Here is a 71,348-nt window from a genome sequence, read left to right as displayed (position 1 = left end):
TGTAGCCACACCACCTGTCTCCCCATTATTTGAGCCATCACTGACCTCGCGGTCGCATCGCCCTGACTCCCCATTTCCCGAGCCACGCCGATTGTGGCTATGTCGCCCCATCTCCTTGTCGCCCAAGCCGTCTTTTCGTCTGTAGAGCATGTAGCCTCGTCTCCCAAACTAAATAAGTGGCAAGTTAAGTGTTCAAGATTGTGGAAATAATATGATCTAAACGAGTGGGAGAAAACACATTCGCTTCAAGATGATTGTGTTTTCGCCATTTATTTAGATTTACTATTGTTACTACGACTTCAAGATGATTGCGTTTTCAAATTAGGTTAAAATACTTTATCACGAACATTTTGGCATGGTGTATGTGAGATAGACTCCCATGCTCAAGAGTTCCTGGTAGAGTATTTTGCACACGTGGATTGATTATAATTGCCGGTTCAAGGCTATAACTCTAATGATATATTTTGCACACGTGGATCGATTATAATTGCCGGTTCAAGGCTATTACTCTAATGATAGTTGGGTTATCACCGTCGTTTCAAGACATTAATCGGCAGTGATACTTACTATCATTGTGAGTTCCAGAGGAAGCAATGATACTCCTATCGCTAATTCACTGCCGGTTCCAAAACCAGCAGTTATGCTAGTTTAGAACTGGCAGTTCCATCCTATTCTATAGTAGTGCCCTGGTCAACACGAAGGACCAACGACCCTCTTGTGAGCAGAGTTGGGGAGGGGGGCTGGCTGATGAGGATATATAGTTAGTATTATATATTCTATAAATTTCATATATTCATAAAAGGTATATGAGGATCTATTATATTTTACTTGATAAGCAGCTAGTCGTGGCCGCCATGGAGTAAGATATGGAAACGATATACATAGAAACTACTTGTCCCGAATATGGAAGTTATCCCCTATTTGAGAAGGATTCCTAGATCTATGGAAGTCTAATGATACGAGTAGAACACATCCGATATATCTAAGTACGATCACGCCCTGAGTTCCTCCGAGTACATAAGGCAAGGAGAGGGGTACGTCCAAGGCATCCCAACCCACAATCGCAAATCACAATCAAAGCACAAGCAAGCTGCATCTTCAGATCTCCGAAGTCGTAAAACCTTCAAGACTAGTCAAGTAGAAGACCAACACCCATAAAAAATCCTCGAAAATGATAAGTCTCAAAGTATTGATCTCTTTTTGAAAGTGCATATAGCCCCCTTAAGTGGGTTCTAGATGATTAATAACAAACGATTAAGGGACTAATGAGAATATGAATAAGTATCAGTCTCATTGAAGATGTTAAAAGGTGTTGGCGTCCCTCAAAAAAGAAAAGAGAAGCGGAATGTAGTTACTCAATAAATTTAAATTTATTTTATCTTTGAATTTGAGTATAAGTGTGTCGTACTATAAAAGGGATGCGTTTAGATTGACTTGAAGATGTTTCAATGCTCAAAGTACCCATTTAGACCAAAGATGAGAGATACAAATCACCCCATGACCACCGAGAAGTTCTAAGTCTTTATCTGTATCCGGAGATTCTGGGTTGCCCCGGATCCTCGGGGTTGCCGGAGTCTCCGAGTTTAGCTTCGATAGGGGTGCTCGATTTCGGTTTTTAAGCTAACCTGGATGCTCCGAGTTGACCTAGATGTTTCGAGTTGCTGGAGTCTCCAGACTTTTCTCCAAGTAAGGGTGCTCGGTTAAGATCTAAATGTTTTACTCGAAAGTACCAGATGTTCTAGATTCTGGTATTTCTTCCAGGCCCTCCGAGTTGATCGGTCAGGGGTTCTCGGTTACGTGTTCAAGTGCCAACCCAGAGTATCCGGGTTAAGCCAGGAAAGCCTGTAACGACTAGTTTTTTTTTCCGGAAAGGGTATAAATACCCCTTCACCTCCTTCTTTTTTGGCTGCTGAACTACCTTGAGGTAAAAGCATTCATAGCCCTTCAATAGCTCTCTGCACTCCTCTAGTGCTTTAATTCTTGTAAGGATTTGAGAGTTGGGTGTGAGAGCAAGAGATTGAGTGTAAGTTAGCCAAATTCAAATCTTGAGCACTTGAGTTTGTCATCAAGCCATCAATTCGCGTTTGTTACTCTTGAATCTTGGAGCTCCTAGACGGCTAGGCGTCACCCGGAGAGCACCCAAGCATGTGGAGTGCCCGGGGAGTTTGTGAAGGTCATTCTCGTATCCATAAAGGAAGAGAAACACTTGAGTAAGCTCAAGCACAATCTTCATGGTCATTTGGTAAGGAATAAAGTTGAAAGAGATCTGGCTCTTTGTGAGCATCTCAACAGAGACGTAGGGTCATTGGATCCGAACTTCGGGAAATAAATTTGTGTCTCCTTTGATTTCTTGAGTTCATACTTGTTCTAGTTGCTATTTCGGGTATTTGCCCCGATCTATGTGTTTGTGAGTTTGTGGTTATAGGTATTTGGTGAAAAAGCCTATAGAAAACCTTTGGAACATGTGGTAATGTTTAGAACCAACTAGACTTGCTTAGAACTTCTAAAATCCGGAGTATCAAGATTCTATTAATCCGATGCGAAGTTTTATTTTTCAGGTAACGCCTATTCACCCTCTTCTAGGCGATATCTAGTATATTCACTTTTTTCACATAGGCATCTCATCATGGGAACTCGGGGCAGGTGTACTACCTGGTTCCTTGCCAAAGATAACTTTAAGACCCTTTACTATAGCAAATACTTGTTTTCGACTATGGTGCCTTGGAGATAAATCATTTTTCTTTGTCCCGTCAAAATCTCTCTTATTATTGCGATACAGGTGATTCTTGCCAAAAAAAAAAAACCTACGATGATGTATGTACATAAATTTTTGACAATTCTTCAGTCAGAGGCTCGCTGTTTCATCCAAGCATTGGACGCAGCCTTTGACTCCTTTGTTAGTATGGCCCAATAGGTTACCAATGATAGTCAATCATTGATGGTTATGAACAACATTTAATGAGGGTGAAGTTCTCTCGTTTCTACTTATCTCATACCCATACACCATCATTCCATATCATTACAAGATCTTTCACCAATAGTTTGAAGTACACATTAATATTGTTGTGAGGTTCCCTCGACCCTTGGATAACCAATGGCATCATAATTTATTTTCTCTTCATACACAACTAAGGATGATGGTTATAGATATATAGAGTCGCGAGCTAGATGCTATAACAACTGCTCATGTTGCAGAAAGAATTCATCCTATCCATGCTCAATCCAAATCTTATATTCTCATATCATATGCAAAGTGGTCCCTGTATTTTCTATCGATTTTCCTCCACTGGGAAGAATCAGGAGATTGTCTTCACATTTCGTCTCTATTACCGTCTTCAGCATGCCATCACATCAATTGACACGTCTTATGTTCATAAGTAAATGTTTTAACCAAGGGATTACAGGAAAATACTATACAACCTAGGTGGGTTTCTTCTTACACTTCATCCTGATGTCATTGTTATCATTGAAGTCATCATCGTCGCGCTTGTACTATGATGCTTTGCACACCAGACACATATCCAAATATGCATACTCTTTTTGATACGGGTTACAGCCGTTTGGACATGCATGTCTTGTTTTATTCTAATCCCAATGGACGGATGTCGGAGGATTAACTCCTGTCGCAGGGATCCCGAAAGACCCCTTTTTAGAGGTTCGGCCGGGGGGATGATCCTGAATAAGTTCATCGGAGAAATAAATGGAAGTGGAAGTAAATGCAACGGCCGGTGGTGGGGGATGATCGACCTAGTGCAAAGGGAAGTAAATGCACCGGAGTTTTGACAGGTTCGGGCCGCACGGGGGCGTAATACCCTACTCCTGTATGGATGCAATAACTTATCCCGAGGGGGATCCCTCAGGGATATATCTGTTTACAAGAATATAGTGTCTAACTAAGAGCTTGAGGCTCCTTGTTCTTCGGCAGGAGCTCTGCTCAGGCTTGCTTGCAATGTTTCCGTCTATTGGCTTGGTTCGTTGTGGGGTTCGTCTTTTTCGTCTGAGTGTGGCACGGTCGACTGCTTGGGCTTGTGTTCAATCCAATTGTTCTCCCCTCTTTCTCTTCTCTCTGTATGCCGATCCTTTTATGCACTTGCCGGCCGCGACATACCCTGAACGGGAAGGAAGGGGCACAAGTTCCAAGACGCCACGATTGAGAAAGGCGTCATCATTTCCTCTGGGCGAAGTGACAGGGGCGGTGGAAAAATGCGACGCGCGTCCGGTCACTCGTTACTGTAGGCGCCCTGGCGACGGGCGCCGTTGAGAGGGCCCACCGGGCAGCCACAGAGGCACCCGGCGTGCCCGCCCTGTCTTGTTCCTCTGCCACGGCAGGGCGGCAGGCGGAACGCCTTGGTCCTGGCAACGTTATCCCGAGACACACCGGATGATGCGGGACGGGACTCGTGCAATTAATGGCCCCACGCCTCTCTGCCAAAGCATGGCAGGGACTGACACTGCGGCGGGAGCAGTTGGGGATGTCAGGCCGCGCACGCCCATTAAATGCGGTCTCGGACCTCTGAATGGTTGACACCTCATCGGTGGGCCCCTCGGGGGCCCTTCTGGGTCGTCGGGGTACCGAGCGCTCGGGGGTACTGTTCACCTCCCCGAGCACCCTCTCCCGAGCACTCTCGCACGAACCTTCGGGGAACCGAGTGCTCGGGGGCTGCCACGTGCAACCCCGAGCACTCTCTCCCGAGCACTTCTGCACTGACCCTCGGGGAACCGGGCGCTTGGGGGCTGCCGCACGCAGCCCCCCGAGCACTCTCTCCCGGAACTTGGCTCTTCTGATAGTCGGGGGACTAGGGTGCTCGGGGGTGACCGGGCACCTCCCCGAGCACTTTCTTCCCGGTACTTGGACTCTGCGGGTCGTCGGGGAACTGGGGTGCTCGGGGACCAGAGGCTGTGGCCCCGAGCGCCTTCTCCCGGAACTTAGATTTTGCGGGTCGTCGGGGAACTGGGGTGCTCGGGGACCAGAGGCTGTAGCCCCGAGCGCCTTCTCCCGGAACTTAGATTTTCCTCATCCCGCGGGAGGGACCTCGCGGGATGGTGACACGTGGCAGACAGCTGGCCTGGCCTTGGACCTCAGGGACCCCCGGTTCCTGATACACCGACAGCGGAGAACCTACTTGGCTTGTTACGTGGTTTCAGGCAACACGTTTCTTTCTGGAATTACATCTCGCAAGAGTTGTAATAACTCTACAAAGTTTTTATTAGACAAACAATTGCTTGCCTTCAATTGCAGTAGTGCAAGAATGGTATGAAACTTCGTGTGTAACTTCTTATTGCCTAGGAACAATAGTGTTTTAGAATCATATACCATACGCTAGAACTTTAATTTGATATTGTCTTTCACTAGTAAATTCCCCCTCCCTATCACGTAATATCTGATCTAGATCATCTTCATCATCATCGACCAACCTATCTGCATCAAAACCATATCTAACATCAGCCAACATATCTTTGTGTTTGTCTTCTTTGACAATGTTCTGCCCTTCCTATATAATCTTATCTTCATCGTGTTTAGTCCAACAGGTATAGTCAAGATTAAAACCCATTCGAATTAAGTAGGAATGGATCCACTCCGTGATAGAAGATTGTCTCTTGCTCTTGCAATCAATGGCTCCGTGATAGAAGATTGTCTCTTGCTCTTGCAATCAATGTATGACAACATACATGTAGTTTGACTTGTACTCCACGCACATTCTTAGTAAAAAAATCACGATATTAATGAACTATAGGGAGCGATGGTCCGCATTTTACATCCATCTTCAGTCCATCTACAATTAATTATAACAAACTAAATTTTGGCAATTAATTATAACAAACTAAATTTTGGTAAATCAATAAATGATCACAGAATATTTTATTAATTATTTATGAATTCATTAAATTAATAAACATTAACTAATATTATAATGCTAAATAGTTAAAATTAATATACTAAGGGGTAAATACATTTAAAAGATTAATGTAACTAATCTATCTAAATTTCATAAGAACCATCACAATTTAAAAACTAATTTTAATAATTAATACTTGATCACACAATATTTTTATAAGTTGTCTTAAATTCACTAAATTGATTAATGATAATTAAATATGTAATGCTACTTAATTAGGATTAAAGTTGCTAGTTCATGTCATGACCGATAGTAATACTATCGGTTGGTAACACGAATTGTATCATAGCCGATTCAAGTTGAATCAGCAGTAATAGCTGGTCGCAAGTTAGGGTTGTTTCTATGGAAGTGCCACACCATGGTTTGGAATTGGATTAGATGCTACAACTATGACTGTTATCTATTGGTCTAGTGTTCATGACAATGTTGAGCTTCAATGGTACTTTTTTAAGCCTCTCGTCTGGGTATAGCTGTAGGCGAGACCACACATGCGTAGACATATTTAGGCGAGACCTGCAAACTCTACACATGCATTTATGATAGATCTAGGCAAAAATTCAAAATTAGACAACATATATGAGCGTATTTGCTGAAATAGATAACATCTTGTCGTATTTACAATTTTAGCATTCGTATTTGGCACATCATTTACTGAAAATAGAATTTTGATACACCGTACTTCGAAAAACCGCGAGCCCGATCATATTCGGCACACCGTGTGCCGAATATAACACTGTAGCCCATATTCAGCATACCATGTATCGAATATCAACCGTATTAGGCACACCGTATGCCAAATATGAGCTACAGTGCCGTATTCGGCACGCGATGTGCCGAATATAGCCATTTGTCTGCCATGCGGTTACTAGTTCGGCACATGACCATATTTGACACACAGTGTGCCTAATACGACATTATAGCCTGTATTCGACACACAGTATACCAAATACGATTGATACATTATATACCGAATACGGGCTACAAGCCCCGGTGAATCGAACCGTGATGCGTGCACGCCGTCTCCGCTGTCCACCCGAACTCTGCTCGGTTCTCACTCAAATGGTACCTACAAATCTCTGTCTCTCTCTGTCTCTTTTGCCGTACAAAAGGAAACAAGATCCTTTAGCCTTCTGTGGCTGATGAAATGTGATTGAAAACGGTAGCCGGGCCGAAATTTCGGAAGAGTGTACAAGTTTGAGCCAAAAAATTGCTCAAACAAGAATTTCTTGTCGGCCGGTGTCTTCCCCTTTTTATCTATACCTTCCGGTAGTTCCTGACGCAATTTGGAACCCTATTATCACGTAGCACAGTATAGCAGTAACTCTTTTACAGACACGCCTTCTTTAAGCACGCATGCCCTTTCCATAACGAAAATGTACTACGTGCATACATCTGCACAGTGATCCAGATCTGCACACATGCTACCATTGCTACAGCCTTCCTAATGTATCGCACCGGGCAACGTGAGCGACTCCACCTTTGTGGCAAACGCCTCCGCATGCCCACTCCGAGAGCCGCACTGCCGCACACACATCCCCTGGCGCAAGTACACGCACGGCGCCAAATGCGCGCATCCACGAAATCTTCTCGCGGCTAGCGAGGGAGCTAGAGAAAGACACGGGCACGCACGGGCGCAACGCAGGCGCAGGCGGCAAGGGCACGTGAAGATGAATTCGTGCAGCGTCCGGCGGGAGACGACGCCTTGGCCACGCTCAGGCAAGTGGCCTCTGCCACTGTGCCACAAGCCGTGTCAGCAGCAGGGATCCGGCCGGGCAACGAGAAAAGTTGCCGCGCGCGCGGTCGATAGATGGCGACGACGCCCGCGCACGGTGGCGAAGCGCAGAGAAGCTAGCCGCCAAACGCCAGGGACGACCCGGACGAGACGAGATCGACGACGACCGGCCGGCCTGCCGCAGTGCATGCAAGCGAGCGTACGCCGTGCATGCAGGTACAGTCAGTATCCTTAAAGCCACGCCAATTTTCTACTACTCCTATCCCTGAATCTATCGACCTATCTATCCATCCACCCGGTATACAGTGATTTATGTCTTCCGTGGAAGTCACTGCAGCCACTAGCCATGGCCACTGTTGGAGTCTCTCTCTCCCTCCTGCTGCATGCGTGGCTCCCGAGGAAAGTGATACTGAGCAGAGAAGGATGTACTGTGGCTGATACCGCCTTATCGCAACCATGCCACTGTTCGTTGAAGCGTGGGGAGTTAATTGGTTGGGGACAAGGAGGGTTCCTGCAGTGTATAGCGAACAGGCATCTCCCTGTCCGTTCTGGCTGGCTGGTTTGCTGGCTACAGAGCGCTTGCTTTCTCTTTTTGGCACCTCAAGGCTGATGAGGACATGGTTTTTGACCAAGAATGCTCTCATTACCAACACTTGCCCCACACTGATAGATACTTCGACGCAGTGCACCTGAAATGCATGCTAATATGTTCTTGTTGCCTAATGGCTTACAGCTCGACTCTCGAATATGAAACTGAGCCACAAGAGCTAGGTTCTCTCGAGAAAGTTATCTCGCTCTCGATCTGCTCCCCTAACCAGTTATTACGTACGTGTTAGGCCGCCTAACGACGCCTCTTGAGAATATGCAAATCCAAAGGTCCGTGTGTGTGTGCACGCGCGCGCGATCGATGCGCGTGGAAGCGTCAAAAAGCTCCCGCGCTTTCTTCTGCGCGCCCCGTCTCGGCCCAGATAAACAACTGAAAAGGAGGAGGTCGATCGACCGAAAGACTGACGCGTGACGACGACGTACCAGTGGGAATCCTGGAGCCACCGCGCGGCCGGCAGATTGATTAGACGGCCGTCCGACCCATCGGGGCCGGCCGCGCATGCAAAGCTGCGACTACGAGATCGCCGGTGAAATCACGAGCAAGAACGGAGCGGAACGGCGTCCGTGCGTGCGTGTCTGCCGGGTGGGTGAAAAGGGGGCTAAAGGCAGGATACTTGACGGTGTCTTCATCACTTACGCGTAGACTCGATTTTATGTGTCAACGACGACCCACGACGTCATGAGATTCTCGTCCTAAAGCCAGCGGGTATCCGGACGCGCGCCCGTCGATCACACTGTGCATGCCCGTGCCCGTGCCCCACGTTGCGCGAGGAGGGTATCAAGAAAGCTACGTACCTAGCTAACCAGGGCGTCGCGTGCGCGGACGCCGCACAGTCGTAGCTGATCGAGAGCGTGCGCCTCGTGAGCACACAGCTACCTATCCGTGATTGAGTAAGCTGGATCTAGGCGTGAGCACAGAAGTGTGAATTAGCTATGGTAGCTAACTCTAGGTGTGCTCCCATATAGCTTGCTATCCGTGATTGATTAAGCTGGATCAAGCTACCTGTACTAGCAATGGCGAACTGGTCGTCGTTGATGTTGGTTAGCACGTTGCCAATATGAATCTCTAACAGCGACTCGAGCATCTTTGGTAGACTTGCAGTACAGCATGCATTGTGATATTGTACCCGGCCAGAATTTTTTTCTAGTACATACTTGTACATAGTATGATTCTAGCAGCTCTTCTAGTTGTAGGTCATACTCATGTAGTCGTGTACATGTATTGTAACAAGTACGCACGACAGCATTGCCCTGCACAGTTTCTTGACGTCTTTCGTCTGTCCAGGTCCTCGCATGCATTTACGTGGCAGGTGAACCTATCACTGACAGGTGGGTCCGTCAAACCAGATCGGACAGACGGCCACGTCAACCACCGCTGACATGTGGCAGGAGCCGATTTGGTGCGGCTTCTGCTGCTAGCTAGCTTATCGACCGTGCTGAGCTAGCTATACGATTAGTGGCCTGATTGGACGGTTTGGATCGGTGCCGCTTGGCCTCGCCCGGTCTGGTTGCCTTTTAAGCTGGTCAAATGTACTGTAATAACTACGGTCATGTATATGCATGCTTGTGTCTGTCACGTACGTGCCTACCATGGTAGCTCTCTATCGATCTCAAGTCATGTCGGCCAAAACACCTGGTGTCGATGGGATGCTTGAGACTGGACGTGAAGCTCAGTTTTGGGGGCTAGGGCTACCATGCATGCAAAAGCCACATCTCTCATCCCTGGAGTGACTTGATGAGCATGATCGGAACGACGACTTGACCGTACCTTAGCTAGCCGATCAAGGGAAAGTGAGACTCGAGTCAAAACCTAGACATGTGTGCACGCATGCATGCAGCTGATTGACAGATACAGTATATATGTATGTAGCGTTAATTAGTATACTGATTGTGCAATAATAAGCCGTGCCAAACGCCCATGCTGCTATCCTACATTACCATTTAGGTCAGGTTTTGGAATGTGGTTACCATTGCTTATTCCTTGTTCGATCTATCTGTTTCTTCTTAATCTACTCGCTCCTTGCTGATATCAAATAATTGTCACTTCAGAAAATACCAGAAATTAAGCAGTTTTCTTTTGACAAAATATTATTGTCAACGATTGATAAAGTTAATTATACAAATATTTATTTAAAGTATGGATATATGGTCATCAACAGTGTGTATCGAAGAGGATAATGTGGGGTTTTATATAGTTTTAGATCTTCCTTAAGATAATAGCTCTACGTAATATTATGTCTTGATTAATCTTAGGAGAAGACAATTACAATGGGATATATCTAGATTTAATTCTAAGGATCTCGGCGAGTTTTCTCATATTTTAAATCCTAAAGTCATTGCCGTATGAATCTAATCATGGTTTAAATTGCTACGGATCTCAATATATTGTTTCGTATATCTATCTAACTAGGCTTGCTTCTATTTGGATCTCTCTTTCTAGCTTGTCTGGTTTCAGTCTGTCTTGGTCCTCCCCTTCTCCATACCCTCTCCCCTCTTTTTATAATTAGGTCGGGGATGCATAACATACTCGACATCTCTGAGTGTAACATACCCGAATTGTATTACTTTTGAATCTCTACATGACCCCTTCCTAATCTGGGGATGATTTTTGTGTGAAACACGATGAACTGCCTAGAATATCGGTATATGCTTTATTTACCTCATGGAGGATTGGAGGTTATAAATTCTACTATATCAAATGAAGGACACGTGTACAATATTGATGTATCTTCATGATATACTATATTTCTAGTAAATTTTTAATTCTTAATTATTAAATATCCATCAATTATATTTATGCAAATATCCTTAATTAGTGACATGTCAAGTAGATGATAAGCGGCAGGGGGTGGCCAGAGCTAAGAGTGTTATTTTGGGACAACGTAACTCGACTGTCAGAGAATATTGGAGTGCAAAAGTAGTATTTCTGTACTAAAGTTTGCGTCCAAAGTGCCAGTTATTTGAAAATGGATGGACTACCTAGGTTGCATGGTATGTGGTATCTAAGGAGCAATCACACAAGAATCGATCCTACCTTGTTCACACCTTGTCGAATCTCCAATGTTTGACAAATGCAACTAAATTGACTTGCTCATGCATCTGCACCAGCAGTTACACTGAAAACAATTCAACTATATTTAATACACTGGTCCAATCTGGCAATCTGGTCGTGAGTCGCGACTCGCGAGAGAGTAGTAAACCACCACTTGGTCTCCAACTAAAAGTGATTGACATGGGGTATAATAACAAAACACCACACTAGAAGCAACCCAAGTGAAAGACCTGCAGTCTACTAACCATTGCAAATTATTTGGTACTCGACAAACAGGCAGTGAGCCAAGATAATTTGACTATTCAGTCTTGAGGCGATCGCATTAAACAAATCAAACACCAATAATCAACGCGTATATTTCTGTCAATCACCACAAACGATGCCTTTTGACCCTCCCTAGCCCTCTTTCACTCTCTTCCTCCCCAACTCTACTCTCCCCTTCTCCCTTTCCATGTCTTTGCATGCCTCCATTAATCAATGCTCCATGAACACGTATTTTTCGTAAAAGCAAGAGAGGGTTAGGGAAAGACACAAGCAAGGCCACCTGTCACCAGTGGGAAAGGAGCTAAGCTCGTGAGGTCAAAAAGGACGGTGATGCATGCAAATTGCCAAGAAGCATGCATGAACTACTGCTTGATCGACGCGCCAAATAGTCAAGTTAATTTTGTTCTAGCTGTACTACATGCCCACTAAACCCTGATCACTTGACAAAAGACTGTCTGCTCCCTACATTTTTGACTCTTCACTTTGCTATAGCTTTTGCGTTCATGTCCCCTTTAATCTGCTTGGATAACTGCCTACATGCCATCACTTTGTTAAACAATCTGTGTTGCTCTCATGCTTTGTGGTCTGGTGCTTGCTGTTCTTCAAAGGTCTTGACCGTTGAATGGGCCGGGCTATATGCATAACATAATTCGATTAGCATGTACGGCTTTACTAACTACTTTCTCTGATTGCAAAATTAAGTTGTTTTAACTTTCTCAACTATTCTCTAAATATAAGTCATTCTCAAACTTCTATGCACTTTCTTCTCTTTTATTCCCTTCTTACCCTTGTTTAATAAACGCTATCATTCTCACAAATGAATAAGTTATCTTTTTCAATGCAGAATAAATAAAGACAACAAGACCATTTGATCTACTTTCTTAATCCTTGTGCATAAGTCTAAAACGACCTACCTTTACAATCGGACAATACAAAACACACGGCAAGCAAATTCTTCGCAATGACATGTAAAGTGGGCATAATTTTCCAACAACCATCCTGATCATTCCTGTCAATATATTGATACGACGTGCGGTATATATAATTACTAGTATACAATTGGAGCTTTGTTCGTCGTCAGTAAGTTGTTCGGGTGGCTGATTATATATGAGAACGACCGACGACATGGACAGCGACTGGTTGATGCGTATTAGAAATGAAGTTTAAGAAACCCCCACTAGACGCCGATCGAGAAGCCAGTTAAAGACAATTTGTGATGATTAACATAAGTGAGTCTTCCTTCAAGTCGCTACATTTAGTCGTCGTGAAATACTTATATTATATGCCGCACACATTTGGAATGGATGATATCATGATTATTTCCAGAGGAACTCCAGGATCGTTATACCGATTTTCTGTGAAGTTTATGAGAAGCTAATTTAAACCTTGCGCACGCCGAAATAGGTTATCGGATTATTCAACCAAACTCGCGAAAAAGAAGGAAGCTAGGTACAGTGCTAAATATACTCGCAGCAGACGCAGCTCCATTATTTTACATTCTCCTACTTCAGAAAGGTGCCTAATCAATTTTGCCATGCTGCCAGAATGCATGATTCTAGTGCTGTCACATGCATGCATGCATGATTCTAGTGCTGTCACATGCATGCATGCATGATGCAACGGAAGGAATCTGAATCCTGTAGAACTTAGCCGAAGATCCATCGGCACGCTTACAGTACGCAATGACAGTGTGCTTGGTGAACATCGTATGGATCACACCACAGGCACGTATTACATGTGAGCTTCAGTTTTGCCAACTTTCGTTCATTTTTTTTGAACGAAATAGTTTGCTAATTTTCAAGTGCTTGAAATCAACTTAATTAGTACCGTATACTAGATAGGATATCTAGGGCAATCGATAGTTCGAGACATATATATGTATATATTAATATATGCACGTATTTTTAGCACTAATTGTACTAAGTAATAATCTTGTGCAAATCAACAATCATTCCGCCTTATCTGCCTAAGGATTTTCAGAATTTCTTTCAAGGCCAGAATATGCACGCGACTACTTCATATTCTTCATTTGGGTCATAATCGGGAGAAAAAGATATTCATTTGGGTGTTACTGTGGTATGCTTTAAGTTCCTTCATCAACCACTTACATAAGTCTGCGTGAGAAGGATCCTCGATGAATCATATCTAGAACTGCTTCTCTTGGAATATATGTTTGGGTGCCCTACAATTGGTAGGTTCCGGCCTATCCTAATTTGTATCACTTCATAGTAATCTTTGTTGAACTGAGCAGAATCTCATTTGTTCAAAGGCTGGTGTGCCCTATAGTATTCCCTCTGGTCATAAAAAGGTGTCATTTTAGGTTGCGTTCGGTCAAAATATTTAAACTTTTACTATTAATATCTTTTTAAATATTTTGATTGAATTTTTAAAAATGATATAACACTTGTCTTCAAAAGTAATTTTATAATATTACAACTTTACTATATTTTACATATATTTTATACTAGTAACTAGTGGTTAAAGTAGTATGTTGTTGATTATGTTAATATTGAAAACGATACTCTTTTATAATCAGAGAGAATAATAGGATTAGCTAGCTAGGTTGATTTGGCGCCTTTAATCAACTGTAAGCAACGTCCATGGCTCCTTACTAAACAATAGTCTTCACCACTAATTTTGGCCCCATTTCAGTCCACACTTAGAGAGAGACCCATCAGTGGGCCCTACTTGGCTGCTTGCATGTAGCAAGACAAGACCTTGTCTGAAAGTGGGTGCACATATAGGTAGCGCTAGGGTTGCATTGTCATCTTAACTGAAAAATAAACCAGCTAACTAAATCATCCCTACTAATCAAATCCAACAGGATGGTTGCTATTACACAATAGCCGCCATTGTTCTTGGTCCCTTGCATCATAGGAGCTTACTGTTTTGCCCCGGCCCTACACAGCCCCTCTCCTCACTCTCTCCCTGTCAACCTACGTATATAAATTTCCCACACACCCGTTCTCGTCGTAGAGAAGTAGCAGCAGAAAGCTCTCTTTGAGCTGAGCTCGTTGCTGGAGCAAGCAAGCTAGCTAGCTAGACACAGTCGTTGAGATCGATCGAGATCAATTCTAGAGCAAGAGGGATTAGTAGTTGGCATATGGGAGCGATGGATGGAGAGAAGAAGGTGGTGTTGAGGGTGAGGGAGTTCGACATGGAGAGGGACCTGGCTGCGGCCGAGGAGCTCGACCGCCGGTGCCAGGTCGGCCTGTGCGGCGATACCGAAGCCGACACCAACAGCGGCGGCAACAAGAGGATGAAGAAGAATAATAAGAAGAAGAAGAGTGGCATGTCGCTCTGCGTCGAGCAGGTCGGCGACCCGCTGGCGAGGGTCCGCCACGCGCCGGAGCACGTCATGCTGGTAAGTGGAGTGCTAACTAATCTACTCGCAGCAAGCTGCATGCTTAATTAGTCGTCCATTAACCAACACATGAACAAACAAACAACATGTTAGACACCACAATTTGATCGTGTTACTATTCAAGCTAACGGGACAGGATTGTTAGTTAATGTACACGAATGCTTGATGCTGGCTAGCTAGCTTGTGAGACATTGACAATCAGATTCTGTCTGTTTACTGATCGATGAATTGTGCGTGCACGTAGGTTGCCGAGTATGGCGAGGAGGAGAAGATGGTTGGGGTCATCAAGGCCTGCGTCAAGGTGGTGAGTAGAGGCGGCGGCAAGAAACCACCTTCGTCTTCCTCCAGCTCCGGGAAGCAGCAGCCGTCGTCGCCGCCGCCGGCTTACGTGAAGGTGGCCTGTCTCCTCGGTCTCAGGGTCTCCCCGTCTCACAGGTGTCCACCTCTCCTTCGCTTCATTTCATCTCTTCTTCTTCTTCGTCTTCTTTTTTGTAGGCAGATCGTTTTCACTCACCTCACACGACGCATGCACAATGCGCCCGTTTTTCTGCTCAATCACAAACGTACTTTCTCTGCTTGCCTAATCGCGCGGCGCGAAGTGGGCCCACGCGCGTAGTTAGCTGGGGCCCACCGGTCCTGTTGGTTGGCCGGAATCCACCGCCGCCGCATGGTTTGAACTTTGGACGGCCGCTAAACGTTGCGCTTCTTGCAGGCGGCTGGGGATCGCGACGGCGCTGGTGAAGCGGGCGGAGGAGTGGTGCCGGGCGCGTGGGGCGGAGCACGCGACGATGGCGACGACGGCGTCCAACGCGGCGTCGCTGGCGCTCTTCACGGGCCGGTTCGGGTACGCCCCGTTCCGGCGGCCGGAGTTCCTGGGCCGCCCCGTGCACGCGCACCGTCTGGCCGTGCCGCGCGGGCACCGGGTGTTCCAGCTGCCGCCGCCGCTGGCCGCGGCTGCCTACGCGCGGCTGCTCCCGCCGCAGGGCACGGAGTTCCTCCCCGCCGACATGCCGGCGCTCCTCGCCCACAAGCTCACGCTCGGCACGTTCGTCGCCATCGAGAGCGACCCGGACCCGTCCCTCCCGCCGTCGTTCGCCGTGCTCAGCGTCTGGGACTCCACCCGCTCCCTCCGCCTCCGCGTGCGCGGCGCGCCGGCGCTGCTCCGCGCGTCGCTCGCCGTGCTCCGCGCGCTCGACCGGTCCGCGCCGTGGATGCGCGTCCCCTCCATCCCGGACATCTTCCGCCCTTTCGGCGCCTACCTCCTCTACGGGCTCCGCCTGTCCGGCCCGGCGGGCCCCGCCCTGCTCCGCTCCCTCTGCCACCACGCCCACAACGTCGCGCGCAATAACCCGGCTTGCGCCGTCGTCGCAGCCGACGTCGCGCCCGACGACCCGGCCGCCGCCGCCGTCCCGCGCTGGCGCCGCTTCTCCTGCGACGAGGACGTCTGGTGCATCAAGAACCTCAACAACAAAGACACCAATGCCAGCGACGACGACGACTGGGCGGCGCCGGCGCCGCCTGGCACCCTGCTTTTCGTCGACCCCCGCGAGTTTTGACGTAGCCATGGCACCCATCCATGCAAGGTAGGCGTAGGCAGAGGCTAACCACCTCATGATCTCTGCCAAATTTTGACAACTACACGTGCAATGTACATACACTTGGTACCACAATGGCAATGGCAATGGCCTACCTTGCCATTTGTGGTATCGAACCCCCAAACTAAAGTGATGTCTGTAACGTTAGCATTTGCTTCTCAAGTTAGAATAGCGACGAGGTTAATTTGGCTAGTTTCTTTGTAATCACGGTCCATGGAAGAAGAATCAGTTAACGTTTTTCTCTCGAACTGTGCATGTCAAATGGGTGCAAAGCTGAAAGTGGCCGAAACGCACGTCAAATACAGCAGCGAGTATCCGGACGAAAACGACGTGCAATGAGACGATGTCAACATCTTGCTATGGTTCACATGGCAAGTTCAGAATGCTTCTGCATATGAACAATGCAGAGGATTGAATGTCAATCGCATAAATAGGTGCATGAAGCTCTTCAATAGATATATGGCAAGTTTCTTTCTAATCACGGTCCTTCAATAGATACATGGAATCCAGATAACCATTTGGGTTCTGTGATTTTCAGAAAATTAACAGTGACTTGAGCCAAAAGATGTGCATTATTCACATCATGAGGTCAGTAGAAAAGGTAAACTGACAATAGTAAAAAAAAGTATTCAATTCAGCATTAAAATTAATCTGGTGTTCCAGATACAAGTGCGTTAAGTTAATCTGGCAGTCCTTATCAAATTGTTCTTGCAACCCTTTGCAAAATATTCGTAGATGAAAAGGGCATACGGCATCTGACAACATCACACCTAATCCTTCTTGCTATGATGCAGAAAGCAGAATTCACAATACTAATATCCATCTTTGACTGACCAAAGCAGATTGAAAGGTACCAAGTACCAACTAATAACTAAACTCCATTACTTCAACCCTGGTCTATATTCCAGTAGTAAGCAAATCTTCTAAATCAATTCCGCACAAAATCAATCAAATATTCCAAGATCTGAATTGAAGATCACTCAGATTCCTGTGCCCCACCAAAAGAAGCTTTTTCATTGCAAAATATAAAATAAAATAAATAATAACAAAAAACTTTCAGTTCATGTGCAGATACGATGCCATGATGTTGATCCGATGCATGGTCCGTGTCAACAATGCAGTCCACAAAGAGAAAGTACTCGCGACCAGTCTTCAGATTCAGAGATAATCACATCGTACCAGCCAAACATGGCGTGCTCAAGGAGCAGAGCTGAATACTGGCGAAAGAAAGCCATGGCATGGATGGACCTCTGCAAAAGAGTTACCAAACAAATGCCTTAGATTCAAGTGAAATGGTTAGGGAAATCATAGCGGCGAGCTTAGCAGGTCTTTGAACCAGTCTGGAAAGCTAATAAAGTGACGGTGCCGGCTTAGATTAAGCCAATCATGATGCAGGTTGCAACCTTGATGCAGAAGAAGCAGAGTTACCATTGGGAGCCAATCGCAGCAGAGAGCTTAGCAGGTCCCTGAACCTGTCTGGAAAGCTCACATAGTAGGTGCCAGCTTATATTAAGCCAATCATGTTGCAAGTTGCAACCTTTGATGCAGAAGGAGCATAGTTACCATTGGGCAGTGGCGGACCCAGGATATTTTCGTAGGTAGGTATTCAAATTTTTAAAATCATAAATTCGGTAAAAAAAAGTATAAAATTTGACAAAAGATAATACAAATTCGGTAATTCGATATAATATCGTAAATTTAACAATAAATCCTAAATTTGTAAAATCGTAATATAAATAGTCTAAACATGATATAAGATCTTACATAAGTGGAAGATTATATCATTACGATACTATTCTAGATTTGTCACGTTGCGCTTTGATAGTTATGAAATTCTCGATTATGTCATCCTCACTTACATTGGAGAAGATATCTTACTCGATATATGTGACTAAATAGTTATTCAAAAACTCATAACTCATTCTATTTCTAAATTTATCCTTCACTAAATTCAATGCCGAAAATACTCTTTTAACACTTGTCGTCGCCACCGGTAAGATCAATACCAATTTAAGAAGCAAATACACCAAGTTATAAATAACATACTTATTCGTTTCAACAAGCCTAATCTTCTTTGTCTTTGCTTCATGTTTCCAGAAAAGCGAAGCAATATCTCCTTGCCTTTTCATCTCTGCAGGGTCATCACCTGAACCTGATCGATGTACGGGCAGCATGACACAGATCAGCGAATGGGGAAGGGAGAACCATGGAGGCAAGACAAGAGCTGGCAGGCATGTGATGCATGGATGAAGGCATGAACCAGCTAGCTCACCTGCTGCTAGAGCGTGAAGATGTGGGCGACCGGCGACACAGCCGTAGATGGGGTCACAGAGACGCGGAGTCGTGCCTGCGCCTCGTAGGAGATGGTGATGTGATGGCGGCAAACTTGGTGGCAGCGGGCTACGGGCCAGCGGCGTGAGGAACCGAGCCACCGAGGAGGCGTCGAGGCAGTCGAGGAGTCAAGTCGCGGCGTGACGCTGATGCGTGAGGAGTCAGAAACGGCGTGACCGTCCAGTATTCTTTAGACTTTTTCGATTTCTTAAAGAATCGGGCTAAACTTTAGGTTAGATCAGGGTAGTTCTGGGCCTACCATCCGCCCCGCTATTGGGCACCATTAGGATTTGTTCTTTGCTACCTTATTATTGTGATTGGTGCAAGACATAGCTGGAAGGCATAATAATTATTATGGAATTATTAGGCCTATGATTACATGACATGGGGCTAAAAAAACTAATACCGTTCAAGAATACACCACGTACTTTGTTTTGAAAAGGTCAAACTTATATATTTTAATTAACTATTAGTTAAATTATAGATATGTTTAGTGTATAAAAACTATATAACTAGATTTATAGTTCAAAATGCTTTCACACTATATTAATTTTATAGTTGTAAACTAGATATTTTATGAGAAAAAATAATCAAACTCTAACTTTAAAAATATTTTCAAAACAAAATACGTCTTGTATTCTTAAACGGAGGAAGTAATAAACATCGCAACTAGATAGAGCAAAACAGAGATTATGGTCTTATCAAGATGGAACAAGAACAGTCTTTTTCAAAGGAAAAGGAACACGATGAGATACATTACAGAAATTACCTTTCAAATCAGCCGGCAGGTGCGCGAAGAATTTACCTATAGAAAGGAAGGGCAGTACCAACTAGAAAATCGAAGATATGTCGGAGAGGAATAAGAAAAGGCGAAACAAAAGGAATATTTGAGCCTTTTATGCTGGTGAATAAGTACGCCATAGCCTTTTTTTTTTTAAAAAAAACGGAAGAACTCCTTTTATGACCCGACAGCGACCTTCAAGCTCCAATTTTTCTAAAGAAGATACTCCAACTGCATCAGAAATGCACTCACGAGAAAAGCTGGGCATCCGTATTTCAACAAAGCGACGATAACAGATAGATGTTTGCATTCAAATTAAGGTCTTGTTTAGCAGGGATTCAGATCCTGTATTTTGTGTAGCTGGTCATATCTAGCTCTAAAAAAATCCAGTATATTGAGAGTATTTAATTAAGTTATTTGATTTTTTATTTTAGATAAAAAAATAAATATTTAAATCACTTTATTTTATTATATAAATTTTAGAACTAACATGATCTCGCATATGTAACTGTGCCAAACAACTCCTAAATGAACTAGAATCTACAGGTCAGGTCTTGATGTCTCCTCTCGTCACCATCACCTTCAGGAGCTCTGAACAAGAATCTTCAGCCTTTAGGATCATCGAGCAAAATGTCCTCATCATCCTGACTCATCGGTATGCATTTTAGCAACGTGGCTTTGTGGTCTTGCTAAAGAAGCTTCACTAGACGACTGGAGAGTTTACAGAGTGGGGACTTAGCTCTTTGGGGGTTCTTGTATATTCAGCTTTTAGGGGATGAAAGTGAAAGAGAGCCGCCCCACCACAAATATATTGTATACTTCCAACAAGGAATTAGATTTATAAATCACACGTTTGCATAGAACTATTTAAAAGTTGTATTTGTTTCCTCCTTTACGGACCATCCTTACGTTGTGTAGTCCCAGTTGGAGATAAGAATTTGGCCGGTATTATAGCAAAAAGAACCGGTGATATTCTTATCATTATGGAATTAGATACACCAAACTGTAGTGAAAATTGTTAGTTAATGCGCCAAAAAATCGCTTAACAACGCAACATATTCTCCCAAGACACGGGTAAACTGTCAAAACCAATATGTAAATCTCAACTCTCATTCTCACCTTAGAACACTTCGTGATTGAAGAATTTTTGCTCTTCGGCTTAATTTATATATAGTTCTTCAGCTTAGTTTGTTACAAGTAAGCATTGGTTCTGCACACAGGTGGTCATAGTGGCAGACCCAAGATAGCCTCAACAGCGAGCCATGGGAAAACAGCAAGCAAGTACAATGAATATTGATTATGAGCTTAATGCAGCAACAAATCCTCCCCAGAGCCCAGCCACATTGGCACTGAGTTCGCTGCTGTAGTATAGTAATATAACCTGCTAATTAGCAGCACATTGGCACTAAAAGTAACCGCGCTTTACAGAATTTTTGCTCTGCGATTGATTTAGGAGAAAAGAGGATTCAGAGCAACCAGATATCAGATGACAACTGGTAACCTAATTCAAGCATTTCCTTTCAAATATAGATGACACCTGATTCTAGTCCATCAATCACATTACGTTCAATTAACCATCGAACACAAGGCTATTAAGCCTGAAACCAATACAAGTAGAAATACTGAAATAGCATAAGCAAATATGCTTTTTCCTCGAGATAAACTACAGGAAGAAATTGAATCTACTGGCCACCCCTCAGAGCAAGCACAAGATGGAGCACTGAACCGCCTTCAATGTTGTAATCCTTAGCAGTTTTGTCATCAGCAAGTTGCTTCCCAGCATAAATAAGCCTGCATATACAGACAGTTTTATTACAATAACATTATTCTAACACAAATCACAGGAATTTTTGTATTGTGAAGCTGAAAATAACACAAATCACAGGCAAGAAGAGTACCTCTGTTGAACAGGTGGGATACCCTCTTTCTCCTCAACACGTTCCTTGATTCTATCAATGGTGTCAGTGGGTTCGATGTCAATCTCAATTTCCTTCCCAGTAAGTGTCTTCACCTTGATCATTGTTCCACCCCTGAGTCTCAGGACCAAATGAAGTGTCGATTCTTTCTGAATGTTGTAGTCAGCTAATGTTCTCCCATCTTCCAGTTGCTTACCAGCAAAAATCAGCCTTTGCTGGTCTGGGGGAATGCCCTCCTTGTCCTGAAGTATACAAAGCAGTATGTCAGAAAATCTGTTGTGTTAGAATGGTATAGTTCCATTCACTAGTCTCTCAATCAGTGTTAGACAAGGACAAGGATGGTATCCCACCAGTTTTGGAATGGAATCAGACTCGGATTCAGGTGTTGACTCGGCAAAAAAAAAAAAAAAAATGGACACAGGAAATATTACTCGAACACGGACATTTGCATCTTCGATAGATCACATTATAACATAGGATCTGTCACAGATTAGGAACTAAATTTCCTAAATTTATTTGTTCATCACAATAGTGTACTGCAAGAGGCCACCAGCATAGTGCAAGTGTGCAACGATATATAACTCCCGGCACCAAAATCGCAGTAAGCACTTCCCGGAAACCTAGCACCAAACGCCCCGTTTAAAAGAAGATATGCACACTACGGTTACGGGCAGCAGTAGCACTATACGGAGATCGATCTTTTTCGCTCCGCAGGCAAGAACCGCACTCAAAACCCTTACCAAATCGGCGAAGCAATCAGCATGGCTCCTCCTTATCGATCGTGCGGCCCGCAGTAAGGACTAAATTGCGCGACAAATCGAGGGGGTACGAAGGAACTATCAATGAAGGGAAGGGGAAGAGAAGGCGGCGGACCTGGATCTTGGCCTTGACATTGTCGATGGTGTCGCTGCTCTCGACCTCGAGCGTGATGGTCTTCCCCGTCAGCGTCTTCACGAAGATCTGCATCCTGGCTCCTCCTCCCCTCCCTCTCTTCTTCTCTCGTCGGCTTCGATTCGCGATCTCGAGCTAGGATTTTACCCGGTTCTCTCACCCAACCAAAGGAGGTTCTTGCGGTGTTCACGTCTTCACGATGATTGAGGAGGCCGGGAGGTCCGGCTCTTTTGCGTATATACACCCCCGGTTGTTCGTATTCGCGTCGAAATCCATCCACTGTATCTCCGCGTCGGGTGCGGGCACAATGTTCTGTATTCGATTCGGTGGAGGAATTTTTTATTTTCTAAATTTATAAATACGTATACGTCCCTTTTCAAAATTTACAAATCTATAATATGAAAATAAATTATACTTTATTTGGGAGAGCTCCATCTCCAAAAACTATGTAGTATTTAAAATTTGTAAGATAAAATAAAATGATTTAAATATATATTTTCAGTCTGAAATAAGAATAAGATATCTCAATTAAATCTCAATCAGGCCATAGCTCCAGTTCTAACAATTTCCAAAGTTAGAGATGACCTATTACAAAAAATATTAAGTCTGCCAAATATACTTATATATTTGCAAATTTCGAAAATAAAAAATATAGAAATAAAAAAAATCTTCGGTGGAGGGCCTCAGCTGTCGCGGGCTCGGGGTACGGTCTGCATGTCAGCCAGACGTAGTGGGCTGTGACCGAACTCACCCGAGGCCTTTGGTTGGGCTTTTATATGGGCCGTTATAGTCAAGATGGGCCGGATGGTGTGAGGAGGCTCGGATGAGGGAGTTTTTTATTGTTATATTTCTTAAATCAAAAAATTGCAAAACCGCTGTCATCCTGGCTGCGCTGATGGTAAGAGGGTCATGAAGGCCCACGTAGGCTGATGAAGGAATTTCCAAACTAAAATTAGAAAATTACGATAGTAAATTATCCCTCTCAAAAAAAAAAAAAAATGCAAACGAAAGAGGAATAGATTCAAGGTGCTCCAAGAATATGCTCGAGCACGCTCTTTGACGATTATACCATTTTAATGTAGCAAAAGGAGTTAATAAAGTTTTTATTATCGAAAAATATGTAATCTGAACACCTGTTATGTTATTTTCTTTCCCATGGGGAGAAGACGTTCCCTGGCCTTTGATTTTGTTAGGCAGGGGGAATGAACCCTGGCTGGAACACCCGTCATGTTTGAACGGAGCAAAAAGAAGGAACGAGGCAGACTGAAGCTAACCGAGCACATGAGGCGCCGGCACCTTTGGCCACGGATACATCCATGGCCGGCGCGCTTCGTTTATACTACGACCTTTTCTATCCGATCCCGCCGACCACCGTAGGTGCACGTTGACCGACGCGCGTGCAGCCACCTGCTAGATCCTCACCTGAACTCCGTCTCTGAGGCAGTTTTGGGGGTAGAGTTTTATACCATGTCTTGTGTACAGCTCAGTTTGACTCGTAATGTGACTAGTTCCGTGCAAGCTCTGTTTGCCGGGGAAAATGAAGTGATTTCTCTGACAAGCTTTGTTCAGCTCAGTATGTCAAATGCAATCTATGCTGCCATCACTACATTGACATGCCAAATGCAATGGAACAGACAATAGCTGCGAAACTGCTGTTCCTCACAAACATCCTGTGGACGGAGTTAGCACAGGCAAGCATGTGTGAACATAAATTTAAAAGAGCAGACAAGTTGGATTTGAATATTCAAAACCTGCTCGAAAAATCATTCTAAAACATGCATTACTTCAACAGTTGGTTCCCTCCAAGCCTTCAGTTCAGTTCCACAGCTCACTTCACGGTTCACACTTCAGAGTTCAGACCACCAAGAAAGGCGCCTGATCCGAGCCATGCCTTCCTCCCCCTACCGCCGGCTACTCCTCCCAATCCTCGCCGTGGCAGCAGCGCTGTGTGCGGCGCCGGCGGACGCCGCCGCGGCCACCTGCAAGGCATGGCTGGTGCAGTCCATCCCCACCGACATGCCGCACCTCCGCCGCGTTCCCGGGTACTCTCCACCGGCATACCCACTCTCTCTGCCCCCTTGTGCATGCGCGTGTGTTCGTGGTGGTGAGGAGGTGCGGATCGATGTGGGGTGTGCCGTCGATCGGGGATTAGGTATTCGGCCGGCATCTGCTGGAGTGTGTTGAAAAGATGCACCTTTGGTGTCATATTTTTGGTCAGCTCCATTACTGGCTAGGTGATGTCATATATCCCAATTTGGTAGGCTAGGTGATGTGGAATGGTGTAAAGTGTGTGAAAGGTTGCATTCTATTGCTTTGTTTCGGTTATGTGCAATGTTGTTATGATTGGTCTGCTGATGGAGTGATAGGGGACAAATGTGGTGTGTCTGGTTATTTCCTGTCACTACCAAATAGAAATGTGAAGATATTTGCTGTGGAAAGATGGGCCTTTATCTTATTTTCTGTGCGGATTCTGAAATTCTGGTGGAGGATAGTGGATTGCTGCAACTTCTGTCTAAGGTCACTGTAATGTTGTTGTGAAATTTGGAAAACGTGCGCATGGTTCAGAATTAGGGTTAATTGGATTTATGCCACTTTAACTGGCCTATTCAGAGGAATGACACTCAAATTTTAAAACTTCGAAGAATGCCACTGTAATTTTGCAATACACTGGAAAATGTCATATTGACCACTTTAAAATGTTTTAGCCCGAATACCAGTACGTATATCCATTCGTACACGAATACGGAGGATATTACCCCTCACTATTTCTCTTATCCCTTTTGACCGGCACAGCTCAGTCTCAATCCACATCGCCATCCTCCTCTTCTCCCCTCGAGCATCGCGTTCTCCCACCCTGACCACGCCGGTGACAAGTGGCTCCCCAGTTCCGACAGCTCACTCGCCCCCTCTCTCTCCAGCTCCTCACCCACCTCTGCAACCTCGAGTTCTCCCACATCGACCTAGCCACAGAGAAGCCCCCTTTTCTAGTTCATGCGACCCAACTGTCTCCGCTTCTGCTCCACCGTTCGTGCTACTCGGGTAGCTATGAATTCAGGGAGCCCCAAATATCCCCTCAAATCTCATCCCACTTTGCCCTCTATGTAAGTAACCATAACCCTAGCTCTTGAATCACTCATGAACGGGGGACTTAGTTTACGCAAACTAAATTTACTTTTAAAAATATGATTAATATAATTGCATCATAAACATATCAAGATTTGGAAGAAAGAGAAATTATTGATTCCAACTACTCAAACCTTAAAATCTAGCAAGTAGGAGGAGGAAAGAGGGATAAAAACCTTCAAATGTCAAGGGGGGATAATCTACATGTATCAAGATTTGAGAGAAAGAATAAAATCGTTGATTCCAACTCAAACTCTAGAATCCATTATATATGAAGAAAAAAAGAAAAGAGGTAGACAAACTTTCAAAGGCTAATGAACAATTCTAACTTCAAATTATCAAGATTTTGGTTGATCAATAAAATTGCTAAAAATCATCCCTTATGCCAAGCAGTTAGCGGACAGATACTATCTGATCGAGTTACTCGGCACAAAAATAACCCTAAAATCACTCATTAGTGACGGGTATTCTCTTAACCTATTACTAACGAGTGGTCCCATGAGAGAGCCACCCGAGACTATATTCAGTGACGTGTTCTCTCTAGCTATCACTAATAATTTCATTATTAATAATAGGTTTTAAAGTACCTAATCAGTATTATTTTTAATAATAGAACTAATGATTCCTTCTCGTTAGTGACCGTGTACAACCCGCCATCCCTATCCCCGTCACTGCCCCAACGTGGCCACGAGTCGCCCAGGCCCCACGCTAGACGCCCCCTCCGTCGTCCGCCTGCTGTGATTGCCGAGCCACGAGCGCAAGCGCTTAGCGCCGCGCTAGACGATCCCCTCCACTGTCAACCTGCCGCGGTCGCCAAGAAAAGCCGCACCGCCCGCGATCGCAGGCGCTGCTCCCGCCGAACCACGCCACCAGGCACCAGCGGCACTCGGATTTGACTTGGCGAGAGAGGCAACCGTATCGAGATGGCCGATGACGGCGACGCGTCCTCCTCCGCCGCCCTCGGCCCCGCCCCTGCAGCCGGTTCCACGGACGACCCTGCGTGCATCCATCACATCCTCCCAACTGCCCCTGGCCTGCCTGTCTGAATTGTGCTTTGCATTTCCGGCAGGCCTTGCTCTGCTGGCTGCTCGTGATGTATCACTTGCTCTGCTTGTAAGCGCGCGTGTTGGCTTGCTCCATGTATCGATCTCCACCAATCCGCGATGCATGCTTGTGGATTTTGCTCTTAACTACATCGTCGTACTTTTTTTATAAATTAATACATCATATGAGAAGAATATTAGGGAATTTTCTTATATTTTTGTGAATTTATTTAAAGTATTAAAAATTACTAGAAGTTATAAAAGTAGATTTTTTTTGAAATTTTTTAATTAAATATTGGCTTATACTTTTTGGATCCAACTAATTAAAATACGTTGCTAGTGAGCTCTAGTTTACTCGTAAAAACGTTTAGAATTTTTAGACCACTTTTGTATTTTCAAATAAAATCAAAAATTAAATGAAAAATCACAACGCACACGTATGAGAGCACGAACGAGGCTGGATCGCTCGGTCCGACCGATTTCAACTAGATCCGCTCATCACAATTTAAGAGAATATTTTCACGTTTTGGCCACACCATCCACCCTAACCACCTAACCAAACACTATAAAAAATGGATGGCTATCTCCCAGATGACTTGGTCTGTCCATCCAAACACACGCCTAATGATCAAGTAAAAGTGCATGGGGCCTATCGACTAGTGGCTTGGTCCGTCCATCTAAATACACACCTAATGATCCAAGTAAAAGTGCATGGGGGCCGTATCGATTAGTTGCTTGCATCATGTGTCACTACGTCGATCGCGCTGCCAAATTGTGGACTGGTTGGTTTTTTTTCAGTTGATTAGACTCATTGTCCTGTTCAATTCGATGGACGAATTTGATTGGTTAATTGCTCGTTTATAGGTAGATGCACTGATCATCCATCGAGATCCAGTAGCAGGATATATTTATAGCCAAACAAGCCCTTAGTGGGGATAGGTTCCCCTTCGGGTACATGTTCCGATGGGGGAGAACATCCCCCCACGAGCGGGGACGGAGATGGTGATGGGGGATTTCCTCCATTCGGAGACGGGGATGGGGCACCATTCCCCATTGAAAAATTCCCCATTACCATCTTTAGATGTTACTGGTGTCTCTCTTATGACCGCTAGGTCAACTCCTATCAGGACTCTTTTTGTTGCATCCATTGTCATTGCCCTGGGCATTGGGAGCGGCACTGTCGCCTTGGATCCCCCTCTCCTACCCTGTTAGCCTCTCCTATCGAACCTCACCGGCCTCAACAAGGTCGGAGTTGGGCAGACGTCATGGTCATGTCTTTATCGAGTAGGCGTTGCTCTTCATTGTCGGTTGCACCTAGCCCCACTACCAGGCATGGCAAGGATGTCATCTCTGCATACCACGACAAGGCTAGAGTCACATGTGGCTACCACCGTCACGCCTCTCTAGGGCTGGTCACCACAAACTTCTAGTCCATGCTTGGATCATTGCTCGAGTCACTGCGTTCAAAGCTCCATCAGTTGTTCATGACCAACTTGGAGGAAATGGTGTGCCCCCTCAGGGATAAGATGGCTACTATCAAGTTATGGCTGGCACAAGTGGCCAACCACCTGGAGCGCGAGGGCCTGCCTAGTTCAAATGCAGATATGGTTGGCCTCTTTGGTCCCTGCTCACCAATTTGACGTGCCCCCACCTCTTCTTTCTTTGCTTCGCTCGTGGCAACATGCACACCCTCTGAGGATCCCGCACTGTGCATTGCATTGATCATGGAGAAACAGTCGTAGATCCATGGTACCCTCATTGTTGGCCACACGACTACCAGGGGCCCTTTGCCATGCATAGCTATGTCTGCGGCCATCGCGAATCTAGATGGCCGTGAGCTTCTCATCGTCAATGAGGTGGATGCAGTGCCCTCGTGGAGCTCTGGTGCACAGGTGCACGAGGAGCCGCCCACAGAGCAAACGTTGCTCCAAGTCGTCACCCCTGCCGAAGGGGTCACCATTACTGCTAGTGTTACCTAGTCAACCCCCGAGGACTATGCGCAACCGTTCAAAGCTTATCTCCCGAAGATCCTAGATTGCTATTTGGATATCCCTGTTGTGTGTACTCCAAACTTAGCTGAAGTACCTGAACACCCACCCTCCGTGAAGGCTGAGGATCCTCCTTGCATTGCACTGCCACCTCCACCACCAATGGAGGCATCAGCAAGACACAAGCGAATGGCATACGTTAGGTCGACGAACCGCCAAAGTGCTCACCTTGCCTTGAAGTACCTGGCCAAGTTCGATAGGTCTCTGCCCCCACCACCGGAGGAGCTATCTTGGATCATCTCTATTGTCGGTCTTCAAGCTTTCTTTGTACCATGAGTCATCAATCTCACGAGTCGCTCGAGAGCGGGTCCAACCGACCGTTGTCGTTTTTGGTTTAGTAGTTTTTTCTGTTGCTAGCGTTGCTGGCCTAGTTGCCTTAGTCATTGCTGTTGTTGTTTTTGTTGCTTGAACCCTTTGGGGTCATTGTACTATCCAGTCTGGGCTTCTTCTTATTTAATATAATCGACAACTTTCCTGCATAGTTCATTTTTAAAAATATATATGCACTCTCCATTGCAATTGACGATGCAATATTGCCAAATATAAGATCTACCAACGCCCCCACATTTACGATTTACCCGAGGTGAAACCAGTTCTATTGCCAGACGACCAGAAAAACACTGAACAATCACATGTCTACAGGAAAAGGAAATTTTATTACTTGCAATCCTTCCTAGACCTGTTATCTGTATTCTTTTGGTTCAAAAAGAGTATCTGCACTTCAGCAACCTCTAGTTATGGCAAGCATCAATCATAAACCTACTTCAATTTGAGATTTGCACGATGTTTTTTTGAAAGGATGGCACGAGCTCTGCTGATTTTATTAAAGAAGAGAGTTGACCTAGTTTATTAGGGAAAACCGGGTCCAAAAATCTCACAATTGCACGATTTATTTGAGGGGAAACCGATGGGAAACCCAAACAACTAGATGTCCTTGGATCAAAGCTAGCCCAACAATGACTCACATGGCATTGAACACAACCCTACCAATTGACAGCGTCCGGCGTAGGTCATCATTGCCCAGTACACACTACAGCACGACAGCTCTGGCTTCCACACAAATGGGCCATAATTGATGCCTTGTTATCTTCATGTCCACACTCATGGTCCCTGCTAACCCTGTGGGAGAGAGCCCAACCTTGTGTCATCGTTGCCAAGCTCCTCCGTGCCCCATCAACACAACAACTCTGACTCCACATGGTCACACTCATCCCAACGCACATCAGTCGAACACCTCTATCTAAAATAGTAGAACTGTCCCATGTTCTCCATTGGATGTTGTTAACATAATAGAGGGGAGAAAGCGGAGAGAGGAGGAAGACCGAGAGGAAGAGAGTGTGTGAAGTGAATAATGGAGGAGAGAATCCCCCTTCCCATTGCCCCATGGACTCCTTTTATTGAGTTGGACATGAGTGGCAAATACCACCTCTAACCCCAAGATATTCACATGAGTGTCTCGATTGGTACAAAAGGGGCGAGGGTATAATAGTCATTAGCCATGATTTACAGTATAGCACCACACGGTGCACTACAATGATACTGTAGCAGTTCTCCTAGCATGGTTCACTCATCGACTCCCCAAGGGTTAGGGACATTCCTCCAACAGCTTCCTCCTCTCCCTCCCTCCCTCCTCTCTCTCTCTCTCTCTCTCTCTCTCACACACACACACACACACACACACACACACACACACACACACACACACACACACACACACACACACCCATACACATGTTTCTTTGGCTGGGGAGGACTCTGTCCTCTTTGACTCTTACTGTGGCTAGCGACGGCTCCCTTATCAACCAAGAGGGCAATCCCTCGGCAGTGCACATTCGCTATCCACTTCACTTGCATTCCAACTCCAGTTCTCTCATTTATTCTCCCCTGCGCCTTCCATCCCGCCCATAACCCGAAAGCTTTTGGGATGCTTCTAATAACCAACATCCTTTTTCTGGAAACCTGTGACTAAGGTTTGCCTAGTAGTTGCACGTGTCCTGCCATCAATTCTAATGCACTTCACTTTCTTTTTCTGAAACATGGTGGTATGTAGGGTATCGGTGACATCCTAAGAGGTAGATGAATTAGGTCATTTAAAATTAATTAGCTTCAAAAACTTCACAAGACAAACCTATATCATTTTTTATCTAAATATGTTCTAAGTTTATCTAGTGTGTATACTCTACAGTTCAAAATGTTGCAACCTATAGCCAATCCTAACAAACTACTTTAGGAATGTAAGTACACAAAAGTAAGTTGCAGGTATGTAAATATGGAAATGTAAATAAGGTAGAGAGAGCAAATTTGACACTAGGGATTTTTATCTTGTGGTATCGATGGCATAAACATCACCCCTAGTCCACATTGGAGCACCACCTATGCTATAGCTCTTGGACGGTAACCGGTCACAACTCTTGAGCCACCAAGCCATAAAGGCAAGGTCTCAACACAAGCCTCTCTTCTGGTCACTTACCGCCGTGATCACTTCGGTGTTTGAGCCACCAAGGTAAGGGTCTCCGCATCCCTGTACAAGTATCTTGTCGCTGCTTCACACCAAGTCGGAGGGTCAACAAGTATGAGCCACCAAGGCTCACGTTGCCGACGAGTCACTAAGACTCTAAGGTGCCGACGTACCACTTTGTACAATATAGGATCACTCCTTGATCCACTCTCTACGAAACAAGACCTAGCAACAACTCTCTCTTGGCCTAATAGTACTAATCACTCACTAATCTTATGCTTAATTGCCTTGGATGATCACTTTAAACACTTTGGTTTCTTGAATGTCTTCTCAAGTGTATATGAGCTTTTCTAGACTCCAGCACACTCAAATAGCCGAGTGTAGGGGTATTTATAGCCTCAACTTCGCGGACTATCCATTACCCTAACAGTCATATTTTGTTGTACTGACCGGATGGTTTGACGTGTGCAAAATTACAAGCACCGGACCATTCGATGTGTAATCTTAAAAAAGATAGTCATTAGAACTCTACTTTCTCTCTTGTGAACGCCAAAAAGTCCGATGTGATGTCCTCTTTGAACGTCAGAATATTCTACGTGCATACGATACCAACCGAGCTATTTTGCAACCCCTTTGGAAAATGGTCCGGCGTGTTCATTTTGTGAACATCAGAACATCTAGCATGTATTGGACTCTGTTGCAAACTTTTTGTGAATACCAGAGTATTTTTCTTTGTGAACGCCGGAGCATTTTTGCGAATGTTGGAGCTTTTTATTTGTGAGCACCGAATCCGGCGGGTATAATTTTAGCAGAACATCAATATGTATTTTGGGCATAACTTTTTGCTTCGAACTCCGATTTTGATGATCTTGGACTTTATAGAAAGTTTGTGAACAACTCGACATGATTGTATAGAAATCCATCCCATTTTATCAAATCAAAATTCATGGAATAAGTTCAATTTATTCCTCTTTTTCCCAGCTTCGATGACTTCTCTTTTGTTACATTAATGAGACCTACTAAATCATATATTTGATAAAAATGTCAGTCCCATTGACTATATTATTATTAATCACCAAAATCACATACATACCCTAAGAGGACCATGGTCGCTACAATCTTTCCATTTTTGATGATTGATGACAACACAACCAAAGCAAGAGGTAAATACTAAAATATACCAATTGAAAACCAAATGTAAATGCCATAAGGTCTTATCTACTTGCTTGGATGCATGGTAAGAACAAACAATGATAGCAGTTGTAAGGGAAAGATCTCATCTTTATCGTACCTTATTCTTACCTTTATTTTGTTCCCCTTTTATTGTGACTGTTATGAAGATAATTCTCCCCCTATCGCCACTGTATCCCTTGATTGACATATGTAAGAGTTCCTTGCTTTGCATGCTCTTGATACCACATGTAGCCTTGATACCACTTGTGGATGTCTTGAAATCCTTGCGCGACTTCTTGCATCTTTTTCTCCCTTTTGTCAACCTTGGCGTTCCTAGGTATTTTGCTTCTTTGCTTGTTCTTCCCCTAGGCACACTATCTTGCTTTAATCGCTAAAACTCTTCCCCTTTGTTAATAATCTCAAAAAGACTACAAACATATGTTGAACTCAAGGAAAAATGTTAGAGCACATAGAAGAGATCTTTATGAACCATAATCCACTAAGATGATACAACCTGTAGGAATTCAATTGAAAATACCACATGTAGGGATGCAATTGAATTGAACTATATGGATACCATTTGAAATGAGAACACATGTATTATAATTTATAAAAATCACATAATATAATCTAAACTCTCACTATATGTGTGCATACATATGATGAGATGTACTTGTGATGATCCACATGTAGATATGTAACAATATATGCACAACTTAGATAATATGCAGAGATAGGAAGTTTAAAAATATTATGCATTGAGGTAGCTTAAAAGATCAAATGAATTGACAATAATATCAGTTGACGAATAAACATTGCATACCTACGGGGACTTATAGATTGCTCTATGAGACCATACAAGATATCACTTTCAACATATATTAGTCTCAAAATCACAACCCATATGATATGCTCACCTGAATATGTGCATACAAATATCGAATACTTGTGATAGATATGCACTTATCATTGATAATAATAGAGATTTATCCTATAGATTGATTTCATAGCATATAAAGAATATCAATTGAAGAAATATATCATGTAAAGAACATATAACTAATAAACCATATAGATTACTCATAGGTTAGAGAGAAACACAAGAAACATACCATATGATATAGATTACTCATAGGTTAGAGAGAAACACAAGAAACATACCATATGATATAGATTACTCGTAGATTAGAGAAACACAAGAAACCTACCATATGAAAAACCTACACTAGATATTGAAAAGAAATAAAATATACACATACAATCCTAGACAAGACAAAGGTACTAGATGCAAAACAAAAGTCATGAATAAAAATCAGCTACCATTACCTCTTTTATCTTTGGATGGGGAATTTGGGTATATGATGATTAAGATCTTCATCAATATGTCTAATCTTGTACACTTGATTTCTTTGCTTAAATTTTCACTTTATCTTGTGAGTCAAATCTCTAAATCTCCCGAGCTAACTCGTGGACTTTAAATTTTTTTTAGATTCCAAACCGATTGAGACCTTTTATGTTTATGATAATTTTCTTGAGCATCTAAATAGGTTGGTTCCACTCCGATCCTTGGGCACTAAGCCATCAGCAAAAGAAAAACTTTGGGCACCCAAGATCAAATGCTAGAATTAACACCATCAGCAAAAGAAAAACTTAGCTAAGTTATGATAGCATATAAATATGCGATGAAGCACATTATCCAAACTCGAAGCCAGTGCACAAGCATGGGCACTTATAGCCAGTGCACATCTGGAAGCGAAGTTTTGCTGCACTGGTTGCACCAAGGGAAGCAGACTGTACTGGGCTTACCTTTAAGATAAAGACAGTGCACCGGAACCCTCGTGGTTGGAAAAACATTGTGTGATACATGGGTTTCGAGTTAAACTAATAACAAACATGTGATGAGGCAGAAGTATAAGCCACACTTAACTGGGAAGTCATGTGGCCTGATAATCTTCAGTTCCTCTAGATTTGTAGACTCTGGCTGAGCAACACGCCTAACAGGCTCGAACTTTCAATGGAGATTATAGGGAAAAAGAGTATCAATCTATGAAGAACTACAGTAGCTACAAAAGTATATAGGAGAGAAACATTAAGGAGTTTACAATGTGCAGGGAGTAGTAAAAAAGAAATCTAAGAGTGCAAGGAAAGAAACAGGACTGTCCAGGAATTCATGAGCCTCAGAGACATCAGGATTTATACAACATAAGCTATGTTTCGATTGAGAGATTGTTCATCCGGCAATCGAAGAAAGCACATACACTAGACAACATAACCAGCATCACATATAAGAGCATTACTGCATACCTAAGCCCCGAGCAGCTACATTAGCAGCTGTCATAATAGGACATTTCCCTGATATAAAATTAAGAAAGAACCCTATCCTGTTTGTCTGGCTCTTCTTTCCATGGATAGACAAAGCAGGCCAATCATCCATTCGAAGCTGTCTAGTGATCTGATCACATCCCCTATTGGTGTCCATAAATATTAAAATTCAGCTCCCATCCATTATATCTACCAGAAGGTTAACCAACCTTATACACGTCAAACTAATTCATCAGTCAGGCATACCGTCTGAATTATGTGAGTGTGCAATGAAAAACGATCACTCAAATAAAATTTCTACATGCTGAACTCAGGGCATACTGCTTGAATTATGTGCAATGAAAAATAATATGGAAATCTTACCTGTTAACACACAAATAAAATTTCCACATGCTGAACAATGGCATGATTTGCATCACGTTGAATTCAGTTAAACAGGCGTTCAGTAGATAGGTAAAATACAACCAAGTTCACCTGCAAAATGTTGGGTGGGCTATGGTTGTGTACCTTGTATGGGTTAAAAAGGAAATTCACTACTAGCAGTTACTACCTTTGTTTTCAAATAACTGTCACCATTGACTTCGAGCATTAATGTTTGACCGTCATTTTTTTTACAAATACACACGTAAATCATTCTAAATATACAACATACTTAAACTATTTTTTAGACAAATCTAACAATACTATTTTCATTTTACTTACTTAAATATTTTAAAATTATTATTAATCAAAGTTACTGGTTACTACAGTAGCACACGGGTGTCAATTATTTGAAAACGGAGGTAGCACGAAAAGTCTAATGCAGCTACCCTACTCTTATGGCTAGCTGACGTACCATTGGAGACGCCTAATGTCACGAAGCGTGGAATGGAGTCCAAAGTTAATGCCTGTTGTGCTACTTACTTGCGAGCTTTGTCCACAGAGAAAATCAGCCAATCACTGTTTATCACTTCTGTGGAAATACATACAGTTTAAAAATATCATAGCAAAGTTATCCATAAAATAACACAATGGTCACGCCTGATAATTTTAGAAACCACAACCCGTCTAAGACCTACATAATAAAACGTATGCCAAACTCAGGCATCTAAAGTTGTTCAACAACATGGCATCGGCTGCAAGTCTCCACAACATGTAGCTTTACTGTGGAGGGAACTTTAGGCTCAATGTATATCCTGATAGCCGATAGTGCTCGCTGAGCTTCAATGAGAACGCCCATGGGTAGTGGGGTGCACTTGCCAGATTTGTTCCCAGGCAGCCAGCATCTCAAAGAACTCTGACAAGTCTCCAACGTAAGGCATTCAAGTGACGTTACGCTCTCAACAACATGGCATGTTAGCTCAACCAAGCTCTTTGCAGAGGAGAATCCTCGGATCTTCATGCTCTTCATCTTGTGATGGTGCTGTTCTCGCATCCTCCTCAGGTCCGAGGGATCTGTGAAAATCGAGACATGCTCCATCGCTCGATGTGTTACCTAAGATGAAAAAGAAGGGACAAAAGAGTCATTGTTCCACCATAGTAGCTGAATAAATATCATAGCAGTATGAACAGTGACTTACATCCAAATCAAAATTCTCCAAGGAGGGACAAGCATCCAAAAAGGAAACCAGAGAAATATAATCATAGCCTGGAGAAAAGGATACTGCCGTAAGAATAATACTTAGGTTCTTGAGGTGGAGAAATTTGCTTTGCAGCATTGGTGTGTCAGCCATCTGCATAAAGATGTCAGATTAGTTACTCCCCAAGGTATCATTGCTGCAGTATCATCATATGCATATTACTAGTCCACAATAAAAAATTTAGAGCATACCTCGCTTTTTGAAATTATCCTAAGAGTTTCAAGATTTGGCATGCTAAATGGAAGTTCCGTACGAGTGTAATGAACTGCGCCGGAGAAGGATATGTGTAGATTCTTCATTTTCAATGTTTCTCCAAGTGATAGTTGAACATTGTTCCCATGGAACCAAAAGCTAGATATATTTGGAGCTTCGCTGTCTATCATTTTCAACCCCTCGCAATCAAGCACCTGAAGGTAGCTGAGCCGCTGCAGCACGCAAGGTACCTTCAGGCAAACTATCCCATTACAATACCTGATTTCCAACCGCTCCAAAGCAAAAGAACTGGAAAGAAGGCACCCTAAGTCATCCCCCGTAGTACGGACAATATTAAGATGCAGTCTCGTCAGGCTTCTAAACCAACCAAGTTCGGCTGTGGGACGGAAGGAACAACAGGCAAGGTGAAGATATCGGATTGAGTCTCCACTCCCATTAGACAAAAGTGAATATGGGAAGTTGTACTTTGCCTCCAATGGAAGTTTCACTGTGAGTTCTTCAATTCCTGGTGTAACAGCAATCTGAAGCCAACTGTCAAGATTACAAGAGTCCTTTGCATTGAAATCATTAAACATGTGAATCTTGAGTGTCTTCACTCCAATGCCTGAGTGCTTTTTCAGAATGTTGTCAACTTTGCTAGAGAAATCTCTGGCCAATTCATCATTCCCACATGCCTTTTTATTCAATCCCAACATTTCTTTACTGAAAGCGAGGTTGGGATGGCATCTCCAGGAACGTAGAAAGGCACGAGAAACACAGGATACTCGGGCAGCATCTTCCATTGGCATCAGGGAATGTATATGACACAAGATGTCCTGCATGTTAATTCAGTTGGAGGGGGAAAAGAACTAAGAAAAATATGGAGTACCACTGTAAACTAGGTGCTATACACATGATTGCACAAAGTGTTCTTGGTAGCTACTTAAAAAACACTGTCAGCGGCCAGAGCTGATTATATACTACGAAATATATTTGTAACTTTTCACTAAAAAGTGTGTTGCTACCTGAATCAGGCATGCAGCGCCCAACAATAATGGTTTCTTTGCATCTGTGCCAACTAAAATGGACATGATGATGTTTTATAGTACGGTAGCAAGCAAGTCAATGGTAGATTGGTAGCAAAGGAACAGAACAAACATGCACTTCTGGACAGGGTACCAAAAGTGCATCTGAATATTTGAACAGCAGGAAAGCCCATATAATTATGTAATAGATATGAACTACTTTGGCAGGTACAATGTAAGATACATGACATAAACCTACAAGGATAAAAAGTGCAACGTATTGCCGGTAATGGTCTAATAGACTGAAGTGCAACTTTACCAAAAGTGCAACTGAAGTTATCGGATAATAGACTGACCAAACTAGATAAAAGAGTGACATCCTACAAGGATATGCAGCTCTCAAGTTACAACGTATTGCCGGTAATGGTCTAATGGAGATAACTGTCACACTTGTTAGATTTGGGAAACAAAACTTAATGATGTCTGAAAAAATATACTGAGTTATGACCAACCTAGAAAGCAACCTTTGTTAAAAAGATGTGCATACATTCTAAAGAACTTTTAGATGATAAGGAGATTAATGGATAGTGCCCGTTATTATGCTTAGGAGCTAGCACTATATGGAGACTGTTGTATTGGATTGTTAATTACACACAGTTGGAAAAAAGCGAAAATACCAATGCAGTAGGACTCTAGGAGATTACAGCATCAAAATATCAGCTCATAATCCTTTGTTTAGCTAGAATAGGTGCACTGATTTGTGCAATTCAAGCAGTGATCGTGATATTTTAATTGCACTAAGTCTTCCATTATATACAAAAAAGAATGTCATACCTCTGGGAGTCTTGGTCCTAAATATAACTCTGTTTCACCATCCTGAGAATCGTCATCCCGTTGGCAGGGTGAGCCCCCTTTTTTAGCCCGTGAAACAATCAATCCATCTGCAGCACAACATACATGATTATGAATAATACAGACACTTGAGGAACAAAACAGCAAACTCAAGCACACCAACGCACACAGAGGAATCAGTTTGCCCCCCTCTTGTTCAACTTTTGTGCAACAACACTAACAACATGGGAACAAAAAAATCGTGCTCGATTTTTTTGTGCAGAGCTGAGCAGCCTCCCCCAAGTCTCGTCAATCTAGGTAAAGCCAAAAGGAACAAGACGGTGACGCCATCTGCCATTGCAATTGATATACTCTTATATCTTCGGATGATATCCTCCCTCACAAGGCTCATCTCGGATCTAACTTATACCAGTTAAAGAAAGGAATTAGCTTCCCTGCTCACTTATAGATTAGTAGCATTGTTTGATCACTGAAATATTCTCTCTAGAAATCTCCTTCCACCCAAAAAAAATGTTCTTTTTCTTGTGTGCGTGCATAAATTCACATCGAAACAGTAAGGAGATGGGTGTCAAACACGAAAAGACAGTCTTTTTATCAACCAAATTAAGATTTTGCATTGGCTAGTCCATCCAAAAAAATTACTCTGCACTGCACGAGACTACACAGCAAACACGATAATTTAAAAAAGAAAAGAAAGATGCTCATATAGGTGTCTTTCTCTTCACCTCAAGAAGGGGGAAAAACATGTCTTTATTGTTCCATGAGAGATAAGCCTCTGCCACTGGGGCTTCGTATACCAGGGAGAGGGGGAGGAGTAGGAGGCTTACTGCAGGCTTGGGCTTGCCGCCGGCGCCGCTCCTGGTCCCGTTGCCGCTTCATGGACATGAGGCGTTTCAGATCCAGCAGCCCAATGGTAGATTCGATAGGTGTTGATCTATCTCAGGGCAGAGACGAGACGAGGAATCAAATCTCCGTCCGCTCTCGTATCAATCTCCCTTTGAAATCTCTCTCTCTCTCTCTCTCTCTCTCTGCTTGCCTGCCGGCCTGTCCTGTCTCCCCTCCGGCCGCCCTAGCGGAGTATTTATTTGGGGGCTTGGATTGGGATTTGGCGCGAAGAGAGGTACAGAAGGAAATCCAATACCGGGTGCGCTATCCCTTCCTGAATTTCGATTCGAATCCAACGAGGCCAAGGCGAGGGAGAGTATAGAGAAGGCCAGGAGGGGACCGGGGACGACAGGGACTAGAAGAAAGTCGCGTCGGAGGCTCGGAGCTGCCTTTGGACGGACCGGGATCGGGACCGGGACCGGGACCGGACCGGGCTGGGCTGGCCTGCCCAGAGCCCGTGAAGTCATCGACCGCCGTGCCCAAAGCCCTTGTTCCACTGTTGTCGTTGAAAACTTAGTGGTCCTTTAAGCCCGTGTCACTCATTTTTTTCGCCTGCTCCAGCACGAGCTTCTTACCCTTGTCCTGCACCACCGTTGTCTTCCCTTTGCACCAATCACATCCTCTACAGAGGCACCGGACCAGCGCCTTCGAATCATCCACCACAGACCTATGAAGGAGAAAAGGAGGAAACAGTACCTGTGGAAGCTGGAGGAGACCGGAGATGCATTTGGCGATGTTGGGAAATACATGGACTTTGTACTCACGCAAGGTATTAGAAGAGAATTTTGAAATGAGAGTGTACATAAACATAATATTATGACTGATGCAAGGTGAAGCGATGCCTAGTATGGAAGGATCAAACCATCATGTGATGCATGATGAGGAGGGAGGGCATGTCAGGGAGGGCACTTCCGGTATATAGGGATCTGAAGTGGACCATGATGAGGTAGATGCAGGATGTATGGATGATGAAGTTGGTGGTAGCGGGGATGAAGAAGGTGCTGACAACGATGATCCGGTGCCGACGATCCAGTACTTTCATGGTGCTAGACTGCTAGATTGTACCATCGTTGAGTATAACACCCTATCTAATTGGGGATACCAGAATAGCGACATCCAAGTGGGACAACGGTTTCGGAGCAGGGAGGAGGTCATCCACTTTATCAGCAACTATGTTGTAATCACAAGAAGGGATCATAAGTGTGTCCGGTCTAACCCTACGGAGTATGAGGTCAGTTGTATCAAACACCCGAATTGTCCTTACTTCGTACGAGCATATAAACCAAAATACGAGAACTATTTTGTGCTAAGTAGACACACTCCACATACATGCAGCGAAGAGGCTGTTAGGAATATGAGCAACGCTGTTGATGCAAGGTTCATAGCCCAACTCCTCATCACCTTTGTTGGCATGAACATATGTTTGTCGCCAAAATCCATTATGGAGGAGGTGCAGACTAAGACGGGTATGCTGATCAATTACCACACCGCATGGCGAGCGAAGCAGAAGGCGTTGAAGATGTTGTTTGAAAGTTTTGAAGAGCCTTGTCACTATGCTCTGAGGCTGCTGCAGAAGATTGCCATGACCAATCCAGGGTCCCAGTGGGCCATGGCGGATGAGTCGATCAGGCTGGAGGATGGGTCATACAGCAGTACTGACCAATACCTCATTAGGTTTTTCTGGTCCTTTGCCTAATGCATCGAAGCTTTCAGACATTGCAACCCAGTGGTATGTGTGGTTTGTGTGGATGCCACATTTCAGCTCGCGTTACATCCATATGAGACGACACCTTACAGTTGGGGATCTGCTGTGTTGGCCGCTACGTACAAAGGATTGTGTGTCGCTACCCAGCGGTCAACGAAAATGGGATCTATTTCTGGCTGCCTACACCTTCTACAGCTTTGGAGCTAGGAGTATCTCCCGGTTTGTCGATCGTGGGTGAGCAAGACCTACTATCTAGTTCCCATCTCCGATGGCATTGCCGACGACATGAGGCCTATGATGGGGGTATCAATGGATTCATACCAGATTGCGATGGACTCACCAGCAAGACTATGGAAACTACTCCCGGGTGATCAGTGACCTTGACGTCCTCAGCGCCGACCTCGTGGAGTGGGATCCATGGCGTATGGAACGAGTGGCCGAAATTGCGACCGGAGGCCTCATCACATCCTCTTGTTTTTGTGACTCGGACTTATGGATGACCAGATGCTTTTTGCTGCATATGAACAATATGGAAGTGTATTCTCCTGACCGTGTACAGAGGCAGTTCGGTCATCGACAGTTGGTGCCAGTACCTCCCCCTCGAGACGCTGGTCGGACGCACGAGTAAGTGTGTTATTGTACGTACCATTATTATGTTAGGTGATCCATGTTACGAAATTATAACTATTTATGTCACGTACAAGAGGAGCGCATAGGGGAATGCAGGCACACATGACTAGTCGAAGATTAATGCAGAGCACATAGTTAGGTGGATGGAGCCAGGCCCAGTGGATGTTGTCATTCTTGTGGGACAGTACGATGACGGCACGTACTGGGAGTACCTTTCGTGGTACCGTTCACGCACGCGTGCCACCTTACTCAGCGGCAACATACTGCCAGCCCCCAGACCCTTCCCCGAGGATCGTTCCCGGCTTCTTCATGTGGTGGTAAGTGATGTTGTACTTATAACGATTTTCATTAGTTACACATCCGTATTACTGACATAACCCTCAACAAATACAGACCGAAGTGTGGTACGAAATGCATACGCATGCGGAGCAAGCATGTGGGGAAGCAAGTGGGTCATCCACGCGAAGGGATCGAAACCCTCTCCGGGACTACAAGAGGACGAGAGGGTCTCGCTTGTTGTCCGTGATACATGGTCTAGGTGGTTGTGCCCCACGTTCTAAGGGGTACGACGTACCTGCCATGGACCCGTCCCATGCCTCCCACAGTAGATGCTCGTCCAGTGCTCGTGAGGCACAATCACGGAAGGTACCTTCGTCTGCGACCCATCATGTGACATGTTCTTATGCTGAAGCCGAGGAGGTCACGGAGGCTCCTGCTCCTGAGCAGTGTACACTGGGTTCTCAGCCCCCTTAGTGGACACAACCTACTCAGGCTACGCAGACACCTCCACCAATATTATCAACTCATCACGAGGACGTCATTGACTGCACGCAGCAGACGCCAACCTGGAGCGGCACACAAGATTTTGACTGGGCTGCTGCATTGCAAGCGGGCAACTTCACCGAGCTACTGAGCGGCCAGTACCCCCAGTATCCTGATGCACCTGGGGGTTCACAGTGATACCAACATGCTAAGACTTCAGCATTTCAGACTCCATCCGAGCACGTACTACCGGCATCCACACTCCCGCATGACGATCCTACATCGTGGTACATGCAGGGCCGAGTTAATGGTTCTGGATACACATTCGGTGGAGTTGCAACACAACACGATGATGAAGATGACGAGCAAGGGTGCACGTGGCAGGGGCCAGCTTAGGCCGCTGGGATGAGGGCCACACACCCGCCAGACGCTTACACTCCTGGGGATTGCTTGCGGCGTTGGCATCGTTAATAAGCCAGTGCAGTATATTGTGTACTCATCTATTTTGTGTACTCATCTGTATTATGTGTTATTCACTATATTATGTACTCGTCTGTACTATGCATTATGCACTGCAATGCTAAAGTAATTACATTTAATTTACATAATCTTTATCAAATAATTAAGACACGTAACTTATTTATGAGTAACTTATTAAGTATTTGTATATATCAATTATGATATTTCATACATGTTTAATGTTTATTAAATAACCATCGATTCGTGCTTTGGTGCAGAGCAAAAATATTGCAGTCAAAGATCAATACATATATGGCGGGATATTCTAGTACTGGCTACCTATGGACATCTACAATGATCGATATAACATTAAATGCTTCCTTGCAGGTTATGCATGGAGGGAAGGATGATCCCTTCAATGAGAGCAACTTAATCCAAACTGTATCTAAATTGCATGCAAGACCGCCATGTTCTGCGTTCACCGTTCCACTCCTACATGTAACAACCGACGACCTTAGGGCCCTCTTGCATGAGCGCCGTCAAATATACATCAGGGTGTGCGAACTAGCCGACCATCCTTCTGTGTTGGGTTTTTATATGAGGCAAAGAAGGATGACGATGTTGCTCGACCAGTATGCATCCCACATACAGGTTTGTCATTTTCTATTTGGTCACCCTACTTATCTTATTGCTATTGATTCGAATGCTCCTCTTGTGTTAGGTGTTCCCAAAAGATGCAGAGTTGATCAACAAAGAAATCTCACACTTCTTGGTAATGCATATGCTCTTAGACGGGGGTGTAATACCTGGTTCGCGTAGAAGACGATGAAGATCAGCGAACCTAAGAGGTACAAGAGCGCCCTCTACTATTCTACCTGAAAATGACGACGCCGAAGCTCATTTGTGTACCAGACCGGCAAGAGCTCAAGGGGATAATCTTAAGAGAAGCACATGAGTCAGCTTACTCTATTCACCCAGGAAGTACTAAGATGTACCAGGATTTGAAGGACCGCTATTGGTGGCCTTGTATGAAATGAGAAATAGCCGAGTATGTGGTAGTGTGTGATGTATGTCAGCGTGTGAAAGCAGAACATCAGAAACCAGCATGATTGCTACAACCTCTGAAGATACTAGAACGGAACTGGGAGGAAATTGCGATGGGATTTATAGTCGGATTACCTTGTACCCAATCAGGCTATGATTCAATATGGGTCATTGTGGATCATCTCACGAGGATAGCTCATTTCATTCCTGTTAAAACAACCTTGAAAGGAGATAAGTTAGCAGAGTTGTATATATTCAGGATTGTGTGCATACATGGAGTTCCAAAGAGAATAGTATCGGATTGAGGGAACTAATTTACCTCAAGATTTTGGCAGCAACTTTAAGAATCACTAGACACGAAGTTGAATTTTAGCTCAGCATATCACTCATAGACAGATGGACAGACAAAAAGAATAAATCAAATACTTGAGGATATGCTGGTAGCATGTGCCCTTCAAAATCGCAACAGTTGGGACAAGAACTTGCCATATGCAGGGTTTTCGTATAACAATAGTTATCAGTCTAGTTTACAAATGACCCCATTCGAGGCATTATATGAAAGGAAGTGCAGAACGTCCCTCATTGGAGTGAGACTGGAGAAGGTCAAATGTTTGGACCGAATATACTCAGGGAAGCAGAGGAACAAGTCATGGCAATACGAGGAAAGTTAAAGACAGCCCAATCCAAACAGAAGACTTATGCGGATAACCGACACCGGGAGTTAATCTTCGAGGTAGGAGATTATATGTATCTCAACGTCTCACCTTTAAGAGGACTTTGTCATTTTAAGGTTAGAGGCAAGTTGGCACCCAGGTACATTGGACCATTTAAAGTGAGTGCTAGACATGGAGAAGTGGCCTACCAGTTGGAATTGCCGCCCAAGCTAGAAGACGTGCACAATGTGTTTCATATATCACTGTCGGAGGGTTAACTCCTGTCGCAGGGATCCTGAGGGACCCCTTTTTAGAGATTCGATCGGGGGGATGATCCTGAATATGTTCGCCGGAGAAATAAATGGGTATGAATGCGATGGCCGGTGGGGTGGAATGATCTAATGCGGAACGGAGTAAATGCGCTGGTGTTTAGACAGGTTCAGGCCGCACGGAGGCGTAACACCCTACTCTTGTGTGGATACTATAAATGCCTTGAGAATGTCCCTCAAGGATGTTGCTGGTTACAAGAATGTTTATCTATCTTAGAGCCTGGGGCTCCTTGTTCTTCGGTCTGCGTGTATCTGTTGGCTTTGGGTGCTCTCGATCTTCTCTTCGCTACCTCGAAAACTTCTTCCGAAAAAACCTCTTTTCTGTCCGTGCTGCCGGCGGCTTTAAATACCCGCCGGCAGTAGCGTGCCCCGAAGGGGAAGGGGGCACGAGTTCCGAGACACCATAAATGGAAAGGGCGTCATCATAGCCTCTGTGCGAAGTGACCGGGGGTGGAAAATGCGTCCCACGCCCGGTCATCCGTCACCATAAATGCACTGGCAACGGGCGCCGTGGAGAGGGCCCACCGGGCAGCCACGGAGCGGCCCGGCGTGCCCGTCCTGTCTTGTTCTCCTGCCACAGCAGTGCGGCAGACGGAACACCTCGGCCCTTACGACGTTATCCCGAGACGGGCCGGATGGCACGGGATGGAACCCGTGCATTCAATGACCCCACGCCCTTCTGCCAGAATGTGGCAGGAACTGACACCGAGCGTGGCGGGAGCAGTTGGAGGTGACAGGCCACGCGCGCTCTTTAAATGCGGCCTTGGGCCTTTGACTAGCTGACACCTCATCAGTGGGCCCCTCAGGGGCCACTGTTGGGGGGCTCTCTGAGTCGTCGGGGAACCGAGTGCTCGGAGGTCACTGCTCACCTCCCCGAGCACTCTCTCCCGAGAATGCCCTTTCTTAATCCTCGGGGAACCGAGTGCTCGAAGGTACTGTTCACCTCCCCGAGCACTCTCTCCCGGGCACGCTTGTATGGATCCTCGGGGGACCGAGCGCTCGGGGGCCGCTGCACGCAGCCCCGAGCACTCTCTCCCGGAGCTTCCTTTTGTAGGTCCTCGGGATACTTGGGTGCCCAGGGGGCCACCGCTCGCGGCCCCGGGCACATTTCTCCCGGTACTTAGCTTTCCTGATCGTCGGGGGACTCGGGTGCTCGGGGGCCACCGTATACCTTCCCGATCACTTTCTTCCCGGCACTTAGACTTCGTAGATCATCGGGGAACTTGGGTACTCGGGGACCACTAACTGTGGCCCCGAGCGCCCTCTCCCGGGACTTAATCTTTTTTACCTCGCGAAGGAGACTCCGCGGGATGGCGCCATGTGGCGGATTGCTGGCCTGGCCTCGGGATTCGGGGACCCCCGGTTCCTGATTCACCGACAATCACAGTTGAAGAACTACCCCTGGAAGAAGTGGAACTGCAAGAGGATTTGACTTATTCCAAATACCCGATCAAGATTTTGGAAACTATAGAGCGAGTGACTCGGAGAAAGGGCATATGTATGTGTAAAGTGCAGTGGAGTCATCATACTGAAGAAGAAGCAACCTAAGAACAAGAAAAAGAGTTGAAGGTAGAGTTTCCTCACCTATTTGGAGATCAGCCCAAATCTCGGGGATGAGATTCACTTAAGGGGGTAGGTTTTGTAACGTCCCAACTTCTCAAAACCAAGAAAATTTAAAAAAACTTTTTCAAAGAAAATAAAAGAGTTTTGCAAAAACTAAATAAAACCCTAAGTGTGTATGTGTGCCTTTATGTATATACACATATATGTGTGTTTGTGTGATATATGCATGAACCCACCCACCCACCCACACACACACACACACACACACACACACACACACACACACACACACACACACACATATATATATATATTGAGGGCTATTTTCTTATAAAAGGATATATATATATATATATATGCATATATAATTGGTTATTTGATTGTTGATTGACTGTTTATGTGAACTAATATAAATATATATAGTATATATGTTGTATATATGTATGTATACATGTGTGTATACATATGAGAAATGGAAAAGGAAAGGAAAAGCTTTTCGGACTAACAAAGGCTGGCCCATATCCCTTTCCCTCTCCTCTCTTCTTTCTCTGGGCTGCAATCCAACCCAGTCGAGCAGCCCAGCTGCCATCTCCTCTCTTCTCTCTTCTCTGCTCAGCTCGGCAGCAGCAGCAGGAGCCGGCCACCGCATGCGTGGACGTTGTCGAGTACGAATAGAAGAAGCATGCCCAACCACCAACACGGAATCACCAGGACTTCTAGAAGCTCAAGCCCGCACCGGATTTGATAAAGTTCGAGCCAAAGCAGAGATGAACACGTGAGTTCAACCATCGGCTGCACGGTATCTCAGTCAAATTTACGAGTTTCAGTTAGAGATAAGCTACGAATCAAAAGAAGGAAGAATCCAAGGATCATACATGAGCTTTTGCCCAAGAGATAATAATTTAAGCCTGTTTGAATCGTTGGAATCGAGTTTGATCTGCCGCCACCGCCTCTTTTCAAATCCAAGCTGAATTGGGGATAATAGAGCCGCCCGTGTATAAATATGCAACCCCAGAACCCCCTCGAAGCATTTCACAACTTTTGCCCATCGAGCCAAGGCGAAATCGTCTAACAGAGCCTAACTCTGATGATAGCCGAAGCTTCAAGTTGGCGCTCGCCATTGCTAGCCTCAATCGCGCATCACCGGTGACAACCCGTAGCCCAGTCGAGTTCGCCGTGAGCACATGGTCGTGTTTCGCCGCTTGTCGGAGCATTTGGAGCACTGTGACGAGATTTTCACCGTTCGTCGGTGACGCAACGCCGCGGAAGCTCTCTGAACTGCCATCCTCATCATCGGGAGCGAAGGAGACCAAGGTGAGTCGTCTGATCTAAATTGAACGGTTGAGATTAGATCCATCGTACCCCTTCGATTTTAAACCAGTCAGCATGATGATGTGCCAGCTGCATCAGTGCATGTGTCCGACGTGTCACGCCACCTCAGCACCAATCGCTCAGTTAACAAGCCTAGTCAGCGTTCTTTTCTTTTTATTTGTTCTGATGACATCATAATTGATATATAATGTGCAATAAATGGATTTCCAGTGTAATAATAATAATAATAAGGTAATTAATTTCTAATATGTTTTATAGGTTTATTTAATTATGTTTAATAGTTTTATAATTCAAATAAAGGATAGAAAATTCCAGAAAAATTCTAGAAAATTCCAGAAAAATTCTAGAAAATTGCAGAAAAATCATAAATAACTTTGGAAAATTCTAGAAAAATTTCTAGCAACATAATTTCATATATAGCTAATCTTTTTAGCTCTATTTTAATCTTTAGAAAATCATAACTTGGTAATTGTAGCTTCGTTTTGACCCGTTCTTTCGCCGGATTGTACGAAAAAGCGTGATCTTGTATGCGATGATATTTGTTGTGTGATTTTTGGTTCCTTTTGGATTTTGGTGTTTATGTATTGCCTTTTTCTGCGTATGTACGAGTAGACGCTAATGTTCCAGAGTCTAGAAAGACTGCGGGATCAAGACTTCGAAGACCTAACTGAGTTCAGTGAAGGCAAGTTGTGTTCTTGATCATATTTATTCCAGTTTTTGAAATTTTTTGTTTTACAAACATGCATACTAATAATTTTGTTGGGAATCCCAAGAGTTATGTTTTACCCTAGTTTTTCCTTATCATCCTTGTCGTCATAGTATGGTTTTGGGTTATGAAAGGGTAGATGATGCTTTAGGATGGTAATCGTGATAATTTCTCTACGAAATTGATAATGGTCCTACGCAATAATGATAAAGTATGATAGAATAATTTTTTAGCAACATGGCATAGGGATTTGAGCATGTAGTATGAGGAGACTAGTACGGGAAGTACGAATGGGAATGTGTAGTCTTGCTCAAATCTAAAGACCAGTTCGTGGGATGATCTTTCTGTGTTTACAGTGCAACCACAAGTCTGGTATGGAACGGACCTAGCTAAATAATTTTCTTTACTCTTAGCATAGTATAGATCAAGCAGAAGAGCGGGAAATTGATAAGATGTCTTGGGATCCGAAAGGCGTAAGAGGGGGCTTCCGTTGTGAGGTATATTCACGAGACGATGTAACCTTAGCGGGTAGGTATTTGCCCAGAGGTACATTGTAAAGATTTTGCTGAGATGGGGTTACCCACTACCCGATCTTCATATCAACGTGCCTCATGTCTGGAATGCTAACGGACATGTAATATCAATTCAAGATCTGCAATGCCATTGAATTATAATTTGCAGCTTGATCTATTTGACGTATGGGGAATTGATTATATTGGACCATTTGAAAATTTCCATGGCTATGAGTACATCATGGTGGCAGTGGACTATGTTTCTAAATGGGTGGAAGCTATACCATGCAAAAATGCTACTTCTAAGGAGACCATGAAGCTTTTCAAGGATGTTATATTCCCAAGATATGGAGTTCCGAGAGTAATAATCAGTGATGGAGGCTCTCACTTGATTGAGAAGGATTTCAGAAAAGTGCTGGAGAAAGCTGGAATAGAACATAGAGTTGCGACTGCCTATCATCAGCAGACAAATGGACAAGCTGAGACGTCGAATAAGCAGATCAGGGATATTTTCAAGAAGACAGTTACCAAAGGAGGCAAGGATTGGGCTTTAAGATTAAGTGATGCATTATGGGCTTATCAGGCTGCCCATAAGACCCCTATTGGAATGACACCATATCAATTGGTCTATGGAAAGACATGTCATCTGCCGGTGGAATTAGAGCATAAAGCTTACTGGGCAATTAAGGAGATGAATTTGGATTATGATGCCACTGGAATCAAGAGAAAAATTCAGATCAGTGAATTGGAAGAGATGAGATTGAGAGCTTACCACAGTGCTGAAATTTATAAAGAGAGAACAAAGAAGTGGTATGACAAGCGTTTGGAAAATAAAAGCTTCAAGTCGGGTGATAAAGTGCTATTATTCAATTCCAGGTACAAGCTTTTTGGTAAAAGGAAGCTTAAGAGCAAATGGGTCGGTCCATATTTTGTTCACAAAGTATTACCCTCTGGAGTAGCGGTGATCATGGACAAGAAAGGCGATCAATATAGTGTGAATGGGCAGCAACTGACGGTTTATTTTGAGCCAGATAAACAGGAACTCAAATCCTTTAATGTCTACACACTGGAGTAACAAATTGATGGCTCTGCCATGCTTGCGACGTTAAACAAAGTGTGTATGTATGCAAAAAAAGAAAAAGAAAAAAGCCCATGGGCTGTCGAGACGACTTCGGAATTCTTCAGCGGGACCGGTACCATTGGAAAGATCTCTCTGAAAGGAACTTGAATTCGACCTTCACTCGGAATTTCAAGGCCGATTCTGACTCCAAACTGAGGGTTTTCACGAGTATAAAGGTACGCCTCTACCCCATCTCTTTCCGTCAATCCAAACACAATTTTTCTGTTTTGAAGAGCAAGAAGCAGAGAAGAAGCCGAGAAGTCGAGATGGTGCGAAGTTCAACGAGATCCACGCCGGGCAGCAGGACACGCCCACGGGCAGTCTATTCCAGTGATATTCCATATGATAGTGATGCTTCCAACTCAATTAATCAAGCAGTTTTGAGGACTTCTTCGCATGCCAAGCGGAAGCTCTGTCTCGTTACTCCAACTTCGTCAGAGGACCCATCTCCACCACCATTCTATTATGTTCCGGTGATGGAGGTTGGCGAGCCAAGCACAAGGAGGTTGAAGAAGTACTATTAGGAAACGAAGGAGGTTCTCTACATCTCAAGTGATGAGGAATGCCAGATGCCTGTATATCGTCGATCTGAGCATCTCGTGATCAAGCAAGCTATCATTCAGAGCAAGTTGGACCTGATAGTTCGATGATGTCGGCTCTCTCCCATTCCTTCACCATCTCTGGATGGGGACCTTGACATCCTGGAAATGACCTCCACTGATGTTGCATCTGCTGAAGAATTGGGGACATCATTGGTGCAAGCTGGAGAGGAACCTCTTAAACATTTCACGGGAATTGAAGATTTAGACCGAAGTGATCATGCTGAGGAGGAAGAAGAGGAGGAACCAACAGAATGTGAAGCCACAGATGAAGATATTAGATATATGGGAGATGAAGAAGATTGTGAAAAGGAAGCCGCACTGGAAGAATCAATGCCTCACGATGGAAACCATGATGAGGAGAAAATGAAGCTCCAATGGATGATGAGCATGATTTTCCCATTGTGTGTTGTGCCATGTCCCGCGCCAACATTGCTGAGCATCGTATGGAGATCAGTCAAATTTTCTCTCGTCGTGAGTTTTTTGAGAAGGAAATCAAGAATAATTGTGAGGAGTTCGCGAAGGATATGAATTCTTTGGAGCTACACTTGTTCCGTTTGGAGAAGGTTCTGCGCATGAAAGGATTTATTTGACGACAGAAGACGGCCATCAAAACAACAGGCTATTTCTTTCTCTTTCTCTTTCTTTACAATGGGGACATTGTAGCATTTGAGTGTGGGGGAGGGAGCCTGGTTGTTTTTCTTTTTATTTTTGTTTAGGTTTTAGTGTAGTTTCTTTTAACTTAGACATGGCAAAAGGCTTTCTTTTTTGCTTCTGAGAAAGGTTTAGGTGCTTGTTGACATATAGTTGGGTAATTTGTGAGTGAATAAGCAATGGCGGGTTCTCAATACCTACCTTGAGAACGTTCCCTGTGTATGCCATTATCCTATCTAGGACAGCAGTAGGTTTAATTTTTGAGAGATTACATGGCGAGAATATAATAATTTAATATAATAGTATGGTTGAGTGATGTCTGGGTGCTTATTTGATGATGATGAGCTTAATAATTCTTTTCTTGCTTAGCTATTAAACAAGCTTGTCTTAATTTTTCTCTCACCCATGGTATAGTCTTTTGTCGAGTGCCTTTGCTTTATTGAGATGTTACTAAGTAAGAGCTTTTTCCGGAATTGTTTTGTGAATATCCCTAGTCTAAGAGTTCAATCCCTTTGACAAGAGCTTACTTGAGTGATCCTACCACCTAGCCAAAAAGATTTCATTTTGAGCTACTTATATAAGCATTCTCTTGCCTAGTGAGTTTTGTCAAGTTTGCATTCCTTGGGGAATGGGAGTTCCTTGATCTTGGTTATTTATTCACCCTTTTTGCTAGCCTTACTTGATCTTTTGAACCACATACATCTCTTTTGAGAAAATCTATCATTTGCTACATCCTATTTGAAAGAATACTTGGCTTTTTGTGCAAACATTGGAGTAAAGTTCTGTTACAAGAAAACTTACTGGAAAAGGAAGATGAAAAATGGTTACACTCTATCTAGAGAGTTTGTTCTTGTAAATTCAAGGTTGTGCAAGAGAAAGGTATTCAGAGAAAAAAGAAAAAAGAAAAAAAAAAGAAGAAAAAAAGAGGGAGAGAAGAAGATCAAGGATGAGGAAAAGTAAAGTGTATCATGCAAAGAGATTAGTGTGGGGGTATTCCAGAATCAAGTAAAGTGGAGTATGCAAAGAAAAAGAATTTATTTTGACAAGGTGAGTGCAAAAGCCAAGTTATTCTCTCTTGAATCTTACCAAGTGCAAATTGATGGAGGGGACGTCCTTGGTGCCCCGAGATCATTTCTATGCCATTACACATGTCCACCTTTCCCAAAAAAAAGTTTTTCACATATACATCCACTACAAAAACCTTTTGATGGGAACTTCATCTTTCTTATGAGGAATTCTTATTTGACTTGGCAATATCTTGGACAAGAGTTTGGCTATTTTTCCTACCGAGATCCACTAAAAGCTTTATTTTTAGAAGTAGGAGTGGTGAGGATGAGCGTTATATACTTTTTGTGTGCCTGTGAGGTTTTAAGCTCTTGTTGAAGAAGGACAAATTGAATTCTTGACATGGGGAGATAGCTTTTCATTCTGGTTCTTGCTCTGAAAATAGAATGTCTTTCTAAAGTGGGGTTTTCAACATTTGACTATTTCCTGTGGGGGTTAGAGAGTTGGTTGAGATGAGAAGTTCTATATGGCTTAGTCTTGATTTCGAACTGTTATGGCTTGGCTGAATTGATTAAGTATCTTGATTTTTGCTTAGCTATGCTAATCTTTCATGAGGGAAGTAATCGATCACTTACTCAAGGACGAGCAAGATCTAAGTGTGGGGGTGTTGTTGGCGTCGTTTATTGTATCATTTTATATCTCAATTAAGTGGCTATTCTATGTATTTTGATCACTTATGCCACTTGGCGCCTAACGATTAATACCGTTTTTGAGTATGTTGTGCTTTTTGGACAAAAGTGATAAATCGCAGGAAAAGTATGCAATTCGAGGAGAAATTGAACAAATGGAAGATATTCGGAAATTCAATTTAAAGACGAAGAAAAAGTTCGAAAACTAGAAGAACAAGGACCATGGAGAGATGGGCCGCGGGCCCTGGACAGGTGGGCCCAGGAAGGCCAGGCCATCCATGGGCGTGTCCTAGGCGCCCATGGGCGTGTGGGTCTCACCAGGTCGGTTTCAGAAGATCATCTGGAATCTGAAAGTACAGCCGACCTTGACACGAATTGGAAGGTTTCGTCAACGGTAAAGACTTGAAAACGTGGAAAATCAAGATGCACAAGTCCAGGACTCTGTCGATCCCTGCCTATATAAACAGAGGCCCTCCAAGCCAAAGGAACGAAGAATTTACGAAAGAGAGTTGTTGAAATAGGATCTAGCCGTCGAGAGGAGGGTTCTCGGTAGAAGTCATCGAGATCAGAGCCGAAGGCTAGGGGGCACCCATGGGATTGTCTAGACTAAGTCCCACTTGTTCCTTGTGGATTCGATATTAAACCTTAGAATACTCTAAGGGAAAAACTACAGCTGACACCATGCGCATGTGTGCGTAAAAGTCACCAACAAGTTTTTATGGCGCTGTTGTCGGGGAACAACTCAGTTCTTAGTTAGTCAGTCTATTTGAGTTTTTTTTGTTACCAACCCTCTAATCCTTAATCCTTTTCTAGTTCTTTTGTTTTTGTATTTTTCTTTGTACAGTCATGATAAAGGAAGAATTAGCCGAGAGTTTTTCTTTTTTATAGTCATGTAATTTTCAGAATTTTAATGCATTCCAAATTTGGTATGATCGTCTTGGTCCTCCCATCATAGGGATGATGCGGAAAATTATCACCAATTCCGTTGGTCATGATTTAAGTGAAGCTAAATTCTCACAATATTCGGATTTTATGTGCACTGCATGTGCCAAAGGAAACCTGATTTTAAGGCCCTCCTACCTAAAAAATCAAGCAAAATCACTCAAATTCCTTGAACATATTCAAGGTGATATATGTGGTCCTATCCAACCATTATCTGGATCATTTAGGTATTATATGGTTCTAATAGATACATTTACACGATGGTCTCACGTGTGTCTTTACATGAAACCATGCATTTGCCAAAATAATAGCTCAAACTATTAATTACGAGCACATTATACTGAACATCGAATTCAATCAATTTGAATGGACAATGCTGCAGAATTGACCTCATGTGCCTTCAATGACTATTGTATGGCCCTAGGAATTCAAGCTCGGTATTTTATCCCATATATCCATACTCAAAATGGCTTAATAGAATCTCTTATTAAGATAATTAAGCTCATTGCACGACCCCTATTACAGAATTGCAATTTACCAACCTCGTGTTGGGGTCATACAGTTTTACACGCTGCTGACTTAATTCAATTGTGACCTACTGCATATCATAATACTTCCCCTCTACAATTAGTACATGGAAATCCACCAAGCATTCCCATCTGTGTTAATTCAGTTGCGCTACATACGTACCGATCTCACCACTACAGCATATATCTATGGGCCAACACAGGAAATTGGGATCTACGTGGGGTATCAATCTCTGTCGATCATTAAATACCTTAAGCCTCTCATAAGGGACCTATTCACGTCCCGTTATGCTGATTGTATATTCAATGAAGACCATTTCCCGATATTAAGGGGAGATTTCAAGTACTAGAAACAATGCCAGAAAATCAATTGGATTATCCAAGGCATTTCCGCCTCAGATCCACGTACTCAAGAATTTGAACTCTAAGTTTAGAAAATTATCAGCAACATATTGCAAATAACATGCCAGACACATTTACTGACTACAAAGGTGTCACCAAATCCTAAAATCCTGCAAAAAAAATGTACCCAAAAGAGTGGAGGTACCCAACAAAACCACTCAACTCCCTATTCAAAATAAGATGGGGGAAAAGTACGACCACAAAAGAGGATATAGCTTCTCGCAAGCGCCAGAGGAAACAGAGGAAGAAACCATCTGAAACAGTAAATGCAAGTCAACCTCAAGTTGACAAATACCCAATGGGTAGTATACACTCAGTGGATGGGTAACATCCACAACCCAGCTCAATAGTGCACTGAATTCATGATGCTACGACATTGGAATACCCCGACTCCATCGTATTAGGAAATCATGAACGGTCACCAAGGGTACAAGAGATTTCCACCAACTATCTAGATTTTGGAGAATCATATTATCGAAAGACTACAATTGTCAACGCATACTTCTCCACAATGATTGCAAATAACCTCAAAAATGTTCCAGATCCCAAGACCATGGCAGAGTGTCAAAAACACTAGGACTGAACTTAATGGAAGGATGCAATCTAAGTAGAGATAGCTTCGCTCACAAAAAGAGAGGTATTCATAAAAGTAATACCTACACCTCAAAATATCTTCCCTATGGGGTTCAAATGGGTTTTCGTCCGGAAACGGAATGAGAACAAAGAGGTGATGAGATACAAAGTAAGGCTTGTAGCACAAGGGTTTACGTAGAGACCCGGTATTGATTTCAATGAAACCTATTCTCCAACCATGAGTGGAATCACATTCCGATATGTTATCTCATTGGCCGTTCAAAATCAACTATCTATGCAGTTGATGGATGTAGTGACCGCATACCTATATGTGTCACTTGATTTTGACATATACATGAAGGTTCCTGATGGAATCCAAATTCCGAATCCAAACGCAAATCACAACATGTATTGTGTAGAGCTCAATAAGTCACTATATGGCTTAAAGTAGTTGGGATGAATGTGGTACAACCGACTTAGTGAGGATCTTCTGCAGAAAGGTTACTCCAATAATGATGATTGTCCATGCGTGTTCATCAAGAAATCATCGACAGGATTTTGTATTATTTCAGTGTATGTTGATAGCCTAAATATCATTGGCAACACACAAGATATCAATGAAGCACGTGATCATCTAAAGACGGAATTTGAGATGAAGGATTTGGTTAAAACCAAATTTTGCTTAGGTTTACAACTCGAGCACCATCCCTCAGGAATTTTGGTACACCAAGCTACCTATATCCAGAAAATATTGGAGAAATTCAATATGGACAAATTATATCCATCTAAAACACTCATGGTTGTTCGATCTCTAGACATGAAGAAAGATCCATTTAGATCACAGGAAGATGAAGAAGATATACTGGGACACGAGGTTCTATATCTCAGTGCCATTGGAGCGCTCGTGTATCTTGCAAATCACATTAGGCCTGATATCGCATTTGTAGTGAACTTACTAGCTAGACACAGCGCTGCTCCGACTAAATACCATTGGGCAAGAGTTAAGAATATCTTCAGATATCTCCAAGGCACCAAAGATCTCAGTCTATTCTTTCAATTTCTAAGAAACCATGATTCAAACATGATTGGATACACTGATGCTGGCTATTTATCAGATCCCCACAACGCTAGATCACAGACAAACTTCGTGTTCATACATGGTGGCTTGGCCATTTCATGGAATTCTACCAAACAGACTCTAGTGGCTACATCCACAATCATTCTGAAATAATTGCACTATATGAGGCATCACGCGAATACATATGGCTTCGTAGAATGATAAACCACATAAAACAATCATGTTGTATTGGTTTCATTAAATCACCCACCATTATATACGAAGATAATGCTGCTTGTGTTGCTCAGATGCAAATGAGTTATATAAAGAACAATATCATTAAGCATATTGCCCCTAAATTGTTTTATCATCATGAATTGCAACAATATGGGGAGATAAACATCTTGCAAATGAAATATTGTGATAACCTCACATATTTATTTACTAACTCCTTACCAACTTCGACATTCCAAAAATATATTCATGGTATTGGTATGCGACAACTGCCGATTCTTCCATCGCGATGGTCGTCATGGTCCGTGCCCCCTTCGTCGTCATTCGGTCGACAGGCACTGCGTCGGACCAAGCACGATCACCCCGACCTCGACTCGATGCGAGCGACGTCATCAACTCGGGCAACCTTGGCTACTGCCTTGTTCACGGCCTCACGTCGTTCTCCTACTCACCAACCGTGAGTACCGCCGACTCGCCGCCATCGGAAGTTGATGTCCCCTCGGAGTTTCCATCCCCGACGCCTGCGTAGGTCACCCCAACGGTGCCAGGGCTGAGCTGCCCTGGCCTCATAGCCGACACAGTGGTGCGCTGCTTCAACAGCGATGCACCCACGTCCGACAGTGCCGCGCCCGCGACTGGCACTGTACCGCCGATAACCTCCCCGATGACACCCAACTCTAACCTCAAGGTTAACCCGGGTGGCACCAATGTGGCTCTCCTTGGGATCCCCCTACTACTTTGACATGGCCACTGAAACAACCTCCAGCGACACCACGATCGCTCCACGCACTTTGACCTCCACTCGGGCCCACCGCCTCCTCCGCCACTTCGCAACTGCAGCAGCGAATAGCCATCCTGGCCTTCGCCCTGCTCTTGGTCCCCGGCATCCACGGGCCTCCGTTTCGGGGCGTCCAATGGCGTGGCGCCGGCTACCTTTGCACGCTGAAGATCGGCGATGCTACGGTGCGGTGGAACGGTGGTGTGGTGGAGTGGCGGCACAAGAGAGCGACGACATAGGCAAGGCGAGCAGCGGCAAAGCGGCGCGATTGGTCTGGCAGCCAAGTTGGAAGAAACCATAACCCTAACCATCGCCGCACGCCCCTTTATCCGCCGCGCACGTCCTGGCCTAGGTCGGTTGAGGACGTGGGCACACATGTGTGTGGGGTGGGGAGGGGAGGGTGTGTGTGTTCAGTGGACTGAGGCTTTAGGACCCTACAATCAGTCTCTAGCATGTGTATAGGATGCGAGCCTTTGCGAGGAAGTAGGGTGTAAGTGTGGTATGAGTGGAACATATGCATCATTATACTCTCGTGAAAAGAAGGGATATTAAAGTAGAGAAAATGAAATAAGTACACTTCTAAAAGTGAAATGGGGTGGGATATGCCAAGGGAAGAAAATCTGCCTCCAATATCCCTGTTCAAGTTGGGATACTCAAGATTATATGTGACTCTGTGATGGTGTAGTCCTGGTTCTCCTCCAGCTGGTCAGCCAGGTTAAACTACTGTTGTTCATGGTTCCAAGTCCCAACAAGCACCCCGATCTCTGCACCATCCATCGTTGCTGCAGATGCAGTGTGGCCTGTCAACGCCTGACCGGTGAGATGAGAGGAACTGAACAGCACGGATCACAAGACCGATCGTGTGGCCCGCGAAACGAACAACATAACGGTCCCTACTATTCATTTAGCGGTGACTCCCTTCCCAACACACCCAAGACTCCACCTCGGGCACTTCCCAGGCATCTCCAAGCGCATCTCCGATCTCCTCCAGCTTCCGCAGGTACCACTTCCCCCTCTTCTCCTCCATAGGTCTGTGGTGGATGATTCGGAGGCGCTGGTTCGTGCCTCCTTGGGGGATGTGATTGATGCTGAAGGGAAGGTGGTGGTGCAAGATAAGGGTAAGGAGGCTCGTGCGGGACCTGGCACCACAAAAATGAGGAATCATCTATGGGCTCCAAATTGTGGTATGGGCTGTAAGGCCCGTTAGGGTTTCAACGACAACAGTGGAACAAGGGCTTTGGACACGGCGATCGATGACTTCACGGGCTCTAGGTAGGCCAGCCCAGCCTAGTCCCGATCCGTCTAAAGGCGGCTCCGACCAAGGTTCGAAAATTCGTTTGGCACCCGAAAACCGCCCCCAGTAATTTTCCAATGTTCATGAAAACGGGAAAATTCGGTCGAAATTTGGTGAGAATTTGAACAAATTCACTTAGTCAAATTTATAAATTGAAGGCACAATTCAGGCGAACCGACCATTTGGTAACCACTCGAATTCTATCAAAAATCGACCGCATTTCCCGCATTTTATTTGTGATCGAAAACCGCTCAAATTCCATCGAAAACTGTTCGATTTTATCGAATTTCAGTGAATTTTAAGAAACCCCCAAAAAATTGCCCAACTTTATAAAATCGATAACTAATCCATCTGAGCTTCAAATCTACATGATTAAAGTATTTATACTCATAAAAAAGTTATATATTTTGTATGAAAAAATATATTTGCTAAACCTAGTTAAATGCATAGATAATTCTTTGCTAATCCAAAAATCATGAAACTAATTTTGTTAGTTTTCTTACATGATCATACGTCTTTTAAAAATACATGAACTCATGAAATAGTTATTGTAACATACAGGATTGTGTAAATATATTGTAACTAGATTAATTCATAACTAACCCTTCACATGTCCAAATTTAGTGAAATCACTTTTATTAGTTTAATTATACTATGCTTTATATAGAAAAATAATAGTAGACATGAAAAAGTTAATTACAGTGCTATTTCTTAACATATTCACTTTACGCTTACGAACTTTGTAAAAATTATAGAGAAATTAATAAAACTCTAAATAAAGTGAAATAAATTTTAAAGATCCTCCTAAGATACGCTCTAGATAAGAAAAATATGTGTTTACATGTTAAATATTTTCTTAATATGATGAGTCAAATCATTCAAACTTCCTCCATATAAAATATGATGCAAATGATGTTATTTTTGAAAAAATTTCACAGAAGATTTTAGAATTGTCTCTAGTATTTTTATTTTTTTTTAAAAAAAAATTAATTCAAATTTAAAAACCGATTGAATTTAAAATTTGGTGCCGACCGAATTAACCGGTTTTCAGCGGTTTAGGGTCCGTTTGGTTCAAGGGATGAGGTGGGATGGGATGGGGCGATCCCTGTTTTTTGTTGTTTGGTTCAGGGGCAGCAGGGATGGGATGATCCCTCCTGAGGAATATTCTCTCAATATGCTGGATGAAGATATCCCTCAAAATATATGGGATGAAGCCATCCACCTTTGCTAATCATGCACATTAGTAAAATAATTAATGATATTAGTATACTTGTATTACTTATTAGTACATATTACTACGAGATTAGAATTTGTAAGGGTTAATGTACTAATTATTGCTAATTAATGAGCTAATTAGAGTATGATTATGGTTAATTAGTATATTTTATTGTTAATTAGTAATGATTATGGCAAGACTAACGTTAATACATGTTGATTAGTGTATTATTAATAATTATTATTTAAATTAAAAAATATAATTAGTTGATGATTCTCATCCTCATCCGTCCTCGTCCCTCCAACAAAAAAAAAGAGACTCATCCCATCCAACCAACTAAACAAAAAACAGGATCATCTCATCCTTAAAAACAGGAACGATCATATCCCATCCTACTTTGTCTCCCAACCAAACGGACCCTTCCGTGTCGTTCCCGTTCCCCTCTGGCCTCCTCTGTACCCCCCCCCCCCACCCACCTTGGCCTCGTTGGATTCAAATCGAAATTCAGGAAGGGATAGCGCACGTGGCATTGGATTTCCTTCCTTACCTCTCTCCGCGCCAAATCCCAAACCAAGCCCCCAAATAAATACTCCGCTAGGGCCGCCGGAGGGGAGACAGGACAGGCCGGCAGGCAGAGCGAGAGAGAGAGAGATTGATACGAGAGCAGACGGAGATTTGATTTCTCGTCTCGTCTCTGCCCTGAGATAGATCAACACCTATCTAATCTACCATGGGGCTGCTGGATCCGAAGCGCCTCATATCCATGCAGCGGCAACGGGACCAGGATTGGCGCCGGCGGCAAGCCCAAGCCCGTAGTAAGCCTCCTCCTCCTCCTCCTCCCCCTCTCCCTGGTAGGGGTTCATGCTATTTCTGTGCATGCCAAGCCCCAGCGGCAGAGGCTTATCTCTTATGGAACAATAAAGACATGTTTTTCCCCCTTCTTGAGGTGAAGAGAAAGGCATCTATATGAGCATCTTTTTTAAAAAAAATTATCGTGTTTTCTGTGTAGTCTCGTGCAGAGTAATTTTTTTGATGGACTAGCCAATGCAAAATCTTAATTTGGTGGATAAAAAGACTATCTTTTCGTGTTTGACACCCATCTCCTTAATGTTTCGATGTGAATTTATGCACACACACAAGAAAAATAGCATTTTTTTTTTGGGTGGAAGGAGATTTCTAGAGAGAGAATATTTCAGTGATCAAACAATGCTACTAATCTATAAGTGAGCAGGGAGGCTAATTCCTTTCGTTAACTGGTATAAGTTAGATCCGAGATGAGCCTTGTGAGGGAGGAGATCATCCGAAGATATAAGAGTATATCTATCGCAATGGCAGATGGCGTCACTGTCTTGCTCCTTTTGGCTTTACCTAGATTGACGAGACTTGGAGGAGGCTGCTCAGCTCTGCACAAAAAATTCGTGCTCGATTTTTTTGTTCCCATGTTGTTAGTGTTGTTGCACAAAAGTTAAACAAGAGGGGGGCAAATTGATTTCTCTTGTGTGCGTTGGTGTGCTTGAGTTTGCTGTTTTGTTTCTCAAGTGTCTGTATTATTCATAATCATGCACGATGTGCTGCAGATGGATTGATTTCTTCACGGGCTAAAAAAAGGGGCTCACCCTTCCAACTAGATGACGATTCTCAGGATGGTGAAACAGAGTTATATTTAGGACCAAGGCTCCCAGAGGTATGACATTCTTTTTTATATATATAATGGAAGACTTAGTGCAATTAAAACATCACGATCACTGCTTGAATTGCACAAATCAGTGCACCTAGCTAAACAAAGGATTATGAGCTGATATTTTGGTGCTGTAATCTCCTGGAGTCCTACTGCATTGGTAGCGTCGCTTTTTTCCAACTGTGTAATTAACAATCCAGTACAACACAGTCTCCATATAGTGCTTGCTCCTAAGCATAATAACGGGCACTTGCCATTAATCTCCTTGTCATCTAAAAGTTCTTTAGAATGTATGCACATCTTTTTAACAAAGAAGGTTGCTTTCTATGTTGGTCATAACTCAGTATATCTTTGCAGACATCATTAAGTTCTGTTTCCCATATCTAACAAGTGTGACAGTTATCTCCATTAGACCATTACCAGCAATACGTTGTAACTTGAGAGCTGCATATCCTTGTAGGATGTCATTCGCTTATCTAGTTTGTTCAGTCTATTATCCGATAACTTCAGTTACAAAGGTTTATGTCATGTATCTTACATTGTACCTGCCAATGTTGTTCGTATCTATTACATAATTATATGGGCTTTCCTGCCGTTTACATATTGAGATGCACTTTTGGTACCCTGTCCAGAAGTGCATGTTTGTTCTGTTCCTTTGCTACCAATCTACCATTGACTTGCTTGCTATCGTACTATAAAACATCATCATGTCCATTTTAGTTGGCACAGATGCAAAGAAACCAGTATTGTTGGGTGCTGCATGCCTGATTCAGGCAGCAAGACACTTTTTAGTAAAAAGTTACCAATAGATTTCGTAGTAATAATCGGATCTGGCCGCTGACAGTGTTTTTAAGTAGCTACCAAGAACACTTTGTGCAATCATGTGTATAGCACCTAGTTTACAGTGGTACCCCATATTTTTCTTAGTTCTTTTACCCCTCCAACTGAATTAACCATTTGCCATTACAGTTCTAATGCCAAACTCCTCTCCATGCTTCTGCATTCAGGACATCTTGTGTCATATACATTCCCTGATGCCAATGGAAGATGCTGCCCGAGTATCCTGTGTGTCTCGTGCCTTTCTACGTTCCTGGAGATGCCATCCCAACCTCGCTTTCAGTAAAGAAACGTTGGGGTTGAATAAAAAGGCATGTGGAAATGATGAATTGGCCAGAGATTTCTCTAGCAAAGTTGACAACATTCTGAAAAAGCACTCAGGCATTGGAGTGAAGGCACTCAAGATTCACATGTTTAATGATTTCAATGCGAAGGACTCTTGTAATCTTGACAGTTGGCTTCAGATTGCTGTTACACCAGGAATTGAAGAACTCACAGTGAGACTTCCATTTAAGGCAAAGTACAACTTCCCATGTTCACTTTTGTCTAATGGGAGTGGAGACTCAATCCGATATCTTCACCTTGCCTGTTGTTCCTTCCGTCCCACAGCCAAACTTGGTTGGTTTAGAAGCCTGACGAGACTGCATCTTAATTTTGTCCGTACTACGGGGGATGATTTAGGGTGCCTTCTTTCCAGTTCTTTTGCTTTGGAGCGGTTGGAAATCAGGTATTGTAATAGGATAGTTTGCCTGAAGGTACCTTGCGTGCTGCAGCGGCTCAGCTACCTTCAGGTGCTTGATTGCGAGGGGTTGAAAGTGATAGACAGTGAAGCTCCAAATATATCTAGCTTTTGGTTCCATGGGTACGATGTTCAACTATCACTTGGAGAAACATTGAAAATGAAAAATCTATTCATAGCCTTCTCCGGCGCAGTTCATTACACTCGTATGGAACTTCCATTTAGCATGCCGAATCTTGAAACTCTTACGATAGTTTCAGGAAGCGAGGTATACTCTAAATTTTTTATTGTGGACTAGCAATATGCATATGATGATACTGCAGCAGTGATACCTTGGAGAGCAACTAATCTGACATCTTTATGCAGATGGCCGACACACCAATGCTGCAAAGCAAATTTCTCCACCTCAAGAACCTAACTATTATTCTTACGGCAGTATCCTTTTCTCCAGGATATGATTATATTTCCCTGGTTTCCTTTTTGGATGCTTGTCCCTCCTTGGAGAATTTTGATTTGGATGTAAGTCACTGTTCACACTGCTATGATATTTATTCAGCTACTATGGTGGAACAATGACTCTTTTTTTCCCCATCTTTTTCATCTTAGGTAACACATCGAGCGATGGAGCATGTCTCGATTTTCACAGATCCCTCGGACCTGAGGAGGATGAGAGAACAGCACCATCACAAGATGAAGAGCATGAAGATCCGAGGATTCTCCTCTGCGAAGAGCTTGGTTGAGCTAACATGCCATGTTGTCGAGAGTGTAACGTCACTTGAGTGCCTTACGTTGGAGACTTGTCAGAGTTCTTCGAGATGCTGGCTGCCTTGGAACAAATCTGGCAAGTGCACCCCACTACCCATGGGCGTTCTCATTGAAGCTCAGCGAGCACTATCGGCTATCAGGACATACATTGAGCCTAAAGTTCCCTCCACAGTAAAGCTACATGTTGTGGAGACTTGCAGCCGATGCCATGCTGTTGAACAACTTTAGATGTCTGAGTTTGGCATACGATTTATTGTAGGTTTTAGACGGGTTGTGGTTTCTAAAATTATCAGGCGTGACCATTGTGTTATTTTATGGATAACTTTGCTATGTTATTTTTAAACTGTATGTATTTCCACAGAAGTGATAAACAGTGATTGGCTGTTTTTCTCTGTGGACAAAGCTTGCCAGTAAGTAGTACTACGCTACGTGAGGTTAGGCGTTCCAACGGTACGTCAGCTAGCCATAAGAGTAGAGTAGCTGCATTAAACTTTTGGCAACGTGGATAGGAGATAAGAGAGCAAAATTCATTACCCTATTATAACACATTCATTGGTATATTAATTATGCTCTTTCTTTATAGATGTGATCAACTCTATTGATTTGTAGCTACTATTTGACTTGACTGTTATTGGAACGGACGTCCCAAAACCTCACAGCCACTGGACAGGCCAAAGAGACCCCACTGAAACATTAGAGATGGGAGATGGCAACCAACCATCCCTCCCTTCTCCGCCGTCACTGAAACATTTGATGGAGCATCAACGAGACAGAAGAGCAGGTCGTTGGAATTATAACGACCAGCGTGGCCTTGCCAGTCCTCTCTCTCTCTCGGACTGGGTCATCAGCTTGTCAGTTTCAGTTTCAGTGGTCGTGTAGTAGCTGCAAGGCATAGGGTCTATTTGTTTGAGCTAGTATTTTTGGTTTTTGGTTGAAAAACTAGTTTTTGTTTCTGGTTGATGATTTTTTGTTATTGATTTTTTAATAAATTTTTAGCTTCTCAGCACACTAAAAACTAAAATAACTTCTCGCATCTTGCTTCTCAGCTTTTAGTTTTTATACCTTCAGAAACAAGCTTTTCAACTTTTTAAAAGCTAACTCAATAGCTAACCGTTTGATTGAGCTTCTGACTTCTAACAAGTAAGAAATCAGCAGAAGCCAGAGTATGTTCCTACTCATGCATATATAAGCAGCTCTTCTAGCTGCTACATGCTTTTAGGTGATCCATTGTCAGTCAATTGGGGTGGGCCCTTGTTCATCTGCCTTGTGCTTATCATGTTACGAGTCCCAAATCCAAAGTTTTCTTGTAAGCTTAATTTCAGGCGAAATCAGTTCCGCTTTCAATCGTTAGGCAGCTCAAGCTTATGTTAGGAGGCTTAATTACACACCCTAAGCTTGCCATGTCTAACCTTAGGCAGCCACAGTTTTAGTAGTCAATGTGTGATTGGTGCTATAACTTAGTCAGTCTAACTTCTTAGCCTCTCGATCTACTTGTCATAGATTGAAATATTTTGCCAAGACTAACCTTAGATGTCTTAGGCAAGAATATGTGGCAAAATTAGCTATGAACCAAACATACCTACGATAGCTTTGGCCACCGGAATAGAGCTAGCAGCTCGATCAAGCTTTCTTCGTACTCCTTACCTTGGAGGTGTCTGAGATACAGAATGAAACTTTTCATTTGCGACAAAGCGACTGTAAATCATGGAACTATAGTCGATGCTGCCGCCACCGCCATGTTGGGTCGACAGGTTAGGGGAAGATAGTTTACCGGAGGTCCTTCAGTGACCCTCGAACTTAGATGGAGAGCGCGCGGCATGGAGCAGCGCCGACCAGCAGAGGTGACGGGCACGAGGGCAGCTCCGCAAGGCAGCGAGGACGCCGCCGCCAGCCAGGCGAGGCGGCGGACCGATGGTGGGCAGGGCTAGGAGGTGGGGTCGGGAAGCAAGGATGAGCATGCGCGAGTTGGCAGTGGTTGAGTGGATAGAGCACGGGAGCAAACAGACGTGAGGTAGAAGATGGTCTCGACGTTGGATCCCAACCCCATGGCTGCAATCCTCCTGTAAATAGTCAATCTTACAAAGAAAAAGAAAAGAATGTCCGTTAGGGGGGCCAAATATTGCAAAGAAAAAGAAAAGAATGTCCGTTAGGGTGGCGAGTCAGACTGGCAGGTCGAGGCATGGTTTTTGTGCTCGTCATGCCACATGGACTCTACTTTTAGGTTAAGTTTTTTAGCTTCTGTTTCTCGCTAAAATAAACAGTCTACTTTTGTTGGTTTTGGCTGTAGTTTTTGAGAAGCAAAAACAATCTTTAGTATTATAAGAGCCTGAGAAGCCAGAAGCAGATTAGAATGTGCTCGTACTTAGAAGCAGACTTTTGGAGAAGCCACAGTTTATAGAAACCCAAACAAACAGAGCCTACCAAGAGGCTTCCCAATCGATTGACAGAGTTGTCTCTTGCCTAGACACGGTGGCCCCACCATGTGGGCCTCGGAGACAACCGAGCGCACCAATCAATCGATCTGGCCACGCATCACGTGGTATGCTGCAAAAGCGACAATGCCTATCTTTAACAATTTAAATGCGATTGCGTTCGTGAGCTGCCAGATGGTCCACGTAGTTTTTTACACGCATCGTCCGATAGCAAATAAACAGTAACTAACATGTCCAAAGTCACAACATACAGTAAAAATTTACCGCACTAGAATCTTCTGCACGAGCGTAGCCCTCGTCACGGTCGGATCTAGCTGGACCTGTCACCGCCGGCCTCTGCCTTCCGTCATCGCCTTCGCACGAGGTTAGCCCCGACCTGGGCTCCGACAGTGAGGCAACCCCTTCCTCCTCCTCTGGTTAGCCCCACTGGCGATCTTGTTCAGTAAATACGACACACACACGCTCAGCACAATGGCCAGCGCCACAGAGCCCCCAACCCCTAGCTTCCTCCTCAGTGATGAATATTGTTTCCCTCCTCTGGTTTGCCTCTTACCTCCTTGCTGTCTGGCACCGCGGTAAGCCTTCCCTTTCAGCCGTTCTGCACGCTTTGACCTCCACTAGGGCACACCACCTCGTCTGTCGCTTAGCGACTACAACAGTGAACCGCCATCCTGTCCTCCGCCCAGGCTCTTGGTCCCCAGCGGCCAAGGGCCTCTGCTTCGAGGCCTCAAACGGCCTCCAACGAGGAGTACACTCCACTCTGAAGATCGGCAGCGCGGTGGAACGACGGTGTGGTGGAGTGACGGCGTAGGAGAGCGACGACACAGGTGAGGCGAGTAGTAGCAAAGCGGCGCGTCGGGTGCAACGATCGCATCGGGTGAAACCCTAAACCTAATCATCGCCCCTCGCCCGTTTATCCCTTGCGCGTCCTGGCCTGGGCCGGCTGAAAGGCCGCCAAGGCCCAGGCCCAGGTTGCCGGCCTACCTCCCCCCTCCTAGGCCCCCTGCACCTGCCTGAAAGGCCGCCTGGGCTGCGGCCCAGGTTGTCTCAGCCCCTTCCTGCCTACGCCCCCCCCCCCCTACTTGGACCATTGGGACCAAAGGCCGAATGGGCCTTATCCCAAGTTGTCTCGGTCCCAAGGTCAAGATCCACTGTTACTAGATGTTTTCAATCAACCCTCTAAGTTTCATCAAAATTACAGTACAATTATTAATTTAAGTTATATTTATTGTACTTTTCTATTTTATCCCTAGACTTTAACAGTAATGGTACTCTCTGTTGTAACTTTATATTCTAGACCCTGTATTATCTGGATGCTATAATATTCAATGTGTTTGCTATTATGAATTATCTATAACATGCAGTTGTGTTACCGGCCGTGTTAATTTTGCAATTGAGATTATTTTTCTTGCATAATTACATATTAATTCATCTTAATTAAGCCTAAAGTGCTCTTATGCCCAAAAGTGCTTAATTCAAGCAGAATTAAAAATACAAAATCAAATGAAGTGATTACCTCAATTTAATATTTGAGAAACACAAGGTAATGGAACTATAGAATCTACTACATATTTGCATATTATCCACCATAATTGTGAGGGCTACATTTTGTCATATTGACTTAATGACTACCTTCAATGTGTTCTTCCAAATATTCTACTTAGCATAACACAAGGTAATAGTGTGATAGCCCAAAATTCTTAATCAAGTAATTAAGCATTCTTGAGCATCATTAGCATCATAGTTGAAGTGTTGAGTAAGTAATTGATGCAATTAAAAGTTAGACAAAAATGGTTAAGTTTAATAATAATTGGTGCCTTGTGAAGCAACTCACAAAATTGCTATGAAACATAGGGTTGTAAATAATTTTATAAATTAGTCCATGATAGGGGAAGAATATTAGTGATATTTTCCAAATTTTTTGGAATCAAATTGAGGCCTTAAAAATCTGGACAGGTTGCAAATTTGGAAAATTTTAATACTAATTCGGCTCAGGCTTTTTGGGTCAAACTAGTTAAAATGGGTTGCACAAGAATTATAGATTCCAACAAAATTTGTTCCACAATTTTTAAAACAAAGGAAGACCGGTTTTTTAATTAGAGAAGGAGGGAGATCTTTTCTCAGCTCGGCCACTGTTCATCCGGCCCCACCCATCATCCCCTCTCTCTGTCTCAGCCAAGCGACTTCGAGAGGGCGGCCACCACTTTTGTTGACCGCCGAAGTAGACCACCGCCATGTCGCCGGCCACCAAGCACCTTCCAGGGTGTTCGACCGTCGCCCTTATCCCGTCCCCCTCTGTCTCTCTCTCGCTCTCTCCCTCACTCCTCTTTCTCTTTCTCACTCTCTCTTTTCATCACCATGGAGCTCAACCGAGCAGCACCAGAGCACAGCAGCAAAGCTCCTCCTCTCTCTCACCTCTCTATCTGCTCTCTCTTTCTCATATGTTCTCCATCTTAGCACACCACAGAGAGCGGCGGCAGATCAGCACGACCACTCCACCACGAGCATCACACCACATTCAGAGCTGTAGCACAGAGATGCACCACCGCCAGCCAAATCCTGTGCACCACTGACGAATACCACCGAGCTCGAACCCCAGAAGCAAGTTGAGATACTACTGGGATTGTTATTTATAATGTGCCATCAGTTGTTATCTCAAATGGTGTACCTGCAGGATCCTCAGATCTGAGATCGTTATTGATTCCCAGAATGTGTAGTGGCATACTTTGAGACTGCCAAACTGAAAGTGCCTAGAGGGGGGGGGGGGTGAATAGGCTTTTCTGAAATTTAAAACTAAAAACAGCGGATTAAACTGCCGGATATTCCGGTGAAGTCCGGATACTGCGGTATGGTCCGGAGTATCCGGTCTAGTCCGGAGTCTCCGGCCTGACAGGAAATTTTAAAATAAATTTGAACTAAAGACCACAGCTAGATTCTATGAGTTGCACTAGGTCAAGTAGATATTACTAAGCTAGAATAACAATTAAAACTAGCAAGATTGATACTATAGCAATTTAAATGACAAATTACCAAATGCACACGATCAAGTAAGTTTCACAAGTAAGAACACGAGAATATATCCCGGAGTTCGGCCACCTCACAAAGAAGTGCATACGTCTCCGTTGAGGAGCTCACAAAGAGCCGGGTCTTCTCCAACCCTATCATCTTCTAGCGACCACAAAGATCAAGCTAGAAATTCTTACTCAATATGAAGATGCTTACAAACTTCCCGAGGCACACCACAAGTTTTGGGTGCTCTTCGGGCGACTCCTTTCCTTCTAGAAACCCAAAGCTTCAAAGGAGATGATCGCAGTAAATGCTCGATGAAGAAATCAATGCTCAAGTGGCTTGAACCCTCTCCAAACACACACTCTCAAATTTGTGCAAATTTGGCTCTAGAGATGATTGGAGGGGCTTTGAATGCTCTTAAAGTGCTCAAGAGGTCTCAAGGAAACCAGCCACAGCAAGCTCTAAATGCTATGGTGAGAGGGGGCATTTATAGCCCTCTCTCACAGACTAGCCGTTACTGTTTTTGTCAGAGCTTACCGGAGTATCCGGTGTACACCGGAGTCTCCGGTCCTAATTCCAAAAACGGCGTCAGAACGGTCACGAACGTGTCAGAACTAGCCGTTACAGTTCTGTTTAATTATCGGAGTCTCCGGTAAACACCGGAGTCTCCGGTCCTGACAGATTTTCCAAAACAGACTAAGTCCGGAGACTAGCCGGATCCTCCGGCATCTCCAGGTACCGGAGTGTCCGGTGAACACTGGAGACTCTGGTCTTTACTACTTTTTATCAAAAAGATTAAAAGCTAACCGAGAGCCTCTGCCGGAGTCGACCTCGGAGACTCCGACTGCACACTAAACATTTTACCGGAGTATCCGGTGAACACCGGAGACTCCGGCCTTTTTCTTGAAAAGATTAAACCGTAACCGAGACTCTCTGCCGGAGGCTAACTCGGAGACTCCGGCTGAACGCTGAGTACCGGAGTATCCGGTGAACACCGGAGACTCCGGACTCTGAAGATTTTTCAGAAAGAGTTTCGTGTCCGTGAGTGAATGTGTCTCTCAATTGGGTGATTCTAAAGGATCTCTTGAGCATTGAGACACTAATCAAGCAAATGAATTCATCCATCTAGGAAAAAATCTATCCTAGACTCAATTTCAAAAGTAAAAAGAATTTAAGCCCTATCTTGTATCCTTCGTTGATTCTTCAAATGTTTCGATGGGCGTCAAACGTCATTTACCTTCACAACTAATGCTCATATCTGTTCAATACTTACAAAGCATGTTAGTTCTTTAATCGTTTTGTCATCAATAAGCCAAAACCCACTTAGGGGGCCTAGATGCACTTTCACAAACGCTATTCCGTAACTGAGTAGTCATAAAGTTAGTTTTCGGTTTTATCATGAAACATGTTGTGGGGTATGAGCGATCAAGATAAAATTTTACCCTCCTTGATAATAGGAGAGATATCTCTAGGCCTTTAGAGATAGTTGGATTGAGAAAGTGCATGTCCATGCCAATTTGATTAAAGAGTTAATCATGATGAATCCACTATTTGATCGAGTGAATGGTCGAGCTATCACAAGGGTGGCACGTATCTCTCCTTGAGCTCGACTGGTATTGTGAGGTGAAGGGATCGGTGCATGTGTATATCAAGGTTCAACTGATATGATCTTTTATGTATACTCGAGAGTCAACATGTTCTGCTAGGGACCGCTATTGATTTCGGTTTAGGAAGAGTTTCCGAGTCATAGCCGTTTGTATATGAACCTAACGGGTCACACACTTAATAGATTGGAACAAAACATACGAATTGGATTCGTATATGGGTTTTGATTGGATTGTGATCCACAAGAAATTAGAGTTCTAAAGGACTTCCAATGTGAGAGCCCATTGGCAAGCTCTATATAAGGAGAGGCATGGGTAGGGCGTGCCAAG

The 71,348-nt window shown here is 43.9% G+C and overlaps 5 protein-coding genes and 1 long non-coding RNA gene across 6 annotated transcripts; 3 read left to right on the top strand and 3 right to left on the bottom strand.

Annotated features, from left to right (window-relative positions):
• Positions 1-14,544: 14,544 nt before the first annotated feature.
• On the top strand, positions 14,545-16,717 carry LOC133927132 (acetyl transferase GW6a-like). The gene is made up of 3 exons (XM_062373440.1): positions 14,545-14,915; positions 15,160-15,350; positions 15,628-16,717. Exons 1-3 carry the CDS (start codon positions 14,655-14,657, stop codon positions 16,469-16,471), a joined length of 1,296 nt encoding a protein of 431 aa, XP_062229424.1. The 5' UTR covers positions 14,545-14,654; the 3' UTR covers positions 16,472-16,717.
• A 4,402-nt stretch (positions 16,718-21,119) lies between these two features.
• LOC133927134 (ubiquitin-NEDD8-like protein RUB2) lies at positions 21,120-22,649 on the bottom strand. Its single transcript, XM_062373442.1, has 3 exons — positions 22,412-22,649; positions 21,521-21,780; positions 21,120-21,413 (listed from the first exon to the last, which is right to left on the bottom strand). Exons 1-3 carry the CDS (start codon positions 22,502-22,504, stop codon positions 21,305-21,307), a joined length of 462 nt encoding a protein of 153 aa, XP_062229426.1. The 5' UTR covers positions 22,505-22,649; the 3' UTR covers positions 21,120-21,304.
• A 12,815-nt stretch (positions 22,650-35,464) lies between these two features.
• Positions 35,465-39,603, bottom strand: LOC133927131 (putative F-box/LRR-repeat protein At3g49150). The gene is made up of 5 exons (XM_062373439.1): positions 39,112-39,603; positions 38,267-38,373; positions 36,407-37,243; positions 36,156-36,308; positions 35,465-36,070 (listed from the first exon to the last, which is right to left on the bottom strand). The coding sequence occupies exons 1-5, from the start codon at positions 39,167-39,169 to the stop codon at positions 35,684-35,686; spliced, it is 1,542 nt and encodes a 513-aa protein (XP_062229423.1). The 5' UTR covers positions 39,170-39,603; the 3' UTR covers positions 35,465-35,683.
• Positions 39,604-49,009: 9,406 nt separating this feature from the next.
• On the top strand, positions 49,010-49,939 carry LOC133927758 (uncharacterized). The gene has a single exon (XM_062374161.1). It carries the CDS (start codon positions 49,010-49,012, stop codon positions 49,937-49,939), a length of 930 nt encoding a protein of 309 aa, XP_062230145.1.
• Positions 49,940-60,428: 10,489 nt separating this feature from the next.
• LOC133927129 (putative F-box/LRR-repeat protein At3g49150) lies at positions 60,429-64,361 on the top strand. The gene is made up of 5 exons (XM_062373438.1): positions 60,429-60,769; positions 61,532-61,638; positions 62,640-63,476; positions 63,575-63,727; positions 63,815-64,361. Exons 1-5 carry the CDS (start codon positions 60,685-60,687, stop codon positions 64,199-64,201), a joined length of 1,569 nt encoding a protein of 522 aa, XP_062229422.1. The 5' UTR covers positions 60,429-60,684; the 3' UTR covers positions 64,202-64,361.
• Positions 64,362-65,582: 1,221 nt separating this feature from the next.
• On the bottom strand, positions 65,583-66,009 carry LOC133927130 (uncharacterized). The gene is made up of 2 exons (XR_009911270.1): positions 65,745-66,009; positions 65,583-65,628 (listed from the first exon to the last, which is right to left on the bottom strand). It is a non-coding gene; the product is annotated as an uncharacterized LOC133927130 (long non-coding RNA).
• Between the last annotated feature and the right edge of the window lie 5,339 nt (positions 66,010-71,348).

This window comes from Phragmites australis, chromosome 8 (genome assembly GCF_958298935.1).
Source record: "Phragmites australis chromosome 8, lpPhrAust1.1, whole genome shotgun sequence".
Classification (NCBI taxonomy): Eukaryota; Viridiplantae; Streptophyta; class Magnoliopsida; order Poales; family Poaceae; genus Phragmites; species Phragmites australis.
This window is presented reverse-complemented; position numbering and strand designations above follow the sequence as displayed.

Excerpts from the sequence above, each read along its gene's own strand:
- LOC133927758 (XM_062374161.1), top strand. The coding sequence starts at position 49,010 with ATGCCATTGAATTATAATTTGCAGCTTGATCTATTTGACGTATGGGGA.
- LOC133927132 (XM_062373440.1), top strand. The coding sequence starts at position 14,655 with ATGGGAGCGATGGATGGAGAGAAGAAGGTGGTGTTGAGGGTGAGGGAG. Across the intron at positions 14,916-15,159 it reads CGCCGGAGCACGTCATGCTG|GTTGCCGAGTATGGCGAGGA; the intron begins GTAAGTGGAGTG and ends GCGTGCACGTAG. Across the intron at positions 15,351-15,627 it reads AGGGTCTCCCCGTCTCACAG|GCGGCTGGGGATCGCGACGG; the intron begins GTGTCCACCTCT and ends CGCTTCTTGCAG.
- LOC133927134 (XM_062373442.1), bottom strand. The coding sequence starts at position 22,504 with ATGCAGATCTTCGTGAAGACGCTGACGGGGAAGACCATCACGCTCGAG. Across the intron at positions 21,781-22,411 it reads ATGTCAAGGCCAAGATCCAG|GACAAGGAGGGCATTCCCCC; the intron begins GTCCGCCGCCTT and ends TGTATACTTCAG. Across the intron at positions 21,414-21,520 it reads ATCCCACCTGTTCAACAGAG|GCTTATTTATGCTGGGAAGC; the intron begins GTACTCTTCTTG and ends CTGTATATGCAG.
- LOC133927131 (XM_062373439.1), bottom strand. The coding sequence starts at position 39,169 with ATGTCCATGAAGCGGCAACGGGACCAGGAGCGGCGCCGGCGGCAAGCC. Across the intron at positions 38,374-39,111 it reads GCGGCAAGCCCAAGCCTGCA|ATGGATTGATTGTTTCACGG; the intron begins GTAAGCCTCCTA and ends GTTGTGCTGCAG. Across the intron at positions 37,244-38,266 it reads TAGGACCAAGACTCCCAGAG|GACATCTTGTGTCATATACA; the intron begins GTATGACATTCT and ends ATTAACATGCAG.
- LOC133927129 (XM_062373438.1), top strand. The coding sequence starts at position 60,685 with ATGGGGCTGCTGGATCCGAAGCGCCTCATATCCATGCAGCGGCAACGG. Across the intron at positions 63,477-63,574 it reads CGATAGTTTCAGGAAGCGAG|ATGGCCGACACACCAATGCT; the intron begins GTATACTCTAAA and ends ATCTTTATGCAG. Across the intron at positions 63,728-63,814 it reads TGGAGAATTTTGATTTGGAT|GTAACACATCGAGCGATGGA; the intron begins GTAAGTCACTGT and ends TTTTCATCTTAG.